The 72,089-nt window shown below is 35.9% G+C and overlaps 1 pseudogene; it reads left to right on the forward strand.

Moving 5' to 3' along the window:
* The first annotated feature begins 2,309 nt into the window (after window positions 1-2,309).
* LOC109702656 (N-lysine methyltransferase KMT5A pseudogene) lies at window positions 2,310-59,285 on the forward strand (annotated as a pseudogene).
* Window positions 59,286-72,089: the final 12,804 nt, after the last annotated feature.

A 72,089-nucleotide genomic window follows, 5' to 3' on the forward strand; every position in this document is an offset into this window, starting at 1 on the left:
GTGATTAATGTCCTCTTGGTTAAGATTTGGATGGTCATAGGTATCTAGAAATCTGTCCATTTCTTCAACATTTTCATATTTATTAGAATACAGGTTCTCAAAATAGTCTATGATGATTTCTTGCATTTCTGTGGTGCTGTTATCTCCCCTTTTGCTGATTTGGATTTTTTTCTCTCCTCATTTTAGTCAGGATTTAGTCAGGTTTGCCAGGGGTCTGTCAATCTTACTTATTTTTTCAAAGAACCTGCTGTTTCTTTCATTCATTCTTTGTATGGTTTTCTTTGTTTCTATTACATTGATTTCAGCTCTTATTTTTATAATCTCTCTCCTTCTATTTGTTTTGGGATTTGCCTGTTCTTGTTTTTCTAGGAGTTTGAAATGCAGCATTAGGTCATTGATTTATGATCTGTCTGACCTTTTAATGTATGCAGTCATGGCTATAAACTTTCCAATTAGGACTATCTTTGCTGTGTCCCATAGGTTCCAGTAGGTCGTGTTTTCATTTTCATTAACTTCCAGGAACCTTTTAATTTCCTCTTTTATTTCATCAATGACCCGTTCATCACTGAGCAATGTGTTGTTCAGCTTCTAATTGATTGCATTATTTTTACTGTTGTTTTTGTTGTTGATTTCTAGTTTTAATGCATTATGATCAGATAGGATGCATGGGATTATTTCTGTTTTCTTATATTTACTGAGGCCTGCTTTGTGTTCTAACATATAATCAATTTTGGAGAAGGTTCCATGAGCTGCTGAGAACACTATATATTGTGCAGAAGTTGGATGAAATATTCTATAGACATCAGCTAGGTCTATTTGATCTATGGTGTGACTTAGTTCTAGAATTTCTTTATTGATTTTTTTGTTTGGATGATCTATCTATTGGTGATAGAGGGGTATTAAGGTCTCCCATTACCACTGTGTTGGAGTTCATATATGCTTTTAGGTCCTTCAGAGTATGTTTGATGAAAATGGATGCATTGACGTTGGGTGCATATAAGTTGATAATTGCTATTTTCTTTTGGTGTATTTCATCTTTTATTAGTATAGAGTGTCTTTCTTTATCTGGTTTGATCAATGTAAGTTTGAATTCTACTTTATTCAAGATAAATATTGCTACCCCTGCCTGTTTACAGGGACCATTGGCTTGGTAAATCTTCTTCCAGCCTTTCATTCTCAGCCAGTTCTTGGTTCTGTCAATGAGGTGGGTTTCCTGTAGGCAGCAGATTGTTGGATCTTCCTTTTTAATCCAGTTTGTCAATCAGTGTCTGTTGATAGGGGAATAAAGTCTTTTCATGGGGGAATGAAGTTCATTAATATTCAGTGTTAGTATTGATAAATATGTGGTGATCCCTGTCATGTAGTTGTCTTTGTTGATTAAGGGTTTGATTGTGTGTAGCTGAATCAGTGTTGCTCTCTACTTTCTTGCCTTTTCTTCTCCTGTCGTTTGTTATTGCCTGCCCTTTTATGGTTTTCTTTGCTTTCAGTTTCTGTATACAGAATCCCTTGGAGAATCTTTTGTAATGGTGGCTTGGTGGTCATATATTGTTTTAGTTTCTGCTTATCATGCAAGACTTTTATTGCTCCATCTATTTTGAATGACAGTTTTTCTGGGTAGAGTATCCTAGGGTTGAAGTTATTTTCATTCAGTGCCTGGAAGACCTCACTCCATGCTCTTCTTGCTTTTAAGGTTTCCGTTGAGAAAAACGCTATGATTTTGATGTGTTTACCCTCGTATTTTATTTGTTTTTTTCTCTCTGACAGCCTTCAATATTCTTTCTCAAGTCTCTGTGCTTGTTTTCATGATAATATGTTGTGGGGTAGGTCTATTTTGGTCAAGTCTGTTTGATGTTCTGGAGGCTTCCTGTACATGAATGAGCATAGTTTTCTCTAGATTTGGGAAATTTTCTGTTATTATTTGTTTAATACATTATTAATTCCTTTTGCTTGCACCTCTTCTCCTTCTTCAATGCCCATAATTCTCAGGTTTGATCTTTTGATGGGTCAGTGAGTTCTTGCATATTCCTTTCATTGACTTGAGTTGACTGACCAATAGTTCTTCAGTTTTAATTGCCATTTCATTTAAAGTTCTGAGATTCTGTCTTCTGCTTGTTCCAGTCTGCTGTATTGACCTTCCATTTTGTTTTGTATTTCTGTTTCATTCTTTTTTCTAAGGTTTTCCATATCATGGGTCAATTCCTCTTTAATATTGCCAATTTTCATCCTTAATTCATTTATCTCTCTATTTATGGCAAGCTGGTGGTTGTGCAGTGGTCCGGTTGTGTGGCAGGCAGCCGCCCAGTGGGACAATGGCCTGCCGGGCCTGTGGAGCAGGGGCCCTGTGCCCAGCAGGCCAGCAGGGTGAAGGCCCAGCAGCATGGCAGCCTGCCAGGCTGATGAGAGGCTTTCTGGTGGGCTTGCAAGGTGGAGGCCTGGTGGGCCAGTGGGTGGTGGCCTGGTGGGACTGCTGGTCCAAGGCCCTGCAGACAGGGCAGCGGGTAGATGGCAGCCCACCTGCTCTTCAGTGTATTGTGATGTGGAGAAGCCTTTCACGGGCTGAGGGTTCAGGGTGCCAAAATTTCAGCTCTCCCTGGTGCTTTTCCTCAGCCAAGTGTGTCTCCAGTGTCTCAGCAAGGATCTTGATTCCCGGAGCTCAGTCAGTTTGCATCTCTGTCCCAGTTGCCATTTTGAATTGAGCAGAAATAGTCTTTTAGAAGATGATTTTGATACAAATTTTATAGTTTTTGGAATACTCAGTGCTATATTTGCCTTTGTATAATCCCATAAATCTACTCTAAAATACCTTACTCTGAGACAACTTTAATTATCCTGCCACTTAGTCATGATTTCCATGAAGAAGAGATACAAGGGTGCATTAGTGGCAAGCACCAAGCTATGGACTATAAAACCTACAATTTATGTAAATCAAAAGCCCTTAGGCAAATTCATCTCTCTGAGCAGTGGAAGTTTCACTAATAAAATGGTAGTATTAGGAATATAGAAATTGGGTATCAAAACTGTTTCTCATACATATATAGAGTATTAAACTAAACATAGATGCCAAGATTCATCACCCCATTACAGAAGAAGCAATCATAATAATGATAATGAGAACAGAACAAGTGGTCACAGGTTCATATACAACATTTATAATATATTTATCCATATACAGTGTTTTGAGATACTTTATACCAATATTTAATATACCTTATAATTGCTCATTAAGGGATAGTAAAATTTTACAAGCATGTTAGTACATCAATATGCATTTTAAAGACATAGCTTTTCATGAAATGACATGCTGATCCTACCTGGAACTGGATCATGGGAAGACAAGTTTTGGCCACTACTCTATGATGTGAATATAGAGAAAATAAGGTGCAATCACTGAAAATAATGCTAGTGAATGGTCAAGGAATTGTTTAGGGAAATAATGTAAATAGCTAAGCCTATATATCTTTAAAGAAGTTTGGTCAGATAAGTTGGTGAGCCGTGGTTTTGAATTTATCATAATCCTACCAAATTTGAAAGCTACAAAGTTCAATTAAACATTTTGGGAAATGTTGTCACCTTTTCACTGTATAAAAAGCAGAATGAAATATTAATCTCAGAAACTTTGTCTCATTGAAGAAATCAACTTTGAAATTCTGCCTTTAGTAACTTGTTTTAAGAAAATATTCATTTAGCTTCCTATTATTGCTTATACTCTCTCTACAACAAAATTAGAGATAAGGGCAAAATAGTTTCTGCTGGGTATTGAGGGGGGGAGCGGGAGGGGGTGGAGTGGGTGGTAAGGGAGGGGGTGGGGGCAGGGGGGAGAAATGAACCAAGCCTTGTATGCACATATGAATAATAAAAGAAAAATGAAAAAAAAAAAAAAAAAAAACTTAAAAAAAAAAAAAAAAAAAAAAGAAAATATTCATTTAGTGTGGGAGGTATGAGCCAAGTGGTAGAGCTCCTGCCTAACAAGCATGAAGCCATGACTTCAAACTCTAGTACTGCCAAAAATAAAAGAAAAAAATGTAGTCATTTATATAACAATTTTACCAGTAGGATTTTGACAGGCTGTATTATTTATATCAAGGAATCTATAATCATATTAATATCTAATCATTAGCAAATTTTAAAAAAATACTGATCTGAAGACTGCATTACTTGGGTTTTTATTGATTCTCTTATTTGCCTGCCAAAGTGTTTTTGTCACTATATGTAATATTTCTGTGCTTTGATTCTCAATTGTAAAATGGGAAATAAAGGTTCTTTCCATCATAGAATCATTGTATTTGGGAACTGCCTATACTACAAGAAGTATTTAATAAGGATGGACTCTCATTATTATTCCTCACTACATATGAATCATGAGATGGAATACAATGAAGGCATTAATACTACTCCTCTGTGTAAAATATAAATGTAAGTTAGGATCCTGGATTGGAACTAAAGCATAAGAAGAACATTGTGATAAACACTGGCAGAATCTAATAAACTTTTGGTTTAGGATGCTGAACTTTGTCAAATGCTTTTTCTGCATCTATTGATATAATAATGTGATTTTTGTCTTTGATTTTATTTATGTGCTGTATAATGTATATTGATGGCCAATTTGGGCCATACTTTCATTCCTAAAATGAAAACATGACTATTGTGTATAATCTTTGTAGTATGTAGATAAATCTGGTTTGCAAGCATTTTATTAAACATGTTTTGTCAATGCTCATCTAGGAAATTTGTTTATATTTCTACTGTTTGTTGTGCTGTCATCCAGTTTTGGTGTGAGTATAATATTACCCTCCTGCAATGAATTTGGAAGCATTCCTTCCCTTTCTATCTCATGAAATATTTTAAGGAGCATTGGTATTAGTTCTGTAAAGATCTGGTAGAATTAAACAGGGCACCAAATCCATCTGATCCATAGGTTCTTTTACCTTTCGAGAACTCTTATTACTGCCTCAATCTTACGTCTCACTATAGATCAGTTGTTACTTTTTACAGCCTTTTGCGTAAATTTTGTTAGGTACAAAAATGTATCGATTTCTTCTAGATTTTCCAATGTATTGGAATAGAGGTTTTCAAATTTTTCCCTAGGGATTCCCTGAATTTCAATGCTATTTCTTATAATACCTCTTTTAAATTAATTGTATTAATTTGGGTCTGCTGTATCTTTCTTTGATTCATTTGGCTAAGGATTTGTTATTCTTGTTCATCTTTCAGAAGAGCTAATTCTTTGTTTCATTGATCCTTTATAATTTTTCTTTCCATTCATTAATTTCCCCTGTAGTTTTCTCTTTTCTTTTTTCTTTCATTCTTTCTTTCTTCTTTTTGTTTGTTTTTTTGTTTTTTGGCAGTACTGGGGCTTTGAATTCAGGACTTTGCACTTACAGAGCTATGATCCTTCCAGTCTCAACCTCACACACAGCTATTGGTTGAGAAGGGGTCTTGTGACTTTTTGCCTAGGCTGTGTTCAAATGACAATTATTTACTTCTAGGCCTCTCTGAAGGCTAGTATTACAGATATGAGCCATCTATACCCAGCACTGATTTTCTATATCTCATTTCTTTTAAGAATTTTTGGATTTGGCTTATTTTTCTAACACCTCAGGTTGCATCATTATTTTATTATTTGAGATTACTTATTTTTAAGGTAGGTATTCATAGTTCCTCTTTTTCCTGTTTCCCATATTTTTCTGGTAAATGGTATTTTCATTTCATTTAAGAATCTGAAGTTTCTCTCCTCATATCTTTTGTAATCATTCAAAAGCATAACTTTCAATCTCCATGAGTTTTAACTTCTCTGTAGTTTCACTTGTTGGTTTATGGGTTTTTTCTATTATGATCTGAAAATCTATAAGAAATTATTTCAAGTTTTTTATTTATGTTCTGATAGAATTTATGACCTAAAATGTAATTTTCTTTGGAGACAGTTATGGGAGCTGCTGAGAATGTATTCTTCAGCTGTGAGATTGAATATTCTGTGGGTGTCTGTTAAATCCATTTGATCTATGGTGCTGTTTAACTCTGAAGTTTCTTTTTTGACTTTTGTCTGGATGGCCTATATATTGATAAGAAGTGAGATACTGAAATCACTCACTATTATTTTAACTTAATCTATCTGTTCCTCTAGCTTAATGTCCTTGCTCGATGGAAACTGGTTACTCCGATGTACTGTGACTATATATTTATAATCATTACACATTTAGGATGGATTGTTCTCTTTATTGGTGTGTAGCATATTCTTTATCTCTTCTGTATAATTTTGACTTAAAATATGCTTTATCAGATACAAGTTTAGATACTCCAGCTTGCTTTCAGATTCTATTTCATTGAACTACTAGATTCCATTCTTTTGCATTCTGTCTGTGTGTTTCTTTGTCAGTGAGTTATGTTTCTTGAAGATAACAAATAGTTGGATCTTATTTTTTAATTGTAATCAGCCAGCATGCAACTTTTAATAGAAGAATTAAGACCACTTACATTTAGGGATTTATAAAGAGATTGTACTAATTCCTTTAATTAATTTTACTTGGTGATTCAGGGATTCTTTTTACTTTTCTTTCTCCCTATTCATCTTAGAGGTTTACTGGTTTTCTCAGTTGATAATGTTTGATTTCTTTCCTGGTTGTCTTTCATTTATCTATTCTTCTGTGAGATTTATTCTTTCCCCAGCAGTCATGCTTCTGAATTTCTTTCTTCCTCTTCCATGCATAGGATTCATTTACGTATCTTCTGCAGTGCTGGTTTTGTGGTCAGGAATTGTCTCAATTTGTGCTTAACTTGGTAGAACTTTGTTTCTCCATCAATTTTAAAGAATTGCTTTTCTTGATATAGTAGTCTATGCTTGTGGTTGTTTGCCCTCAGGAGTAAATATATCATTCCACAATCTCCTAGCTTTTAATGTGTCTTCACAGTAGCCTGCTGCTATTCTGGTAGGTTTACCTTTGTAAGTAATTTGGTGCTCCTCTCCTGCAGCTTTCAAAATGCTTTCTCTGTTCTCTATACTTGGCATCTTATAATATGAATAGATGTTCTTTTATGATCACAAAATAACAATTGGGCTTTCATAATACTTCTGTACTTGTATGTTCCTATCTTTCTGTAGTATTGGGAAGTGTCCTGCTTAATAGTTTTTCTATGCCTTTAGTTTGTATCTCACCTCCCTCTTCTATACCAATGATTCATAGATTTCTTCTCTTGATTATATCTCAAAAGCACTGAAATTTGTGTTCATGGTTTGTTTGTTTTAATTGCTATCTTGATGTAATAATTTCTCAGTCTTGCCTTTGATCTCTGAAACTATTTTCTCCACTGTGTCTAGTTTATTGGTGAGGCTTTCCTTTAAGTATTTGTTTATTTTTTTATTCCCAATATTTCTAGAGTTTTGTTTGTTTTTAGAATCTCATTATCTTTAGTGCTTTTCTCTTGAATTGATTTCTTCTTTCATCTGTTTATTTGTATCTATTTTGATGTCATTACCAATGTTTTCAAGTTAGATTTTTGCATTCTTTGTCCAGGATTACCATCCTTTCAGTATCTTTGGATTCAGTCACTAAAGAGTTAAAACCTTTTGGAGGAGTCGTGTTGTTTGATTCTTTCATATTTCTTATGCTTCTGTATTTTAATTTGTGTATATGTTGGGATGGATATCTCTTCCAATTTTATATGGAGCTCATGTTAATGTTCAGCCTTTTCTTGAGGTCCCCATCCCTACAACTATTACAGAGAAGGGAGATAGCAAGCAACAACAATACAAAATAACAACACAAAAATAATCCAGATACCTAAATATAGTGAAAAAATTTGAAAAAGCAATTATACCTCCAATAAAGATGGAAAAGAAAGGAGCTAAATAGTATAAGATGAATAGGAATTTAAAATTATAAAGGTAGAAACATTAATTATAAAGTAATGCAATAGTTGGTAAAGTAAAAGGAAAAGAGAAGAAGCAAGATTAGAGGGAGAGGGAAAATATATGGAATGAAGTAATGAAAAGTAGTAGAGAAATAAAACAAATACAAAATAAAACAATAAAAATACATTCAATAGATCCTGCTTGCTGTGGAGATGGAGTAAAGAGATTTTGTGCTTTTTCGCTCGCTGACTTTTCATTTTGAAGTTCACTAGATGTCAGGGGAGGGTTAGAGAGGTGTAACAATTGGAAAAGAGAAATGTAACCAGAAAGAGCCATATGAAATTTGAGCCACAATGTGACTTGAATAGCAGTGTATGTGAGCTATGACAATGACCACTGCTGAGCTCAATTAATGCCAGTCATCTCCATATGATTGCAATGCAATCAGGGTAAGAGATGACCTCAAACCACTCTCACTGGTTGAGCACATGGACTATTTGGTTGGATGTTGCCTTGTACCAGAATTACTCTGCCAATGTTTGCATGGGTGTGGGAGATGACTGAGCAGTGGATTTGAGTATATCATATGTCTCTGGGGCTCTGAAAGTGATGAGGGAGATCCAACCAAAGCAATCTGTGCTAAGTTGGTGAAACACAACACTGAGTGATTCTGCTTGACATGGACGGATGTTCTCTGTCCCAGTCCCAATTGTACACATACACAGCTGCTTGTTCCTCTTCCCAGATGTCAGGCTGCCATTCCCAGATGAAAGTACCCTTCACTTGCCTCAGCAGCACAACCTGCACTTCCACAATATAGACTTGTGCCCACTGATCTGTATCCTAGCCACAACCAGTTCTGGGTCCACAATGATCATTGAAGTGGTTGTTCATTTAGCCAATGAAGTGGCAAGGTTACTGGGACTTGAAGATACAATAATGCAAGGAACTTTGAGCCACTACCCATAAGAATCAATGGCAAAACCCATAGTACCAGTGAGCAAACTGGGATGTATAGGTAATCCATACTCAAGCATCTTCTTGCTGAGCTGATTGCAGATATTCCACCTTATGTTATATTTTTATAGTGCCAGATTTTACACCAATTATGCTCACTGTAGTTTTCTTCCTCTCTTTTATTTAAGGTACCACTGAAGGAGATCTCCCTTTTCCCTACCATGTTGATAAGCATCCTATATAAGAATTTTTTTTTGGTTTTATAAATCTAAAGTCCCATATTTTTGGATTTCACTTAGACTCTATCTTCTGTTTACTTTGCTCTCTCATTCATTTCCATGTTATCTCACCTCTCCCTGTACCCTCATACCTGCTCTTTTGTTTCAATCTTGAGGAGATGCAAGAATGTGGTATTTGTCTCTAATCAGCCATCTTACATTCTTATCATTTCATTTCAATTTATGTCATTTCATGTTCCATGTGTTTCTAAAGTGGTATCATTATATTTTTAAGCTACTGTGTTCATTATGATCTAAGAAATGAAACAGATCAAGGTTCAAGTAATCATTATTAGAAAATATTGAAAATAAATTTGTCAAGTCAATTTTGTCCTAAGGTTGAAAGTCTAAATATGACCCTTAAATAGAATAATGTGTTTTAAGACACTTATAAACATCATTTTATACTACATATTCTCCTGGAAATGAGCTCTCAAAAATGTATAAAATATGGTCCCTATGAACTAAAAATTCAAGTAAAATATGCTTATATGAAAACCAAAAATTGCAAAAGTAGCAAGAGACAACAGAAATTGACTTATTCTTTCAGGGCTGTAGGAAATCAGGAAGAATTTCATAAAAAAGAAGGCCAGTTAATTGATTTCTGAAGTGTAGATAAGAATTCTTACGAAGGATAAGTCATTCTAAGCACAGACAATAATACCCACAAATTCACAAGCAAATCAGTACATGAATCATTTAGAAGTTCTTTTGTCTACAAGCAACAGAAAGCCTGATTTATGGGAATTTAAATCTTAAGGTCAACTCTTTGCCTGTGAGAAATATAAGAAGTTGTACTCTTGGTGCTGTATCAGCATAGTTATTATCATTTTGTTATTCCCATTATGAAACAAGATAACTACTATAGCTCCAGACACCATCTACTTCTTCTGGTGAGCCTTACATCTTGAATTAGGAAGTAAACATATTTTTACTAATTTTCCAGTTAGCTATCATTCAACAGATCAGGATGATTTTGCTCTTTTTAGCTTCCAATGAGCCTAGAAATGGAAATATCTAATTTTTTCAGCTTCATTAATAAGTGATAGTCAAGAGTAAAGTTCAGATCATTTAAGAGGGTTTGCTAACAGTGCCTTAAGGAAAATTGCATCAGTATTGCTGGACATTAAATTACAAAAAAAGAGAATTTCAGAAGGTGATACTGAGGGATCTGTAAGTTTCAGAGGATAAAAAAGAACCTGCATTTTGCCAGAGTGGTCAAAAATAGTCAAGAAAATTTAAAATACCTTCGAACATATTCATAGTTTCAGAGTTACTCTATGCTGTTAATGTGAAGGAAGAAAAATAAGTCACAGAAGTCAAAGAAAATATAAATAAGCAGAGGTGCCCTATGTTTATGATTAGGAAGATATTTTTTAAGAGGTAAGTTCTTCCCAACATGGTCTGTTGATTCAATAAAATACCAACAAAAATCTTACCAAGTTAGGTGTAGGTATTTAGTAGAGGATATAAAGGTTTTGGAAGAGCAAAAGAACCAAAATAACAAACACAATATTTAAAAATAATGTCAAATAACTGATACTGAAATGAAGATCTTTTAGCTAGTCTCCAGACTATCAGGGTGGTATTAGTGAAAGAATAGACAAGTATCCCAGTAGAACAGAATTGAGAGCCCTGAAATTTACACACACAAAGTCGACCAATTTTTGATAGGCAAAGGCAATCACATTCCAAGGTGAATGAATCTATTTAATAAATGGTGCCAGAATAGGTGGATTCACATGCAAACAATAAATACAGACACTGACCATACATTTTTTACAATAATATGTAAAGTAAATCATAGACCTAAATTAGAAAATGCAAAACTAAACATTTCTGAAACATTAAATAAGTTTGTCAATCTTCACCTTGGAAATAAATTCTGGAACACATATAATAGTAACATCATGATCCATAATAGAAGTACTTGATAAATGAAACTTCATTAAAATTAAAAACTTCTAAAGTGTGAAAGGCACTGCTATGAACATTAAAGTACAAAACATGAACTATGAGATATTATTTGTAAAAACATATATGATAAAAGGTTTTGTAACCAAAATATACAAAAAATGATCATGAAACTAGTGACCATGACATGTCATAGAGACTTGCAGATGAAAACATTAAAGAGCTACCACTATATACTTACTAGAACGGTGAGTATCCAAGACACTAGGGACACCAAATGGCAAGGATGTGGAACAACAGGAACTGTCATTCATTTCTGGTTGAAAAGCATCATGGAACAGCTAGTTGGGAAAACATGCAGTTTCTTCAAAAACCAAATATGCATGTACCAAGCAATACACAATCATGCATCTAGGTATTTTTCCAACTGACTTGAAAATTTATGTTCAAACAAAATGTGCATGCAAACATTTATAGCAACTTTATTTATAGCTGCCAAAGTTTGGACCAACCATAAAAAGAACTGTGGCACATACATGCATTTTGATATTATTTATCAAATAATAGACATAAATGAATTATCAAGTCAAGAAAAACATGGACAAAATCTTAAATGTACATGTTTAATTGAAAGAAGCCAATTTAAAGAGCCTACAAACTATTCGAATCCAACTATGTGACATTCTGGAAAAGAGAAAAAAAACCTATGATAATTATATAAATATAGGTGTTTGCCAGGAGTTTGTGGATATGGGGAGAGGGAATGATGAATAGCTGAAGCTCAGTGGATTCTTAGGGCCATGAAAATATTCTCTTATGACATTGTAATGGTGGATATGTGACATTCTGCTTTCATCAAAACTTCTTAAACATTTTAACACAGAGTGAATCCAGTGTAAACACTGAACATTGCTTAATAACATCTCAATATTGGTTCACTAACCCATGTCAAATACATCATATTAATGCAAGATGTTACTGGCAGGGGATCTGTTGGGTAAGGGGAGTATTGGTAACAATCTGTACTTTTTACTCAAATGTTCTCTAATCATAAGTCTCCCTAAAATAAAGTTTAGTAATTGAAAAAAATCAATGTGGGTAAAATTGAATCCAATGAATGCAGTTGGGAGTAGTACTGTAAATAACAAAAACTAAAATTCAAACTAGGAAAAAGGTAATGGAACTGGAGAAAAGGGGATGACTTGGAAGATATGCAAGATGCATAATCAATGTCATGGAGTTAGAGAATCATTAGGGACAGAGTAAAATCTAGAAAATCTCATAATTCTATTATCACTCTAATGGTAGAGTAATGACATTAATATGACAGGAAGGAACAGATTGTGATGAAGAATAAATAACAGTTTCATCTATGATGTTGCTGAGTTATTTGTGACAGAAGAAAAAATAATGATGGTGATTTCCTGAACATATAACGTGACTGAAAACTAAAGAATAGATGCTCTCTCTTGCAAAGGCTTGAGGGATTCGGAATCTTCAAAATAGTCTTTCTCTGTTAATCTTTTGGGCTCTGCAAGCCAGGTTGGAGATGGAATTATATCTATGCAACAAGACAAAATATTTGTGAACTATACATTTAAAAAAGGTAACATCCAGAATATATAAGAAATTCCAAATTCAAGAGCAAAAGCATAAACAACCCAGTTTCAAAATGGACAATAGCTCTAATTAGACATTTCTTAAAAGAACATATACAGGTGACCAATATGTATATGAAAATATATTAACATTATTAATCATTGGAGAAACATAAATTAAACAAAAAATAATATATCACCTCATCTTAATAAGAATGACTCTTATCAAATAGCCAAATAAAGCTGGTGTTTGCTGAGGATGTAAAGACAAGGAAACCATTGCAGATTATTGGTAGGAATGTAAATTAGTATAGCCATTATGGAAAACAGTATGCAGTTTCCTCAAAATTTAAAAATAGTACAAACATATGACTATTAATTCCAGTTTGAGGCATTTATCCAAAGGAAATGAAATGTCAAACAAACATCAACACTCCCATGTTTATTGCAGCACTGTTCACAATAGCCAAGAGATGGGGAAAAACCCTAAGTATCTGTCAACTGGTAAATGGATAAAGGAAATATGCTTCCTATACACAATGAAAAGCTGTGGGATCAGGAAAAACAAGAAAATCCTACCATTTGCAACAACATGGATAGAAGTGGAGTTACTATGTTAAGTGAAAAAATCTAAGCATAGAAAGACAAGTACTGCATCTTCTCACTCATTATGTGGAATCTGAAAAAGTTCATCACCCAAAAGTTATGAGTAGAATTATTGCTGCCCTATCAGAGGCTGGGGACAGTAGTAGGAAGACAGGGCTGAGGAGAGGTTGATTAATCTAAGTTTCAGTTAAATAGGAGTAAGAAGTTGTGCTGTGCTATTGCATGTGAAGGTGACAATAGATAAAAACTATGTCCTATATATTAACTTGATTTAAACATTATACAAAGTATACATGTATCAAGATCCCATAAACTACCCCATGAATATGTATAATTGCTAACTTATCTAAAATGTTCAACTTATGTTTAGCTTGCTTCTATTAATTATTTTACTTACTAGGTGTGAGGGAGTCTGTTTACTTATACTTAAATTCCAGTAGCAATAAGTAAAATATAACCAAATAAAATTTGGAAAAAAGTGTAGAGTTAGAAGATTTTTAAGTTTGCTTAGAACATGCTAATAAAAGCAAAGGTAATGTGGATTCTTCTTAATGAATAATAAGGAATCAGTCATTGTCAAAGATCAAATACTAAGCATTATTTCCAGGTGACTGCACAGTGTGATTTTGCATAACCCATACAGTGGAAAACTGACTTAGATATGAAAGCCCTAGAAATGCCTTATCAGAGATTCTTCAGTTGTTTGTCTGAAAATATTTTTATTTCTTTTTATTAGTGCAACTGCATATCATTGCCTCTAACTACATACAACATGATTGTTTGAAAATTAAGCTGCAATTTTAGATAGCATATCTCAAGTAGAGCAAAGCAGAATAGTAAATAGATATGCAAATTGACCCATGAATATGTATAGTAACTGAAGTTACTGATAGTGTCATTATATCACTGAAATTCTGTAGAATAAAATAAAATGGCTAATTATCCTAATTGCAAGGTTCCTAGAGTCTAGTTTTGTGAAAGACAGATAACTCTTCTACTCAAGAATTATTGTTAATGAGAAAATGAAGTGTATGTTATGTACTGATAGAGGTATAAGAGCTAAAGAAGGATGTTTTACATTATGTGATCCTGTTAAACTTTTCCAAAAGTAATTCATGGTTGTCATTTTTGTTTTGTTTTTGTCTCCCTCTAGGAAATCTCAACATGAGTAAGAGGACCAACCATCTGCAATCTCCTTTTTATGGGAGAGTACAGCTGTCCTTAGACAATTAGAAGTGCTCTGAAAAGTGGGTTGTAATTACACAGCTGTGTGAAGACCGTGTAATAGGGGATGCTGTTAGAGTTTCCAGGAAATGCTGTAGGAGAACTGGGTGGCAGTTCTAGATCAGCATTCTGGACCAAGTTTACACAAAGCAGGGTTATACACAGAAGCACACAAAATTTTAGCTATTATGAAAATTTTTGTTGACACCAATCTATAACCTCCCCAGACCTTCACAAAAACTGAATTTACAATCGATAAAGAAATAAAATATTATGCCATTACCTAACTCAGTTGAGATTCTTTCATCCTTAATTATACATATTTCAAATTAAATGTATATGAATGGTTATTCTAATGTCATCTACTTGTAAACCCTGCGTTAATCCCATGTGCTCCAATTATAGAACCCCTATGGTTCTGTCATTTGGCCTTTTCTCATCTCATCTTACATTCTTTTTCTATTCCCTTTATTGGAAATTACACTGATTGAATGAACATTGTAACTGTCTTACCTAAAATTGAGGCTCAAAAATTACGGCCCACAGGGTGTATCCACATCACCCCAGGTACAAAAGTAGGACTGTAGAACTTTCTTTTGTGTCCCTCTTCCCATCATTTCCACTACTTCATCCAATTAATTCCTCACAACACTGCCAGGGTAGTACATTTCATAATGGAAATGTATTGAGACCCATCTACACTAAAAACCATTTTAATTTTCCCACAGCCTACAGAGACTAAAACTAAGTTTTTACCAAGCAGTTAAGGCTTTTCATCACATAGCCATCTCTCCTCGGTTTCCAGCTACCACACCAGAACTTTGGTCATCTAACACCACTATTCTGAATTCCCAGCTGTCCCAAGAGCAAATCAGCCTTTTTAAATCGACATATACAATTATATGCATCCAACATGTAAAACATAATGTACATTGTAGTCTGGTTAGTCTAGTTAGTTAACAAATGCTTTACCTTGCATAGCTACTTTTTTGCTATTAGATAGCCTCTTGGTTTTTTGTTTCCTGGTCTTTCATTTTGCCTCTAACTGTAGTGCCCTTTTGTCTCTTGTTCACCAAGGAACTTTGTACTGCATGATGAGGTTCACTGCACTGTCAGTCTCTGTGGAAAGTCTTTTGTTTATCCTTCTTGTGTTGTAACTGTTCTTTGTATACTATCACCTTTTAGATGGTATTGCTTTTGTGCCTAAACATGCCTGGTTTTATCGAGACAGTGTCACTAAAAAGAGTAACTAAAACAAAGCAACACTCCTGGTGTCCAGAGGATCTTGATACAATCATTTTTAATGAGAAGATATTTTTAAGTCAAACAAAAAATAATTATTTACACTCCAGCTTTTCATACTGGCAAGATATATACAAAATGGCAGCCTCATGCCATTGCTTTAACCCACCTCATCCCAGTGTCTACATGAGAGACATTTCATGCCGGATGCATGAAAATGGCACAAATAAACACCTCAGGTCAAAATGGTTAGATAAGAAAATATCAGATTCTACATAACTATATTTATGTAAGTATAATGATAACCACCATTTACTAAATATATGTCTCATAGTTATGATATATTTCCTTGTCTAAAATAATCCTTACATGGTTTCTGATTAGCTTCAATATTTTCTATAGAAAAATGAGAAAACTTGAACCCTAGTATGAATTGCAATGCAATAACAGGGACCAATAAAATTGATCAAAGGAGGATCAATTGAAACCACTAATCCTATGGTCTATATGCCATAGACCAGCCATTCTTTTTTTTTTTTTCATTTTTCTTTTATTATTCATATGTGCATACAAGGCTTGGTTCATTTCTCCCCCCCTGCCCCCACCCCCTCCCTTACCACCCACTCCACCCCCTCCCGCTTTTCCCCTCAATACCCCGCAGAAACTATTTTGCCCTTATCTCTAATTTTGTTGTAGAGAGAGTATAAGCAATAATAGGAAGGAACAAGGGGTTTTGCTGGTTGAGATAAGGATAGCTATACAGGGCATTGACTCACATTGATTTCCTGTGCGTGGGTGTTACCTTCTAGGTTAATTCTTTTTGATCTAACCTTTTCTCTAGTTCCTGGTCCCCTTTTCCTATTGGCCTCAGTTGCTTTAAGGTATCTGCTTTAGTTTCTCTGCATTAAGGGCAACAAATGCTAGCTAGTTTTTTAGGTGTCTTACCTATCCTCACCCCTCCCTTGTGTGCTCTCGCTTTTATCCTGTGCTCATAGTCCAATCCCCTTGTTGTGTTTGCCCTTGATCTAATGTCCACATATGAGGGAGAACATATGATTTTGGGTCTTTTGAGCCAGGCTAACCTCACTCAGAATGATGTTCTCCAATTCCATCCATTTACCAGCGAATGATAACATTTCGTTCTTCTTCATGGCTGCATAAAATTCCATTGTGTATAGATACCACATTTTCTTAATCCATTCGTCAGTGCTGGGGCATCTTGGCTGTTTCCATAACTTGGCTATTGTGAATAGTGCCGCAATAAACATGGATGTGCAGCCATTCTTGATCTTATATTTTTGTTATCATCCTGCTAAGAGGGCTTCTTAAATCCTGTAGCTTGATCCCTCCCAAGAAATTATGATACCACAAACTGCTTATTTATGTTTTTATTATGATATCTCTGCTTTACAGTAGCTGTAAGAATCAGATATTTTTCATGTTTCTCAAGGGGACAATTTCACCTCCATTGAATATGTATACTTTGGAAAAGGTCACAGAAAATATTGAGTTTACAATTTTGCCTAACCACCAACACAATGCAAACTATTCCCTTCATTTCCCCCTATCATAATCAGACAAACTAAAATTCAACAAAATGTGACTAACACTGGTATACCACAGGGCAACCATCAATCTCCAGGGTCTTCTTATATTCACTGGTAATTCTAACAGGTTTCCCTGGATAGTTCTTCTGTACTGCTTTTCTGTGCAAACTGGTCAAGCTGACAACCAGGTTCTCTGCTACACTTCAAAGGACGGCCACATCAAGTGTTGTTTTCTCAGTTTGTGCATTCTAGAGGCATTAGAATATTAGAAGGGCTTCTTCAAACTGGTGAAATTTTTCTGTCTTCTAGTAGGAAGGAGGCAACACAGGATATAAAATCACACTGAGAAAGAAAAAGAGAAGACATCCATGCCAAAGTTTTAAATTTTTTATGCAGACACAGGAAGACTGGTTCTTTTCTTAACCAAAAAACTCTTGCAGGTTTTCCTAGAGTTAGAGTAGTCTCAATCTATTTTCCTTACAGCCAGTCAAAATAAACAGAATCATACAAACATATCCCACATCAGTTATGTAATATAAGTAGTGTGTGATTCACTCAATAATAGATGTTTATTAAGTAACATTTTGCGGATCAAAAACCTACTATTCCAAACAACAAATGATGTTTAAAATGTCTAAAATAATAACAAAAAATAATTTAAAATCCAGGGCACATTCAAAGCAGTCTTCCATTTAGAAGAAGTCATTTCAGTGACAAGTGAAACCCAGATTGAATTCTAAATGCTTTGATTTGGGCTCCCTCAGAGGCATATGTTAAGAGATGACCACAAAATCTTTTGTCCAAGTGAGGAGTAACTGCATTTTCTGCTTCACAGAAAACATTCTGACTTCAAAGTGAGTCATCAGAGAATTTAGATTTTGCTCAATACAACCCCCCCAAAAAAGGAAACAAGAAAAAGGGGGAAATAATAAGACATAATAGTGTTACGTGCCGGTGTTGAAGTGTTGCAGGCCAGTGTCGAGGGTCCTTGCCTTCACAGGCCAGAGAACTGGCTCTTAAGGCAGCTGATTGATGAGTCAAAGTCTGTATATAGAGTAGGATTTGTTAGAGAGAAAGGAAAGGCTACAGCTACAGCATACAGAGGAGCCCGGAAGTTGGTAACTCCCTGCTCAGGTGAAAGCTGGGGCTTTTTACAGATGCTTTAACTCTGTGTTAGGGTACCAGTTAGGTGGCTTTTTTCCTATTGGCCATGTATTTGCATGGAGGCCCTCTTAGATGAGCTGGTCTGTTTGCCCCTTATTGGTGGGGTAGGGGGAACAACCTTGAGAGCATTTTATGTATCAGTCCTGTGGCAGATTTGTGAGACCCTGTATCTCTTCCTGGCAGATTTGTGGGACCCTGTATCTCTTCCTCAGAGTACAGGAATGCAGATTTATAACTCCCTCTCAGGATGCAGGAATGTAGACTTATAGCTCCTTTTCAAGGTGCAAGAATGTAGATTTATGACTTCTTCTCAGGGTGCAGGGCTCATGGTGCTCTCCATGGGGGATGGGCTACTTACTCATCTGCCTTAGGTATCCAGACTCAACAATAGGATATATGATAAAATAGGTCACAATAATCAAGTTTACAAAGTACAGATTCCTAAAGATGCCACATTTTGTATGTAATTGCAATCTCTATCATTAGTCAAATTGAAAATCCTACACAGAAAATAGCATTTTAAAATTCAAATAGAAGCTACAAGTAAAATGAACCATGAACAACATGAAACACAATAAGTATAAGAAATAAAAACATAATCCTAGTGCTGCCTCCCAAAGATAATCACTATTAATCTCCTTGAGTTTCCTTCTTAATAATTTTTATCATGGATTTTTTTTACTTTTTCCACAATTGTAATCACACTGGATATACATGTTTTGATACAGATTACAAGATGCAGAAAGCAATTCTTATTTTTCCCTGGTGATTAAAATATCCAATTTGAGGTCTTATGTAGTTCTATTTTCATGAAAATTGCAGGAGAAAAGCCAGGAAGGAAAGAAGAAATAGAACAACTTCGGTCTGGTAACTTTCCCAACATAGTGATTTAGATACATCAGTTCTTTAGCTATTACTATATTGTAATCACTGGGTGAGACAAGTACTGGTTACTTTCATGAAAGCTTATACACATATCAATTGTAGCTTGAAACGGATATAAAGGAGTGGCATGAAGAAAGCATATATTTTGAGGATCTCAAAAGAGAAGAGTTTCAAAGAAACTGATCTTGCCAAATCACCTGAAAACACCTAAATAACCAGATTCTTATTTGAGTTACAAAATAAAGGAAGCCATGCTGGTCCTAGTAAACCAAAACTTTCAGATTTGATTTCTTCTTTCTTTAATGAGAATTTGTCCTCACATCATTTTGTAATAGCTGAGAACATCCTTATGTTCCATTCATATATATTATTTGTAAGACTTTTTGGTATATTTCTCCTTGGTTCTACATCTCCTTTAATCTATCATTAATTTCTCTACCCTTTATAGTAAAACTTTTTGAAATAATCATATATACTTACCATCTCTTCCTTAGTTTCCATGCTCTGCATAACAATTCCAGTTAGGATTTGGTCTCAACCAATCTAAAAAAATTCTTCCTCCTTAGCACAGTCAATATTGTCCTACAACATTGCCTGAGCCAGCAGGCAGTTCTCTGAACTAAGACTTCTCCTTTAGAGGACTCCAGGTCTTTGCATGCTCTGTTACTCTCTGAGATTCATTTTCTAGGTGACTACATCTACACCAAAGGTTAGAATTTGCATGTCTGTGTGGATGACAATAAATGATCTCCAAGTCTGTACCTTTACAGGTCTTTCATATCTCCAAGTGAAAACAAAGGTGAGAAAAGGAAATTTATTGATCTCTCCCCATATCCTTATTTGTTCTTTCTAAAAACTTCTTTTAGATAATAGTTGCATAGCTCAGCTGACATATTTAGGCCAAATGTCTTGGAATCTTTTTTTATTTCTTCATTTCCTAAAGTTTGCATCCAATACATCAACAAGTACCATAAAATCTGCTTGAAATATATATTCCTTGAATGACAAACTTCTACCAGCAATTGTAAAACAATTTTCATAAAAGTACTACTAATACAAATAACTTCTTAGTGGCCCAGTGCTTCTCTTTCTGTTTCTTGTTACTCTCAATGTATTCTTAGATGGTTCTTCCTCCATCTAAGAGGACTCCCATAAGAAAGTCCTCTTTGCAGTTCTTCACATGGCAACTTCTTCCCCATAATTTAATGTCCAACTCTGATGTCTTTGTGAGACACATTCACTGACTCATTCAATCTACCTTTAAGCTATTGTGTTTCTTCCATCCCCAAAGCCACATTAGCTTTCATATATATCCATATGCATACTTACATCCATATATATACATATACCTATAAATAAATGCTTACACATGTGGATGCACACATCACTTGTTTTCATTTATTGATTGAATGAACTCATTGAACCTAAAGTTTCTTGGTCACACAATATATTTTCCTAACACACATCTGAGGGGTGCCCCATTATCTAATGATAACTGTCAAATAAATCCTTCCAGGCCACACAGTCTTTAAATCTTCAAAGGTATTTTTTACTTTTTTATATATTTATACCTATTATTTTCTCCCTCCAATATGGGATGCTATATAGATGATAGATAAGAGATAAATAATGTCATCATGTTATGATAAAATTATATAAACTTTTATATAAATAGTCTTTAAATTAAAATTGAAATTATGTTACATATATAGTTATCTATGCAGATTTACTCAATGAACACCATATGTTTAATATCAATGCTGTTTGTTCCCTTATCCTATTGTATCTATTTCCTACAAAGTATTATATAGTACACTCAATTTAATTTTTACCTGACCACTAGTCATCCAACCCTTCACCACTAAAGTGAATGGCACTAAAAATACCTTCCTTGTTCTCATATCTTCCCGGTAAGGAATATACACCCATGTATATAAATGCACTATAGCAGAATATCTGTGTGCTTAACTTAACCAAGTAATGCATGATTGCTATCCAGAATAATGCCACCAGTCTCCACTATAGCCAGCAGTGAATGAAAAGACTTATAGCTCCACATCCTCCCATACTTGGTTTTAAATTTGTGGCTTTGAAGAATTCTCTGAGTTGTCTATTTATATCATTCTCTTGTTTGTTGGTAATTTGAAGTTATTTTTCAGATTTTAGATATTAATTTCATGTCAAACATTGCAATTTTTTCCTAATTTTTACCTGTCAGCTAATGGTATCCATAATATCCTTTTTTCTAATACTGAGGATTAAATACAGGCTTTGCTTTTGCTGGGCAAGCACTCAACCACTTGAGCCATGTCCCCAGACCCACAGTATCCTTTATTACATAGAAAGTCTTACTTTTTTTTTTTGATGCTACTCGGGCTTGAACTCAAGGTTTCACTTACTATGCAGACTTGCTATCATCATAGCCACTTTACCAGTCCAGAAATTCTTATATGTTAAATAACAAGATATATAAGTTTTTTCTTAGGGATTGCATTTTTGAAATTTCTTTATGGAGTCTTATTTCTGTATACACATGTATGTAAATGCAAAAATGATACCTGTTGAAACTGTTGCAGGAATCAGGGGAGGGGAGGTGAAGGAGATCAGTGAGGGGATGAATTCAAGTATGATATATTTGATATATTTTAAGAACCTTTGTAAATGCAACAATGTACCCACACTCAACACAACACTAAAAAATAAGAAAAAAATGAAGTTCAATATTCCTTCTAAGTAAAAATAAAATAAACTATGTTTCCTTATTTTGTCATTAGAATTATACTTTTACATTTTATATTTAGTCATATTCCATGTTTGTCTTATTCCATTTTGTATGCCTTCACATAATGTACTAGGTGTCTAATACTTTTTATTAGAATAAGTTAACTGTGCAAGGTCATCGTGATGGTTTCATATGCATACACATATGTACTTTGATCAAATTCACTCCCTCTATTACTCTTTCCTCTTCTCTTCCCCTTTAAACAGTTTTTAGTAGGTTTCATTATGTTATTTTTGAGTGTATGCATGTATTTATATATAATGTGCTCCTTTCCCTGTCCTCCCTCCACTGATACCCCCACAAACTGCCCCCTTTTACAACTAACTCATTATTATTGTTATTGTTATCATTTTTCATTTTTATTTTTATTGGTCTAGATTTCATATATGAGAGAAAACGTGATGTTTTGCTAATTAGTTGATAATGTCTTTGTTGATTTGTGACACTGCTGTTATTTATATTGTCATTCTATAATACTTTTATTACAGCATCAAAAGAAGTCAGGTTAAGCATCATAATTTATGAAGCTATATACCATTGGTAATTTAACTTTATTATACATAGTCATTATCTGACAATTTGATTATTTCTGGACATTACTTGAGTGTTTAAAGTAGTACAAATATTATAAATGAAGAAAAGCCTCTGTTTTTTCAGTGTTTAATTTGGTTTCACATGCATTGATATCACATTTTTTAAAAAATCTTTTTAATGTTTATCTTTGCAGTTTACCATTAATCTATTACAAACTTGACCCATGTATGTGTATCTTTCTCCTATTAATTTACTTTGTAAATTATATTTTCAAATTTTAAAAAATATAAATGATCCAGACAAGATTAACTAGAGGTCAGGCCCTGAGTTTAAGGGCCAGTACCCCTCCCCCCAAAAAAGACAGGATCCTAAATAGACTTAAGGAATTATTACTCAAGGCAAAGCAGACCTTGCTGCTTCATATTCACATGGCTTTCACTTCCTCCTAAGTCTTAATGGGGTTAAGATGGCCCAATGTGGGTGAGTGGATGCTACTTGAGTGTTTAAGCCGTACAATTATTACTTTTTAAAATTTCCTCAAAGAACAAGAGAGTATAATTCAATTATGTTTATGCTAATTTTGTTTTTAATTCTTCCTATTCCTTTTTCTGAAAATATTTGTCTTCCAGAGCATTTACATTTCCCTCGTTTATCATCTTTGTCATTATCTATTTACCAATGAAGATTTTCTCAAATCTGACTTTTATTCATCGTAACATGTTTTAGAGTTCCTTATTTGATGTTAAATACTTACTTCACTTTTCTTAAAGTCCTTCACTTTTTTAACCAGCTCTTTATATGTAAATATCATTAACTTTCTTAGTGTACCAGTATATTTCTCCTCCTTCGGGTTGATCCAAATCACCATATTAAGTAGCCCTTGAAGGTTTCGGAGGTTCGTGTGGAAGATCAGTTCTAGAATTATGATGCTTCCTCTCAGTCCTCAGCATGACACACCTTTCCTCATTCTCAAACACTTCTATTGCTTTTTTGTCATGCTTTACAAATGAGAGATCCACCTATGAATTTTTGCCAGTATTTCGTGCACACACTGCCTCATCCATACACTGCTTCAGTACAATGGAGTGTTGAAACACCAAGCCCTGATTAAGGCCTGTGAATTAATAAGAACTGTATTAGAAACAAGGGTCATACCCAGACAGCCTCTTTGAAAAGAAGCTGTGGAACACAAGATTGCACATGGACACACACACACACACACACACATACACACACACAGTGAGTAAATAAATATAGGAAATATATACATGCATAATACATGCTAATAATACATACATACATGATAGATACATACATAAATATAGTAAATACATACATACATACATAAAGGTAACAAAATACAAAAGAAAATAATAAAACAGAGGAATGAACATTTGTTTCCCAGAGGATAATAATTCCCAATTTTTCTTGAAACGTGTATTTTCCCAAAAATTTAACTCCAGGATTTTTTGTTGTTAACTTCATCAAGTTATCATTCTATTGACTTTGCCAACTTCTTAGCACTCTCAGGAGTTTGTGAGGCTGCAAGTCATTAGGTGTCATAAAATCTTAAAACCCCTTCATTCATCTATTTTAAAGCAATCTTTTTTGTGATTAGAAGAATTGTTTATGTTTTAGTTGTTTCTTTCACTCCTTTAATACTTATAGAGTACCCTTCAGTGTATAAAATAAAGGCACCTATAGCTATATTTTGGAAATATGTTTTATTACTTAATGTATCTTCATAAATCTGGAACAGAGGCTATCAATGTTTGCTGGGCATTGGGATCAGATATGAACTTTTTTTTCTTTTCCTTTTGATATTGATGTCTGTATTAATAAAAGAAAAATGAACAATACTGGAATCTTAATGTGTAGATATTGAAAAATCCTTACAAGTAGTTCTTATCTGAACTCAAGTTCAAGAGCCAATAATTTCCAAGTAAATTTTTTAATAAATCAATGAAAACTTATAGTCCTGAAATTATTTTTACTTTGTTTGTACTCTTTCCTTAGTTTTCAGCAAGTTGCCTGCACGGTCTCAATAGGATATACTGACCAATGCCACTTGTAAGACTTACATTTACTTTTTAGTTCATAGAAATTTGATTTTTGTCTTCAAGAATTTGTGAAAATGGAAACAACATATAAAAAGAACATCTTCCTGGAACAATTGAATATCTGTATTCTATCTCCAAATTTTATAATTGATTTTTCTGTGAAATGTTTTTTTAAAATATTAAGAATTTTTTTAAAACTTTTCCATAATAATTGTAACTAATCATAAATAATGATTTTTCATATTCAACTTCATCTCTGCATTTATAATTTATTTTACAAAATAACAATAATAGCTAAATTCTACTTTATGAAATCATGTAATACTAACAACACCTCAGAGAGATGGGTGTTATTTCCATTTAATCTCACAGGTTAAGAGTCAGAATCTAAGTGATGAAATAATCTACAAAATGAAACACGATGATTGAGAAGTGGAACTAGACTGTGAATTTGGCATCTGATTCTGAATGCTCTCTGCCATCCATCGCTATTTTGCCTCTGCATGTACAACATTTATGACCTGTTTTCTGTTGTTTGGAAATTTGTTGTGACTATATTTTCCTGTTATTACATAAACAACCACAATAAAATGTTTACTAATTGTATACAAGTATCATTTATCTACTGCTCCCTCTTGTAGGGCTAAACCTGAAATTTTATTAGAAATTAGGCTATCTTATAAAAAGCAATGCATTTATTAAGCTCTTGATATGTTATGCCCCAAAGAAAGTATGTAGGCACCTCACCACCTCCTCTCATGACTACATTCCCACATCTTTTCAATCAATGTTGCTATATTAATTTTGAGCAATATCATATTTCTATAGTTCTTCTTGATGATATTTTGTCATTGTCCCACTTTATATCAACTCTTTAAAGAATTAAACATGTATTGTATACTTATAGTGTACAGAATGATGTTTTCCAATGTGTGTGTGTGTGTGTGGCTACACCAAGCTCATTAAAATATGTATTTCCTCAAATACATATCTGTGCTGAGAACACAAATATTTTTAACAATTTCCAAGTACATGTTATATTGTTGCTAGTTACAGTCTCCATGTGTTATAAGAGATCTTTGGATTTTCTACTCTTTAGTAAGTCTTAGCTTTGAAAATCTTCATGTGATTAGGGAATGAATAAGGAATGTAAAGCAATAATCTGAATGCACACACATACTACTCCACAGAGATGAGGCACATCGTCAGGCACATACAAGTTCTTGCTTCTTGAAAAATGGCTGATTTAGTTAACTCTTATAACTTAGAGAAGTGCATAATTTTATTTTCTAGATTTATTGGAATAGAAGAAAAGGTGAAGGCATTCTTAAATTAAGCCATGTAAAATGCTCCAAGTTTTGTCCTTTGCTCTGCAAACCAGATCTGCATGACATTCTTCAGTGCTGAGGCTGCACTGTTATGTGTATACCAACCACTGTAAATTATTCACTCAGTCCTTTGCACAAATCCTGGACTCTAGAGTCACGTTTCCAACTACATCATATACATTTCCACTTCCATGTATCATAAATATCCATAAACCCACCCCATTTCCTTGCTTCTACTTAGAAACAAAATGGCAATATGATAGACACGAATCAATATTTGGTAAACTCAACTGAACCAAAAGTACCAAAATTTACTTTGCTAAACTTCTGACTTTTAAAGTAGTGTGTGTTCCTGAAGTCTACTAACTTCATACATGAGTTTACTTAGGGTTTCATAGCTACATAACTATTGGTAATAAGTTAACTAAGGCAGAAGCAGGGTTTGTTTTACTAAGGCATTGCATTCCAGTGGTGCTAATGGCTCTAATTTCTCTACCCCACTTGTGCTCTTCTTGCATGGATTATACCTCCTTTCTTGATCATGCTAGTCTGATGTCAATACCTCTCTATAGTGGCCTCATTAACTATATTAGAGTGACAAGCTTTTTTGACTAATGCATTTTTATGATATATTTAAAAGTTTTCTATAAGTGTCCTTAAAAAGCAGCTCAAGTGGGTATTTAGCCACTTAGGCAGTCATTTCATAATATTGTCACAAATATTGTAAAATCACCCAACTATTACGTTTCTTTCCAGGGATAATGCTCCTCTTGATAAATACACTTACTAGCAAATCTGTACAAATTTCTAATATTGCTAAGTATACATATAAAGGGAATTTTTCCTTTATTAGAGAAAAATACATCTATTCACTAGCTATAATAAAACTTTAAAGACTATGTGTCTCTTTCATTTTTTAAAAGAAAATTTGTTTTTAAGAAAAGCCTGGGCTCCATAAATGAAATAATTATAGGTTCAATGAGTAAATATTTCTTTTAGTTTTAAAAAATATTACCATAAAATTCACAATAATTTTAAGACATTAAACCAACTTCTCTCTTTAAGAGCAACTGAGGACTTAAACAAACCACGATATTAATTTTTATTTGCTGAATTTTTGTGATAAAATGAGAAAGTAACATATAAATTGCTAATGGAATGGAAGCATTAGAATGAGAAGTCAAAACAGGAAAGTTCAGAATTGACAGCATTTCAATGTCATAAAGAAGTTATCAATCCAGAGTTGCAGTTCTTTGGATGTATAGTCAAATGTTCCAACAGTTATTAAACTCATGCACAGTCGTATCTGTGTAAATGTAAGGAGTTCAAGTCCAGTGCAATTCAAAGCCATTTGCTACTACAAAAAAGTGTTTTACAAGTAGTACAAAAAAACTGCTAAAATCTCAATGATGAATGTTTTAGGTGATGATACAGGAAGCATGAAATACCAATTATTCATTAGAATTTGTTCCTTCTACCTTCTCCACTATCACTGCAATGATTTTATATTAGAGAGTTTATTTTTTAGGCAAGTGTGACTTAATCTGAAATGGCAGGATTAGAAGAAAAGCAAATAGGAGAATAGTTTTTCTATTTTGTAACACCATAAGATATTTTATTCTGTGATAAAGAGTAAAAAGAAGGGAAAAGAATACAGAGAACAAAGCATCATATAGTGTCTGTTGTTTACAACAAGAATAATAAACATGAATTTTGGAAGATAGTCATTCTGTACTCTGTAGCAGTAAAGACAAATTTTGGAAAACATGTAATATTGTATTTTCTTGATAGCAATATAGTGACAAGAAGAAAATTGTTGCATTCATATATTCTACTTGCTTCTTTTATGTCACAACCAAACAGATTTCTTTCCCTATTTTCAATAGCTGAAGTGGTAGGATTTACTTCAAATAGTTGTTTTCTAAATTGTTTTCAATTACCTCACTAAGCTTGTTCCTTCAGACAATTGATTCTAACTATATCATTTTGTTTTCAGTTGTCTGATAGAATAATTTTATGACAGGTTTCTTCTCGTTTACTAATTCTATGAACTTTATTTCATATATGAAAGATATAAAAGATATTCAAATCCATAATTTAATTTTCCTAATGATCAATAAAATGAATTAATTCTCTCTCACCTTTGAATGTGATCAATTAACACTTACATGCACATAGATTTAAACATGTATCTTTATACCATTACAATTCTTACTGATATTGAGGAAGAAACTAGAATTTCATTAGGCAATGAGAACCCTTGAAGTTGGTTTCTGGGTCCTTTTCATGTAATCCTATTTGACCATAATAGCTTGATATTATGATATGACAAGATGTTTCAGAATTTCCTTAAGCACTTTCTGCCCCACATTTGAATTAGAATATTTTTCCAAATGAAGTGAAAGAAACAAATATTTTTTAATTTTTCAGATGATTGGTCCACCAAATATATGACATCCTTGGAAAGAGATGCAGGGTTATATGATTAGTTAAATACACAAAAAAAATAAATTAGCTACCTAATGAATCAGGAGATTTATGACAGATATATTTGTGAACCTAATTTAAAATAAATGTAGACATAGATTGTATAGTGAGATATAAGAAAAAATCCCTGTAGTACAAACCTCAGACTTCTAAAACTATAAATACTGCTTCATATTTTACAGGTTTTCTGTGCTATCTCTGAAGCAAGCAATTTAAATTATATTTTGAATGCGGGGGAAGTCATTAATAACTAACAAGATCATCCTTTTATTTTCATGGCAGATACATAACAGTTACTGCCATCCACCTTAAAAGTTCTAAATGTTTCATATGGATGAAATGCCACATGACAAATGATCATTGAAAGCTAGTATTTTGTCATGTTTTTTATTCTGTAGAGTGTCCCACAGAGGCAGCAGGGGTATTGGAGTGGCTTGGTGGGTTTCCCCTGGTGATCCACCTTCCCTTCCCTCCTGAGCTTTGTCTGATGCTTCCTTTTCCCCACCACAACCCACCTCATGTGTAAATAAAATTATAAATGTGAGCCACCACACTGAACACAGTTCCTGCTTTCTTGACTCTTCTTACCCAAAAACTTATTGGAAAAATATTTCATGTAAGGAAGTCCAACCTTCTTATTACTACCGTGCTGTCTTGCTTCTCAAGCACCATTGTTGGATAGCCTGTGAACTTTGTGATTTTAGGGAAGAAAAGAAATCCATGTCATGCATACTCATGCATTGCAACACACATTAAATTTCAGAAATATTAACATGTAAAAACTCCAGGACATATATGAAATTACATACCAATGTAAATTATTTCCTTGGTCATTGCAGCATCTAACACTTTATTTTTCATTTTTTAATTTTATTTGCATATGATAGTTTTAAAGTAGGGATATATATTGATATTTATACAAGTGTTTAGGGTGGGTTCCAGTGGGGGTAAAGAAGGGCTGGCATAGAAAATGGTGAAAGAGGATAAATATGGTGGATGTATTCTGTGAGAGTTTTTTTCATATTTGACAAATTTTTTAATTAGGATGTATTCAATTTCAAATAGTCTTATATTTTACATTGGTTAGGTCACCCCCGCTGTCTTCCCATTGACCCCTCTTTGCCCCACTTAAAGCAATTGTAAGAGGTTTCTTTGTTGTTCTCTTTCCCATAAGTATATGAAGGCCGTTCACCATATATGCTCACCTTCATCTCCTTCATAGGAAAGGGTGGAGGAGGGAAATATGGGAGATGTATTTTGTATTCATGTATGAAAATAGAATAATGAAACCTGTTGAAATTGTTCTAAGAAAGGGAAAAGAGAGATGAGAGAAAACGACAGAGATGATGACTCTACGATACACTGTAAGCATCTGATACTTTTACCACCTGCTATTATTTCTTTAGGAGCATCCCTGATTTGGAGCTGTTCTGATTCTCTTTCACACACACAAACAATTGCACATTTACTTCTTCACTGCTATGTTCCAATTTTTGACCTTGTGTTTTTTCTCCCTTTACAAGTTTGCCCTATCAATCTTATATTTTGATGTTAACTGTGGCTGCTTTATAGATGACCCTCAGATCTGTATTTGACTTTTTCCTTCATCTAGTTAAACAATGTGTCATGAAATTGTTCTCTCACACTTAGTCCACAAAACAGTTTCTCCTGACTTAGAAATTTTAGTGTTTTTCATTTTATGTTTATTTCTGCCCTTTTCAGTTTATTATTTTTCAAGACTATCAGGTTTTCTTTTCAGTAGTTTTGTTATTTATTGCTGTGCAACAAATTGCCTCATTGCTGAAGCAGCTTATGCTAAATGTCTTATTTTCTCCTACTGCTATTGAGGGTCAGGAATCTGGGTGGGGCTCAACTGTGTGCTTTAAGGTCAGTTTTCCAAAAGACAGAAATCAAATAAAAGATCAGTGAAGGTTCTACTCTCAAGCATACTCATGTGGTTGTTGGGAAGTCTCAGTTCCTTGTGATTTCAGTAGAGCAGTTCAGAATGTAGTAACTAGATTTCCCGTGAGCAAGAGAGAGGGAGCATCCAAGACAGAGAAGACCCCTGTGACTTTTATAACCTCATCTCAGAAGTGGCATGTCTTATCTTCTGTCCTATTCATCACATGGACTAACCTGGTATGCTATGGGAGAAGAGCATAAAGAGTGTGGCAAAGGTGAGGGTTATAAGGGCTGTGGTGGAGGTTGGTTAATGTAATAGTTTTTCCCCAAGAATATTTTTTTTCATTTCTGTCGTACCATGTTGGGCTCAAAGCACTTCATATTTAGGGTATATATATGGTACCAGCTAACATGTTCACATTCCATCCTCAGGGATGACTTTCCCTTAGGTGCCACTTTTGTGACATTGCTATTCCTCTGCCTAAATGTGATTTTAACATTTAGTAATTGTGTAAGTTATTTCAGACTTATACTGTGCTCTGTGCTTTATATAAATTCATTTTATTCTTTAAATAACCCTGTATCGTTGTGTGGATGAGAAATCTCAGGTTTATCAGAGAGGTTAAATAATTTACCATGGCCATGCAACACTTGGAAGAAGAATCTTGGATTTGTACCTTTGTGTTCTGGTCTGCATTTCACTTTTTTCAGGCTTTTATAGCCTATTCAGGGGCTACACAGTGTGTCCATGCCTTATTCCTTACCTTCATAGCTTTCATCTTTCTTACCTACAAGTACATTAAACACATTTGTGGGTAGGCACATCTAAGAATGTGCCTTGGTTGGCTCCCATTTGCAGGTGCCTGTGCATACATATGTGTGTCAATGCTCATATACGTAACAGTGTGTACACGTTTGTTTCTGTCTGTGTGAATATGTATATGTTAATTTGTGTGATTGCAATGAGTTTGTGATTGTGATAGTATGTGTGCAAATGTGTCTGTGTGTGACAGTTTTTGACTGCACACATGTGGCTGTGCACGTGTGTGACTATATGTTTATATATGAGTGTATGTGTGCATATTAGTGTTTGTTTGTGTTTTCACACCTATATCTGCTGAAAGTATGTGTGAAATGTTCCACTCTTGTGTGGTTGATCATGTACAAGTCAATTTGTGTGAACATAAACTTGTGTGGTAGACTATGAATATGTGTCCATTTGTGATTGTTTTGAGTTTTATAAGTGTGTGTGACTGCAGGTGATTGTGTGTATGCATGCCTGTGTGCATGATTGTGTACTTGTGTATGTGTCATACATTTGCATATTTGTAAGCATGTGAGTGTGATTGGGCATGTGTTTTATATGCATATGCATTTCTTTACTGGTATATACTGATTTGTGCATGTGAATTTCTGTGGGACTGTATTTTTGCCACCTATGTAGGCCCAGGGTTTTATGTGCACATTGCTTTTGTGAGTTTGTACAATTCCTTTTGGGTGACTGCAAGCATGTGTATGCTAATATAAGAGAGTATATGTCTAGGCATGTATGTACCTTTGTGTGTGTATGTGTTGGGTTATGAAAATATTTCTGTGCATTTGCCAGATGTGTGCAAGTTTGGGTGTGTTTTCCCATGTCATTGCATGAATATTCATTTGTATGTCTGAATTTATATGAGGATGTCCTTATGTGACTATGCTTTCATGTGTGCATGTGTGGGCACATGCGTGTGCATGTTTGTGCCTGTGTGGCCTACTTTGCTGGACAGTGTTTTTTGGTTGTGTGTGTCAGTGTGCATGTCACTCTTTGAGACTTTGCAAGTGTGAGTTTTTGAATGTGTATATATGTCTGTATGATTGTTTACACATGTATATGAGTGTGTGTTGGAGCCAGTGTTATTACTGTTGTGTGCCTGTGTGCACCTATTTGTATGTGAAAGTGTGCCCATTTGTCTTCATTTATGCTCATGTATACACATGTGTTTGTATTCTACCTTTGTGAGATTGTGTGTGGGTGTTTGTAGATGTTTGCACATGTGTGCTCATGAAAGTGTGTGTTGTCCATGTGTGATTGAGTATATGTATATGAGTGTGGGCCAACATGATGGTGAGTGAATGCATCATTTTGTATGTGTGGGCATGTGTAATAAGCTTGTGTACAAAAACAGTAATGTGTGTGTCCGACAGAGAGAGACAGAGTGAGAGAAAGAGCAAAGAATAGAGGGGAGAAATGCAGAGGGGAAAGGTGAGTGAAGGAGTAAGGGGGAAAGGGAAGGACCTGCCTTCAGTCAGCTTGGGGCTCATTCGATCATTGGACATCCTCTCCTATTCAGTCAAGTCCTTGATATCAGGCCATCCCTGAACTCCATGCGTAGTCCAGGTCTCATTGAACTACATATTTCCTATAGACCCTGGAATTCTACCCCTAGAAATTTGAAAGTGCAGAGGGGATGCTTCATAGACAGAGGAGATGAATCAATGCACAGCAAAGTTAGTGCAGCTGGTATGGCACAACCAGTCATGTACTGTGGGGAAGATGTCTGAATGGCTTGTAGTGGACCAGGGAGAATTTGGCACACATGTACAAGACAGGGAGAAAGAGAGAAGGGAAAGAGAGGCGGGGGAGAGACACAGAATGAGAGAGAGAGAGTGAAAAAGATAATGAGAGAGAAACAGACAGTGAGTGGAGGTGAGGGAACAGAATTACATATGAGTGACAGAATCCATTGATTCCTCATGGTGGTTAACCTTCAAGGTAACATGACACAACATCCTATTTTGCCCAAAGATGTACTCCTTAAATATGAACTAACTTGGATGCATTTGAAATACCACTAATGGGTGAGAAACTGTAAATACTTACAGTGTTTTTTTTTTTATGTGGAAGCTTATCTGTCCAATCCTGCCATCCTCAGCTCCACTCCGCTTTGCTTCCCTTAATTTAATTATCAGAAAACCATGCTATAAAGCCATTCTGTTTCTAGCTGAAATGATTTACCTTTCTGAGACCAGATTTCTGTGCACATTCTGAAAACAGATCTTCTTTATTTTTAAAGAATCTACATATGCTTGACTCCAAATAAAAACACTACAAATTTGGCCCTAAGAGAGAAGTTGTAAGATCCTGGCAGAGTGATTGATGCCTGTTACAGGGCAAATCCAAATCCAAATCTCAAATTAGAGGGAGTCTCTGATTTAGTAGTTGCAGAAGGTTTCCACAATGGCTCATTTTGGTTCCTATTTGAAAGATTCCAGGAAGTAGGGGCTTGTATTTGAGACCTGGATGAGTTGAGGCTAAGGCAAAGGAGGTGTTAGCTTACAAGTACCTGGGACTTGGACCTTACCACAGCATATGAGTATTTGCCATTAGTCATACCTGAGTTGTCAGGTGCTACATGTGTTAATCTGACAGAAGTCAGCTGTTCAAATGGAAAGAGGGGGCCCTAGCTTTACCTTTAACTTCAAACCCTGGAGATCCATTTATGGGACAGGAGACAGGATACACAATATCTCTGAGTCTCATTTTGTAAGTATCTAAATAAAATTGAGTCAAGATTGGAATTTGGGACTAGGTGATCTCTAAAGTTGGTCCCTTTGTTAAGGACTGTTAAATGATGCCCAACCAAACTTTTAGAGAGGGAAATGCTGCAAAGCCTCTCTGTTGGAGCTTTCCTTTTCTTTCTTTCTTTCTTTCTTTCTTTCTTTCTTTCTTTCTTTCTTTCTTTCTTTCTTTCTTTCTCTTTCTTTCTTTCTTTCTTTCTCTTTCTTTCTTTCTTTCTTTCTTTCCTTTCTGTCTTTCTTTCTTTCTCTCTTTTTTTAGAAATTTTTTATTGCTTATTCATTTGTTCATGTGTGTATATATTGTTTGGGCCATATCTACCCTCTGCCCCTTACCCCTACCCCTATCCCTACCCCCATCACTTCCAGGCCCTATGGTGGTTTTGAACTATCTGTCAGGTGTCCTTTCTTGTATAATCTGTTTCTAGGCAATGGCTGTTCCATTTCCAGAAATCATTTGGAATAACATCTCATAATGTGGTGTCACAAATCTCTCATGGTACATTAGAAGAAAATGAAGATACACTGTCCAGAAGATGGTGCCCAGTGTCTGCATCTGCCCTCCTGGTTGCTGCCAGTGATGGGTGGGGGCAGGGCTCCATAGAATTACCTGGAGAGAGAATCCAATCAGATGATACCCCCTCATGACATCATAGTCAGTCCAACTGCCCTGGAACTTTGAAAGTTTTGAGGATTTGCTGCCTGCCAGAGTCCATGGCAGAACAGGGATCAAAGAAGAGAAGCCTGTAGGAAATTGCCCTTACTTTGTGGGGAAGACATCTCAGGTAGGTTGGTGCCTTGGGATGCTAGGAGGCAAGAGGATGGTGAGATGTGGACTCCCAGCAGTGCAGTTTCACTCCCCACCTACTTCCTCATCGGTAGTGAAACTGGGAGTAGGCTGTTTGTCGATGGCCCGAGTGCAGGTTCCTTCTTGTTCATATGCCTTCAGATATTAAAGATTACCTGAGCCTTGATCATTCAACGACCCCTACGCAACTGATCTGCAGAATCCTAGGGTAGCCTTCAAGGGTTGTATGTCAGGAGGATACAAGGGTTTTTTAGAAGTCAGAGTTTTGTATTTGATATCTGGGGATGGTACTAAGGGACTTCTGCCTACCAGTTGCTGACAAACGGTTTCCTAGTGTAGGGTGTCCTTGCCTTGAGCTCACCTTGAGGCCCAATTTGGCCCCTGCACCTATGCAAGCCAGCCTAGACTTGAACTGGTTGAAATGAATTAATGAGGTTTGGTGGACAGTTTCTACACTTTTTCTCTCCCCAAGATAGTGTGAGGTGAAGAACTTGATGCAATGAGCGAGAAAGTCACAGTCAAGCATTAGATGTCCAACTTGGAGACCTCCACTAACAGCTTATCATTTTAGGATCACCGAATCAATCCTTAGTCTTCATGAGTAGGGTGATGAACTGAAAATGAGATGAACACAGTGGTTATCAAATGAGGGAAAGCACCAGTATGCACAATGTCACCCCCATTCTGGGAAAAGATACACACATGAATGGCAGCTAAATGATTTCTAAAAGTCAGTGTGAACTTTTTGAGAGATGGAGGTTATTTCTGAATTTTGGAATTATGTATGATGTTCTTCATTTGTTTAGGTGACATGTCTTCAACTTAGGACCAGCACCACAATTCTCCTAGCCTCTGTAGATCCCAGATTAGATTAAGTTTAGGTGTTTGGAAGTTTTCTGGGGAAGGTATGGGTGGTGATCAGGACTAATATGAAATAGAGCACTTACAGTTATACATATTTGTGTCTCTGTCCATGTCTATGCATTGTAAGTGTATGAGTGTGTTTGTACACTCATATAACTCTAAATACAAACATAACTCTAAGGATAACTATATTTCTCTAACTCTGAACTTAATCATAGGTATAACCTTAAGTCTTATTTTAAAATTAGCCAAAATTCTACCTAAATTGATTCCTAACCCTAACACTGTATCTAACCCAGTCCTTCAGCTAACACTAGCCTAAGACCTATCCTGCCAACTAGACTTAACCATACCCAAACCATTCACTTAACTCTCAAATAAAAAATCTTTAAATCTCACACTAACACTAGTTCCAGACCTAGTCCTAGGCCTAACACTTGTCCAGCACTACTTCTATACTAAAATCTAAACCTAACCCTATGAGAAACACTAATACTTCTCTAACCCTAGCTTAGCTATAAACTTGCTCTAACCCTAGCAACAATCCTAGCTAGAAAAGTAATCCTAACCTTACAATAAGGCAAAAACCTAAGCCTAACACTAATCTTAACTCTAGCCCCAGGACTAACCTTATTTATATCCCTAACCCTTACCTCAACCTTGATACTACCTTAACCTGAACTTTAAATTATCCCAATTCCTAACCCTCACCCTAACCTTAACCCTAGTCTATGCTTAATGCTAACATTAGCTTGAGTATTAACCATATCACTAGACCAAACCCAAATCTAATACTAGGACTACCCCAAATGTAATACTAAGACTAACCTAACCTTAACTGATCCTAATCCTATACTAACACAAGTCTTAACACTAGATCTAGACTTCAACATACCCTACCCCTAGTCCTAGACTTCTCCCTAACCCTAACCACAACTCTAAGACTTGAGCTACCTCTAGTCCTAAACCATAGGTATGTCCATAACTTCAACCTTTTCACTAGCCATAATCCTAAACCTAATGCTAATCCTAGTATTAACCTTAAATCTAGCCCTAAGAAGAAACCTAACTTTGCTCCTAAACCCAACAAAATCCTTTCCCTACCTTAATCTGAGTCCTCCCTAATCATAACCAAGGCCCTAGACCTAGCCATAAATGTATACCTAATCATAATCCTAATGGTAAATGTTTTTTAGCCTTAGACCAGACCTAAACCTAACCATAGTGCAGGCCTAATGCTAATACTATCTCTAGCCTTAACCCTGTCACTAGCCCTATCCCTAATCTAAGACTAGGTCTAGCACTTACATCAACCTAGCCTAACCCTATACTAACCCTAGCCATATCCCTAGTCTAAGACTTAAATCTATTCTAAATGTAGTCCTAGATTTCATCTGAAACCTAGGATTAGGATGATCCAACCTAGATGTAGGATTACACTAAGCCTAGTGTTACCTTTACCCCAACCATATCCATAACCTTAACCTATACTGTAGTCATAAACCTAAACTTAATCCTAACCTTATCATCTCACTTGCCATAGCCCTAACTCTAATTCAAACCTACCCTAACACTAAACATAATTCTAACCTAATGCTAAACATAGGACTAGAGCAAGCCGTGGCCCTAATCCTAGCCACAGCTATAGACATAAACTTAGACCTATTCCTAGACTTAATTATACCCCTGACTATAATCATAATATTAACCCTAGCCATTGATTTATCTGTAGCCTAACACAACTATAGCCCTAGTCCTGTTTTGAACCTGACCAAACTCTAAACCTATCCCTAAACCTAGCCTTAGCCCTGGACTCAGTCTTAGAGCTAACCATAACCCTAGCACTAACCCTAATACTAGGCTATATCTCAATCCTAATCCTAAACCTAATGTTAGCACAAGCCCTAAACTAATCCAGCACCCTAACCTTTAAAAATTTTCTCCATTTATCAAGAAAATGTGGTTTATATACACAATAGAGTTTTACTTAGCTATAAGGAATGATATGCGTTTTGAAGATAAGTGGATGCAATTGAAGTAAGCCAGGGTCAGAAAAACCAAGAAAGCATGTTTTCTTGCATATGTGGAAAATAGAGCCAAAAGATAAACGTGTACACAAAAACAAGCATGGACTTAAACAAACTCATATATAGAACAAGTTCATAATGGAACTACTCTATGGAGCTTGGAGAAAGAGGGAAAGGAAAAAAGAATAATAGGACATCAGTAATATAAAACATAACATCTGTGAAGGTATAGGACATAAAGATGTGTATTGAAAACTGTTGAATGGGGGGGTGGGAGGTAAAAGGGTAAGGGAGAGCAATGGAAGAGGGTAAACAGATAAAAGTATACCCACAGCTGGGATATATTGAGAAACCCCTGCTGAACATCAACTTAAATATTAACAGCAAAAGACAAGATTGTAAAAAAGGTATAGTGTGTGTGTGTTTGAGATGGAGTACTAGTGGGAGGTGGGAGAGTGAATGAAGGAGATTAAGGTGAGGGTACATGGTAGATGGACTTCATTCACCTATATGAAATAGAACAAAGGAACCTGTTGAAATTAAGTGGAGTGGAGAAGGGGTTAAGGGGAAGAGACAATGGGGGTTACATAACTAATGTACAATGTAAGGCTAATTGAAATTGTCACTATGAATCCCTGCTGTACAATAAATATATCCCAACTAAAAACATTAAAATAAAACAAGAAGAACATAAAAAGGAACGTCCTTGTAAATATAAACAAAGTGAAAGTAACATGTACCTAATTTATTAGGAAAAAAGGAAATTTTATCCATTTAAAAGAGTTCTTATTTTGGACCAACATTCAATATTGCTTATGATGCATTTATATTCTGTAGGAAAAAGAAGACTGTAACTCCTTTACAATGCAAACTTTATCTCTAAATGTACACCCAAAACTAAGCTGAACCCTAACCCTACATTAAACCTAAACTGAACCCTAAACCTAGTCCTTGCCTAGGAGCAAGCCTCATTCCAATCTTAACCATAATGTGAAGGACTTTTTCTTATAGAATAGTTATTTTCTCCAATTTTTATCATATTATTGTTGTACTGGAGGTACATTGTGACATTTACAAAAGATTTTCCAATATATCATAGTTGAATTCATCCCTTCCATCATTTTCCTTTATATTCACAACCCTCAGTTTTGGAAGTTTCAACATGTGTCATTTTTCCAGGTGCATACAAGGGTACAAAATTTTCCACCAAATTCACCCTCTTACATCCGTAGAACAGTTCTTATTTGGGAGCAAAATTCATTTTCTTCATAAGGCAATTATATGGCACATGGGAAAGAAACATGCAGTTGCTCTTCTAAAAGCAACTTAAGGTTTAGAATACTGCAGAACATTATGATCCGGGAAATCACTCTGTGCCTCATAGGTCTTCTATCAATTTAAAATGAATATTATTTTGGAGCAACTTTAATTGTTTCTCATAATGCCCTAACTTAATGTAGTCCTAAATTGGGTCCTAACCCTGGCACTGTCCCTAAACATACACATAAATATAAACATATCTAACTCTAACCAGTGACATAACACTAACCTTAGCCTTAGCCTTAACCGTAAGCCAGTCACAGTCCTAACAATAGCCCTAGGCTTAATCCTAAACTAAACCCTAACTCTAGCCATAGCTTTAATCCTAACTAATACCCTAACCCAAAACCTAAACACAGCCCTAACACTAGCCCAATCCCTAAACATAACACTACCTCTAACACTAACCCAGCCCTACCAGTAATCCCAGAGCTAAGGTAACATTAACCTGCATCCTTAACCTAACTTTATTCATAATCCTAATCCTAATCCTAGCCCTACCAAAGAAATAACCCTAAACCAATCCCTACTTTTATCTACCTTTGCCCTGTCCTACAAGTAACCCTGATAATAGCCATAAATATAAACTTTACACTAACCCCAGGCCTAAAACAAACCAAAACCCAATACTAACCTTAGCCATATCTGAAACCTAACCTAATCCTAACACTAATCCTAACCTGAGCTCCAACAGTAATCCTAAATATAAATTTAAACATAACTCTAACCCTAAGCATAAGCCTCACCCTAACCCTAACCTTAACCACAGGTCTAACCATAATCCTCATTTTAATACTCTCCCTAATTCTACCTTAAATCTATTCCTAAACCCAACAATAAATCTAACCCAGACTTGATGTAACCCCAGCCTATGCTGTAACCCAAGGACTAGCCCTAACCTAAACCCAAGCAAAATCATTTACCTAATTCTCAAATAAAAAATATCCTTATACCTCACACTAACACTAGTCTTAGACCTAGCACTAGGCCTAAAACTAGTCTCAGCACTACTTCTAAACCAAACTCTAAACTTAACCCTGTCATAAATGTTACTACTTCTCTAACCCTATCATATCTCTAAACTTGCCTTAGTCACAGCCACAGTCCTAGCCTTAGTAATAAGCCTAACCTTAACATAAGGCAAACCCCAAGGGTAACATTAATGCTTACACTAGCTCTAGGGTTAATCTGATTGCTAGAACTAACCCAAATCTATATCTAGGACTAGCTCTAACCTTAACCCTACCCTAACTCTTGTCCTAACCCTAGTTCTAGACTTAAACCTATACAAACCTTAGTCCTAGTCTTGACCTTAACCTTAAGCATAAATTAAGCATTGTGATACTTCTAGCCCTAAAACATAGCATGATGACATACTTAACATTTGCTCTAGCCATAACCCTACACTTAATCCTAAACCATGCCATGACCATAACCTCATCCATTTTCCTATCCCTAATACTAGTCATAACACTACCTCTAACTCTGGTCCTAAGACTAGTTCTTATTCTATTCCTAACCCTAACTCCAACATTGTCCCTAGAATAATCTAAGTCTCAATCCCAGGCCTATCTCTGACCTTAACTCTGGTTCTAGACCTTGTCATAAACCTAAACATAATCATAACTCCTCTTCACCTTAGACTCAGCCCTAAAACTAGCCCTAACCCTATTGTAAGCTTAATGCTAACACTATCTATAGCCTTAAATCGGTCACTAAACTTATCCCTAATCAATGACTAGGTCTAGCTCCAAACTTAACCTAGCCTAGCCCTATCCTAACCCTAGTCCTAGAATGAAACCTATTCTAACCTTAATCCTAGATTTCACCCTAACCCTCACCCTATATCTAAGCTTTGTGCTACCTTTTACACATAAACTATAGCCATAACCATTACTTTAAACTTTGCCCTAGCCATAACCATAAACCTAATCCTAACCCTAACATTCACATTTGCATAGACCTAACCCTAGCCCAAATATACCCTAACACTAATGATTATTCTAATCCAATGCTAAACATAGGACTAGCGTGAGCCTTAATCCTAATCCTAAACACAGCTGTAAATAAAGTCCTAGACTTAGACCTATCCCTAAACTTAACTATACTCCTGTCTGTAATCATAATATTAACCCTAGCCATTGATGTATCCCTAGCTTAACACAACTACATCCTTAGTCCTGTTTTGAACTCTGACCAAACCCTAAAACTAGCCCCAAATCTAGCCATAGCCCCTGAACTTAGTCAATGGGCTAACCCTAACCCTAACACTAACCCTAAGGCAAAGTACAGTCTAAATCCTAAACCTAAATCTAATACTAGCACAAGCCTTCAACCAATCCTTTTCTGTAACCCTAAGAAAGTTTCTCCATTTAGAAGAGTTCTTATATGTCCCAATGTTCATTATTGTTTATAATTCATTTATATTCTACAGTAATAAAACATAAGTAACTACCATTTAAATGTGCACCCTTTCTCTAACTCTTCCTAAAATAAAACTCAACACTAGCCCTCCCCTGAACCTAGACCTAACCCTAGCCCAAGACCAAGTCTGTTCCTAGTCTTAACCCAAATGTAAAGGATTTTTCTCTATGTGGAATAGTTCTTATATGGCAAAAAATCACTTTTCTTCATAAGTCAATTGTGACAGAAGCATGTAATTGCTGTTCTTAATACAACTTAGTTTGAGTTTAGAATGCTACACTATATTATATTCCATGAAATAATTCAATGCTTCATAGTACTTCTATCAGTTTTAAATAGACAAATCATCACCCTAACCTTAAAACTAACACTAGCTGGATCTCTAGCCCAAGGATTAATCATAGCTCTATCCCTAATGCTAACGCTGACCTTGACCCCAGCCCTAAGTGTAAACTTTACCATAGTCCTGACAATAACTTTAAACAAAACCTTAACCTGACCCTAACATTAAACCTAAACCTAACACTAACTTAAGCCCTAACACTAAATCTAACCGTTACCCTAACCTTAGTTATATCCTTAGCACAAACTCTATCCTTAACACTAGTTCTAATCTAATCCTAATTCTAATCCAAACCCTAACACTAAGAAACCTGTAGTCCTAGACCTAACATATCCTTGATCTAATACTAAGATTAGCCCTAGACTTAACCTTAGTCATAACCCTAGCCTCAAACATAGCACTGCCCCAAAGTATTACACTAACCTAACCATAACCTTAAACCTAAACCTAACTCTAAACCTAGTCTTAATCTAGACCTAAAAGTAGCCTTAACCATAGGTTGGAGTACATCCCTAAAACTAGCTCTTGATTTTTTGTCCTAGTTAACTCTAATCATAGCTCTACACCTTGTTCTAAGCCTAAAACAAAACTGCATAATTGCTCTAGACCTCACCCTTACCATAACCCTAACCCAACCCTAACCCAAGCCCTATTCCTAAACCTAAAACTAGCTGCAAACATAATGCTAGCTCTACCACTAGCCCTAGCACTATTAGTAAAGCAAACACTACCCAAAACAAACCCTAACCCTAACCTTAAACCTAGATCTAACCCTAAGAGTAGCACTAGCTTTAATCCTACCCTCAATTTAGAAATTGCCCTAACACTAATCCTAGTCCTAGACCTAACCCTAAATGTAACCCTAACCCTAAACCTACCAATAGCCCAATCTATGCACTCACCTTACATGCAAACCTAATATAATCCTAATTCCAGCCCTAACCCTAATCATATCCATAGCCCTACCCTAACAGTAACCTTAGAACTAACCATTTACCTAACCTTGACCATAGCCCTAACCCTAACAGTAGCATTAGCTTAACCCTAACAATAGACTTAGACCTAACAATAACCCTAAATCTAAACCTATCCCTAAACTTAACACTAACCTTAATCATATCTCTATCCTAGCCCTAACATTAAACCTTACCTACTCTATCCTAACCCAGATCTGAAAGTAACCCAATACCTAAACCTAACCATAAACCCTAACCATAACACTAATTCTAATACTTAAACAAACCCTCTCACTCATCCATAGCATAACCATAGACTTAACACTAGAGCTAACAGTACCATTAACACTTAACCATATCCCTAAACTGAAATGTAACCCTGACCTTACTCTAACAATAAAATTAACCCTATCCCTAAATCTAAAGCTAACCTCATTGTATCCCTAACTCTGGCTCTAGTTTTCATGCAAGCAGTGGCCCTAGCACTTGCCAGAGTCCTAACCCTACACGTCTCTCTGATTCTAACCATAGCCCTAGCCATAACACAAATCCTAATCACTACATTAGCACTAAACTCCATCCTAACCCTAATCCTAACCCTTACCTAATACTAGCCACAGCTCTAGCACTCACATTAAGCTTAACACTAGCCCTAATCATAACCATAACTAGAATTCCAAATTTAAACCTTATCTTAGCCCTAAGTCAAACACAAACCTCATAACCAAACATATCAATCTAGCTCAACACCTTACAGAACAGAAGAACTACCCATAGCAGTGAACAAGCTATAAACAAAACAGTAGCCATATCCTTAACTGTAAGTATAACCCAGGCCTTACCTATACCCTAAACCTAAACTTTACCCTAATCCTACCTCTAGCCAAACACAAATCATACACTGAACAACAACTATAACCCAAACCCTAAAAATAACATTTAAGGAAATCAAAGCCTAAACCTCTCTTAACACTAACTGTAAACCAAATCCTAACCCTAACTAAAACCCTAGACTAGACTTAGATATAACCCCAAAACTAGACCTTACCAAACAGTAGCCCTGGAATCCTACACCTAACCCTAGGATAAATCTAAACCTAAACCATAACCTATTCCCAGCACCAAACCTATCCCAAACCCTAAATCCTAACCCTAGCCCTAACTGTCAACCTTACATTACCCTAACACTAAACCAAACCTAAATCTAACAAAAAAAAATCTTAACCCTAATCCTAAAACCATAACACTCACACAAACCCTACCAGTTAAACAAGCTGTCACTCTAACTCTAGGTTAACCCAAACCCTAACCCTAACCTTAGTCCTAACTCTATCCCTACACCTACATGTGAAAGCATCCAGGGGTAGCTGATGGCTATTCTAAAAAAACTTTATTTATAAATGTAGTTGACAGACAGATCTGGCTCATGTGCCAGATTTGGCTCACTGCAAATCACCAGATTCAGACTATAGCTTTCTGATTCTTGCTCAGAATGGCTCAGAGATGTTCTGAGGTATGAGGGATTGTCACCCTCTATTTTTAAGTGGTTCCATTACTAGAGAAACTCTGCTGTCACCATCTGGGTGTTGGAAGTCACTTCTACCAACAGGAAGCCCTTTCCTGACTTCCTAACTTCTTGAGAGTTGTCTCCTAGAAAAAGCTAAAGAGCAAATGAAATATCCCAGAACTTTCTGGATCAAAAGAAGGGGTCCATTACCAACTGTGCCACACCCTGTCTGTATGGTCTTGGACAAGTTGCTCACTGGTTCCAAAGGTGTATTTCCTTGTCATTCAAGCGGTTACTCAGACTCCTCTGCTTACTGTTCAGAAGGTCTGTGATGATGAAGAAAGACTATTTTAAAAGGATTGGTAATTCATGGAGCACCCTAGAAGTCCAAGCTGCTATGACTCATTTTGGTTTCTCTATACTGAGTGCCCACTGTGTCCCAGGGTGCTCACACATTATGTCCCTCATTCCATTTAATCCCCACAGAAATCCTCATTGATAGAAGTCTTACAGATTGTTTTTAAGTTGGCTATCAGGAAACCCATGAAGAATCACACATCTCATGCATGACCTGGTTATTGACTTGGAAGTGTGTGTTGGATGGATGTTAGGGCATGAGTGGACAGGACAGCTGTTACATGCTTCATTGACATAGAGCACTATATCACCAAAGTGAATGTGACCATAAATTGAAAACAGTGATATGCAGAGAGGAATTGTATGAAACACAGACTCAACTCCCAGAATGGAACATTGTGCAAGTTGGTGAACCTTCTAAGTTTGTTTTAGAATGGAATTTACAAGGCTTTGCCTAGATCACAATAGAGCACTATGAGAAAAAAATGAATGGACTCAAATTGAAAATGTTGATACAGGACAGAAGTCCTGTGAAACACAGATTCAATTCCCATAATGAAATATTCTGCAGGTCCCTGATACTTCTAACTCTGTTGCTTGTAGAATGGCACTTACATACTTCTTTGCCATAGAACGTAATAGAGCAATATGAGCCACTAAATGTGGCTGCAACTGAAAACAGCAATATGAGGGACAAAGGTCTTTGGAACCCAGACTCAATTCAATGTGGAACCTTGTGCAGGAGAGTGAACCTTCTAAGTTTGTTGCTTCTTTGCCTTAGAGCACAGTACAGCATTATGTGAACAATGAATGTGGACTCAATTCATAGATATCCTCTGGAAAAAAAACTCAGTTATCAAAGTGGAACATTGTGCTGAATGGTGAACATAATACCTATGTTGGTTTTAGTATGGTAGTTACATCTTCTTTGCCATATGGCATAATAGAGCATTAGGAGAAAAAATCGATGTGGCTTCCAATAGAAAATGGTAAACAGGACAGCAATCCTCTGAAACACAGACTCAGTTACCATAGTTTAGTATTTTGCAGGACTATGATCCTTCTAACTATGTTGGTTTTTATAATGGCATTTACTTGTTTCTTTGCCATAGAACATTATAGAGCAATATCAGATAAATGAATGTGGCTTCATTTGAAAGCAGTGATAGATGGTTGGAAAGGGAATGAAACCTAAACACAATTACCACAGTGGAATGTTGTGCCAATGGTTATCCTTCTAAGTATGTTTTAGAAATGCAGTTGCAAGGTTCTTTGCCATACAGAATAATAGAGTACAATAGAGCATAATGAGACAAAATGAATGCTGTTCCAAACTTAAAACAGTGATTGACATGATTCCAATGAAACTCTGACTCAATTACCAGAGTGGAACATTGTGCAAATCTTGATAATTTTAAGTAAGTTGGTTTTAGCGTGAGAGTTACATGCTTTTCTGCCATAGCATAAAATCGAGCATTACAAGCCTAATGTGGCTTCAAATTGAAGCAGTGATATTTTGAGAGAAATCGTATTAAATGCAGACTCAACTCACAGAGTGCAAATTGTGCAGGATGGTGAACATTTTGTCTAAGTTTCAGAATGGTAGTTATGTTTCATAGACATAGAGCTCAATAGAGCATTAACTCCAAAATGAATGTAGCTATAAGTTGAAGGTGGTGATATGTGGAGAGAAATCATATCAAACACAGACTCAATTCCCAGATAGGAACATTGTGAAGGTTGGTGAAACTTGTAACTAAATTTGTTTTAGAATGGAATTTTCATGCTTCTTTGCCTTTGAGTACAATAGAGAATTATCAGAAAAAAACGAATGTGGACTCCAATAAAAAATATGGTACAGGCATAGAAATCCTATGAAATACAAACTCAAATACCAAATGGGAACATTATGCTTTACAGAGAACCTAAAGCTATGTTGCTTTTAGTATGGCAATTATATGCTTCTTTGCCATAGAGCATAATAGAAGATTAGAGCCAAAATAAATGTTGGCTTCCAGTGGAAAACAGTGATTCAGGACAGAAATCCTAGGAAACACAAACTCAATTGCCACAGTGAAATGTTGTTCAGGATCATGATCTTTCTATCCACATTGGTTTTAGGATGACATTACATGCTTCTTTGCCACAGGACACAGTAGAGCAATATGAGAAAAAATGAATATGGCCTCAGTTGAAAATGGTGTGAGAGGTTCAGAAAGCATATGAAACAAAGGCTCAGTTTCCACAGTGAAACATTGTTCAGGATGGTGAACATTCTAGCTAAGCTGTTTTTCGAAGTGTAGTTAAAAGTTCTATTCAATACAGCAAGATAGAGTATAGTTGAGCATTAACAGCCAAAATGAATGTGTTGCCAATTTGAAAACAGTGAGAGAGGGACAGTAATCCTATGAAACATGGCCTCAATTACCAGAGTGGAACATTGTGCAAAATTGTGATACTTCTAAATAACATGTTTTTAAAAGGATAATAACATGCTTCTGTGATATAGAGTGTAACAGAGTATTATGAGCCAAAATAAATGTGAGTTCAAATTTAAAATGGTTATAAATGGAGAAACCTCATATGAAACACAGGCTCAACCCCTAGATTGAAAAATTGTATATCACCCTATACCAAGATTAACTCAAAATGGATCAAGGATCTTAATGTCAGTCCCCAAACTCTTAAGTTGATACAAGAAAGAGTAGGAACTACTCTGGAGTTAGTAGGTATAGGTAAGAACTTTCTCAATGAAACCCCAGCAGCACAGCAACTAAGAGATAGCATAGATAAATGGGACCTCATAAAACTAAAAAGCTTCTGTTCATCAAAAGAAATGGTCTCTAAACTGAGGAGAACACCCACAGAGTGGGAGACAATATTTGCCAACTATACATCAGACAAAGGACTGATAACCAGAATATACAGGGAACTTAGAAAACTAAATTCTCCCAAAACTAATGAACCAATAAAGAAATGGGCACGTGAACTAAACAGAACTTTCTCAAAAGAAGAAATTCAAATGGCCAGAAAACACATGAAAAAATGCTCACCATCTCTAGCAATAAAGGAAATGCAAATTAAAACCACGCTAAGATTCCACCTCACCCCTGTTAGAATAGCCATCATCAGCAACACCACCAACAACAGGTGTTGGCAAGGATGCGGGGAAAAAGGAACCCTCTTACATTGTTGGTGGGAATGTAGACTAGTACAACCACTCTGGAAAAAAATTTGGAGGCTACTTAAAATGCTGGACATCGATCTACCATTTGATCCAGCAATACCACTCTTGGGGATATACCCAAAAGACTGTTACTCCAGAGGCACCTGCACATCCATGTTTATTGCGGCACTATTCACAATAGCCAAGTTATGGAAACAGCCAAGATGCCCCAAAACTGATGAATGGATTAAGAAAATGTGGTATCTATACACAATGGAATTTTATGCAGCCATGAAGAAGAACGAAATGTTATCATTCACTGGTAAATGGATGGAATTGGAGAACATCATTCTGAGTGAGGTTAGCCTGGCCCAAAAGACCAAAAATCGTATGTTCTCCCTCATATGTGGACATTAGATCAAGGGCAAACACAACAAGGGGATTGGACTATGAGCACATGATAAAAGCGAGAGCACACAAGGAAGGGGTGAGGATAGGTAAGACACCTAAAAAACTAGCTAGCATTTGTTTCCCTTAACGCAGAGAAACTAAAGCGGATACCTTAAAGCAACTGAGGCCAATAGGAAAAGGGGAACAGGTACTACAGAAAAGGTTAGATCAAAAAGAATTAACCTAGAAGGTAACACCCACGCACAGGAAATCAATGTGAGTCAACTCCCTGTATAGCTATCCTTATCTCAACCAGCAAAAACCCTTGTTCCTTCCTATTATTGCTTATACTCTCTCTACAACAAAATTAGAAATAAGGGCAAAATTTTCTGCTGGGTATTGAGGGGGTGGGGGGGAAGGGAGGGGGCGGAGTGGGTGGTAAGGGAAGGGGTGGGGGCAGGGGGGAGAAATGACCCAAGCCTTGTATGCACATATGAATAATAAAAGAAAAAAGAAAAAAAAGAAAAATTGTGCAAAATGGTGAATATTTTAAGTTAATTTTAGAATGGCAGTTCCATGCTTCATTGCCATAAAGCTTAATAGAGAATCATGACCCAAAATGAATGTGAGTATTAATCATAAACCATGATGTAGAGAGAAATCTTACAAAACACACACTCAACTCCCAGAAAGGAATATTGTGCATGTTAGTGATCCTAGGTTTTAGAATGCTCATTCCAGGTTTCTTTGCTATAGTACATAATAAAGTATTATGAGCCAAAATCAATCTGGTATCAAATTGAGAAACATATTAAATGGAGAGAAATCCTATGAAACACAGACTCAATTTCCAGAGGGGAACACTGTAGGATGGTGAACATTCTAACTAATGTTACAGAACACCAAACAACCCCAGATTTATCATAATCAAAACTAGGTACTCAGGAGGCAGAGATAAGGAGGATCAAAGTTCAAAGCCAGGTCAGGCAAATAGTTCCTGAGACCCTATCTCAAAAAACACTATCACAAAAGTGTCTTGGTGGAATGGCTCAAGGTGTAGGCCCTGAGTTCAAACTCCAGTACTCCAAAGAAAATCTCAATATACAAAACAAAGAAAAATTCTTTTTGGCTCTTGGTGCTGTATAATGCTCTATGAATAAAGCATGTAACTTTCATTCTAAAGTCAACTTAATTAAAAGGTTCAGCTCCATGCACAATGTTACACTCTGTGAATCAAGTCTGTGTTTTAATTTTCAATTAATTTTTCATATCCCGCATGGTCTTCTTAATGTCATTTGTCTGTTTGTTTGAATTCTCTTTGTGCTATTTTAGTTGTTTATTCATGTCTTCTTTTAGTTCAAACACTAGCTTATGTATTTTTGGAATTCAATATTTGATATTTCCTCCTCTTTGCTGTTTTTAGGCCCTTAGTGGTGGAGCTATGGCCTTTCTGCTTTGAGATTTACATATCTGGGTTGTTTTTGGTTCATGTTTCTAGTCCCTATGTCCCTGTAATTGGGGTTTTATGGGAGATTGTACAGAACTGGGTGGTGTTTGAGCTCTGGTATGTTTTCCTGTCTTGAGATGGTGGGGGATAATGGCTCAAAATTAATCCCTTCAGCTTCTTATTTCAGGATGTTGTATTCTACCCCAGAAACCACACATGACAATGAGGCTTAGCTACTAAAACACTGTTATTGAACTGCAGCCTTGAAGTTACAGGTTTTCTGTTGGAGTAAAGATGAATCTTCATGGTCCTAGAAGGTTAATGGTCATAAGATTTGTGATGGGAGAGAGGCAGAAGGAAATGTCTAGGGAGTGATATGTGGTAAAAAGTTTATGTAGTAAGAGGGGATGATGGCTGAGCTAATATAAGACATTAATTGAAAGGCAGAGTAGGTTGCATAGAAGAGATCAGGTAGATAATAAAATAGGGAAGAATAATGGATAAAACTGAATGGACAGACAAACAAACATAACCTCCACAAAACAGAAAATAGAAAATCTGCATACCTTTACTTTATCTATTGGAATTATTGGTAGTGATGGAGGATTGTGAGAAGTCAGACAAAGAGGAAAGAGATTGATAGGTAAGGAGTTGTTCTGGTGGTTGACAAACAGAAAGTATAAGTTGGGGAGGGCAGTAGAAAGGGGAGAAGAAGAGATGGTTTAGGGTTGCAAACTGAAACCTGATTTACAGGGATCTCAAAAATGGCTGCCATGAGAGAGGTGGGAGGGATGAAGTTCAAAAGAAGGAATTGGGGAGCAGCTAAGAGAAAAGAATGAGAACTGGGACTATATGAAATTAATAATCTTCTTCACAGCAAAAGAAATGGTTTCTAAATTGAAGCGGCCACCCATAGAATGGGAGAAAATCTTTGCTAGACCAGGGACTGATAACCAGAATATACAAGGAGCTCAAAAACCAAACTTCCCAAAACTCAATGACCCAATAAAGAAATGGGAAACTGAACTGAACAGAACTTTTTCAAAAGAAGAAGTCCAAATGGCTAAGAAACACATGAGAAAATATTTACCATCCCTGGCCATAAAAGAAATGTAAATCAAAACCACACTATGATCCCACCTTACTCCTGTTAGAATAGCTACCATCAAGAACATCAACATCAACAAATGTTGGTGAGGATGAAAGGAAAAAGGAAACATCATAGAATTGACAGATGAGCTGTATGCCAGGCACTGGGTTTGGCCCTGAGTAGCAAAGTAGTACATTAGTACATAATAAAAAGAATTTCCTGCTCTTACATGAAGACTATATTGCAATGAAGAAGAAAGACAATAAATAACTGCGTATGTTAAAGAAAAAAAAAGAAAAAGGAAACCTCATACACTGCTGGTGGAAATATAAGCTAGTACAACCACTATGGAAAACAGTATGGAGGTTCCTTAAAAAACTAAAAATAGATATGCCCAACAATCCAGGAATGCCATTCCTAGGGATGTACCTGAATGAATGTGAGTCAGGTCACAAAAAAGGCACATGCACACCCACGTTTATTGCAGCACTATTCACAATAACTAAGCTATGGAAACAGCCAAGTTGCCCCTTACTGACGAATGGATTAAATGTGTTATTTATACAGAATGGAATTTTACTCAGCCACAAACAATAATGAACTTTTGTCATTCACAGAAAAAATGGATGGAACTGGAGAACATCATCTTAAATGAAGTTAGTCAGGCTCAGAATGCCAAAAGACATATGTTCTCCCTCATTATAAACCTAATACAAGTGCAGCAATATTATGGTACGTGGGTCACATTAACGCGAGTCCACACACTAGAGGGATCGGACAAGGAAAAGAAACCAAAAATTTAAAGGTGTTGATGTGCTCATGGTACAGGAATGAATACAGAAGTCTTAAACTTGCTAAAGCCACCATGGGAAGTGAACTAGGAAGGAGTGAAGGGGACTGGAAGAGATGAACCACTTGGAATTCTAATACATATATACATGGAAACAACACAAGGAAACTCCCTGTGTACCTATCGTCAATTTAAACTAGCAAAAACATCATGTTTCTCTTTTTATCTTTTATGCTTTTTCATCTACAAAATAGGAGAACGAGAAGGTGAACCAGGTTTTGCAGGGGTTGGGAGGTGGGAGAGTTTTCACCAGTGAGAAGGGGAAGGTGGCAGGGGAAGGGGTAGGAGGATGAATATGGTGCACATACTGTATACACAAATATGTAAATGCAAAACTGATACCTGTTTAAACTCTTCCAAGAATTGAAGGAGAATGGTGGACAGGTTGAATTCAATTATGATATATTAGATACATTGTAAGAACTTTTGTAAATGGTACAATGTACCTCCAACCCAGCACAACTATAAAAAGGAAAAAAGAAAAAAACACCCTGTTAAGTCAGCTTAATAAGAATTTCTCCACCTTGATGTCTCCTCTCAGTAACTTGCTACCAACATTCTCCTACATCTCTGCTCCTTGACTATAAATCCCCAGTTGTCCTTGCTATATTCACAGTTGAGTAAAATCTGTCTCTCCATATTGCCATAATCTTTACACCTATTGCAATAATCCTAAAGTTTTCCTTACCATTTAAAAAATTATATCATAAAACATAACATCTGTGAAAGTGAGAATATACGGATATGTATTGAAAAGCTGCTGAAAATGTACAGTGGAAATTAAGAGATAAAGTAATATAATGGAAGGGTTTGAACAGGCTAAAGAATACTCATGGATGTGATACATTGAGACACCCCCTTTGAACATCAACTTAGATATTAATGATGAAAGTCAGGACTGTAAAATAGGCAGTTTGTGGAGGTGAGTGCTTGTGGGAGGAGGGAGGGTGAACAAAGATTAAGGTGAGGGAATATAATTAATGGACTTCACACACTTACATGAAATTCAACAAAGTCCAGGGGGAGAGATGGTGCAAATGATATAAGACTATTTAGAATTGTCACAATGCTTCCCCCATGTACAAAAAATATATCCTAATAAAAATATAATGAAAAAAGAGCCAAGGGAATGCATCCAATTGAAATTGATTATAGATGCAGAGAAATCCATTGAAACACAGACTCAATTCTCAGAGTGGAACTTTGTGCAGTATGATGAAATTTCTAAGTAAATTGGTTTTAGAATGTCAGTTACATGCTTCTTTGCCAAATAGCAATCATAGTAGAGCATTATGAAGTGAAATGAATGTGGCTTCAAATTGATAATATTGAGAGAGGAACAGAAATCTTATGAAGCAGACACTCAATTCCCTGAGGGGAACATTGTGTAATAAGGTAAATTTTTTAACTAAATTGATATTGAAAGGGCATTAAAATGTTTCATTGCCAAAGAACTTAATAGGAAGTAATAGTGTTACAACCCAAAGAGAATGTGGCTTCAATTTGAAAATGGTGATAGAAGAACTGACAGTCCATGATACACAGAATCAATTCACAGAAAGGAACATTGTGTAGGACATAAGCCATCTCACTAAGTTGGTTTTAGAATGGCAGTTATATTCTTCTTTACCATAGACAATAATATAGCATGTGCAAAAATTATTGTGCTTTCAATTTGAAAATGGTGATAGAGAGAAATCCAATGAAGAAACAGACTCAATTACCAAGTGGAAGATTGTACTGGATCATTACCCTTCTAACTAAGTTGGTTTTACATGGTCAATTAAATGCTTCTTGTCCTTAAAGCATTATGAACCAAAATGAATGTAGTTTCAAATTGAAAACCTTGATAGATGGAGAGAAATCCTGTGAAACAAAGACTGATTTCCCATACTCAAATTGGACAAGACAGTGAAATTTGTGACATTGAATCAATTTCCACACAGGAACACTGTGCAGGATGATGAAACTTCAAGCTACATTGAATTTAGACTATTAGTTATATGTTGCTTTGCCACAGAACCTAATAGAGCACAAATGAGCATATGAGCCAAAACTAACATGGCTCAACCCTCTTTGATATTGAGCATAACCATTATGCACCAAAATAAATCTGGTTTCAAACTGAAAAACATTAGATGGCTAGAAATCCAAAGAAATACAGATACAATTCCCAAAGAGGAACATTTTGCAAGACTGTTAACTTTATAACTAAGTTGGTTTTAGAATGGTAGTTATATGCGTCTTTGACCTGCACCATAATGTAACATTATTGGCCAAAATGAATGTGGATTCAAATTGAAATGGTGATAGAGTGATAGAAATCCTAAGAAAAAGAGAATCAATTCCCAGAGTGGAATTGGTTGCAGAATGGTAAACATTTTAGTTAAGGTAGTGTTAAATAGTAATTATATCCTTATTGCTATAGAACATAATAAAGCAAGATAAACCAAAATGAATGTGACTTCAAGTTAAAACCAGTAACTGAGGGATAGAAATCCTAAGAAAAACTGACTCAATACCCAGAGTGGAAATTCTGCAGGACAGTGAACATTCTACCTAAATTTGTTTTTGAAAGGCAATTACATGCTTCTTTCCCATAGGGCAAATAATACATTATGAAACAATATCAGTGTGATTTCATAGTTAAAACAGTGATGGGTGGGGAGAAATCCTATGAAACACCGATTTAATTCCCAGAGGGGTACATTTTGCAGGATGGTAAATATTCTAAATTGGATTTAGAATGGGAGTAACATGGTTCTCTTAAATAGAACATAATAGAGAACTATGAATAAAAATGAATGTGACTTCAAACTGAAAGCTGTGATAGAAGGGCAGAAATCCCATGAGTCACAGACTCAATTCCTAGAGTGGAACACTGTGCAAAAAGATGAACATTTTAACTAAGATGATTTTAGAATGACAGCTCCTGGCTTTATTCATGTATCATAATGCAGCATTAAGAGACAAAAGAATGTGGTATAAATTTGCTAATGGTGATCGATGGAGAGACATCCTATGATATACAGACTTAATTTCAAAAGTGGAAACATGTCCAGGATGCTGAAACTTTTAAGTAAGTTAGATTTACACTGGCAGTTGCATAATTCTTTGCCATTCAGAATAATAGAACATTATGAGCCAAAATGAAAGTGGCTTCAAATTAAAAATCGTAAAGAGGGACAGAAATCCCATGATACACGGACTAAATTCTGAGAGGGGAAAAATCTGCAGGATGATGGGTATTCTAAGTTGGCTTTAGAATGTCAGTTACAAGATTCTTTTCCATGTTACATCATAAGCCAAATGAAACTGCCTTCAAATTGAAAATGGTGAGAACAAGACAGAAATACTCTGTAACAAAGGGTAAATTCCCAGAGTTCAATGCTCTGCAGAACACTGAAACTTGTAACTATATTGGTTTTAAAAAGGCAGTTGCATATTTCTTTGTCATTAAGCAAAATAGAGCAGCATCAGCCAAAATAATTTTATTTTTAATTTTTCCCATCCATTTTATTTTATTATAGGATATTAAACAGTCAAAGTATCCCTATTTGCAGACAACATAATTCTATACCTCAAAGACCAAAAAACTCCAAGCCACCATAAACAGCTTCAGCAATGTAGCAGGATACAAAATCAACACCAACAATAAACAAATTGAGAAAGAATATATTAAAACAATTCCATTTACAGTAGCCTCAAAAAAATCAAATACCTAGGAAAAAATAAAGAATATGAATGACCTCTACAAGGATAACTACAAACTTCTAAAGAGAGAAATTGAGGAAGACTACAGAAGGTGGAGAGATCTCCCATGATCATGGATTATTAGAAAAGTAAAAATGGCTATACTACCAAAAGCAATCTACATGTTCAATGCAATTCCCATGAAAATCCCAATAACAATCATCACAGAAATTGAAAAACCTACCCTAAAGTTCATTTGGAAACACAAGAGATGGTGAATAGCCAAGGCAATACTCAGGAAAAAGCACAATGCTGCAGGTATCCAATACCTGACTTCAAACTACTTTACAGAGCCAAAGCATGGTACTGGCACAAAAATAAATGTGAAAGACCAGTGGAACAGAATAGAGGACCCGGAAATGAATCCACACAGCTATGCCCACCTTATTTTTGACAAAGGCACCAAAAACATGATAGAGAAGAGACAGCTCTTAAAAAAATGTTTCTGGGAAAAGTGGTTATCTGCCTGCAGAAAACTGAAATTTGATCCATGTTTGTCACCCTATACTACTATTAACTCAAAATAGATCAAGAACCTTAATATCAGAACAAAACCGAAGCTAGTATAGAGAAGAGCAGGGAACACTCTGGAAGCAATAGGTATAGGCAAAGAATTCCTCAGTAGAACTCCAGAAGCACAGCAACTAACAGGAAGGATACACAAATGGGACTACATAAAATTAAAAAGCTTCTGACAGCAAAAGAAATGGTCTCTAAACTGAAAAGACCACCCACAGAGTCGGAGAAAAAATTTGCTAGCTATATATCAGACAAAGGACTGATAAACAGGGAGCTCAAAAAACTAAACTCTGCCCAAATGAATGAACCTTTTAAGAAGTGGGCAACTGAACTGAACAGAACTTCTTGTGAGGAAGAAATTCAAATGGCAAAAAAACATATGAAAAATGCTCACCATTCCTACCAGCAGTGGATGATGGTTCCATTTTCCCTGCATCCTTGCCAACATGTGTGCTGATATTATTCTTGATGATAGCCATTCAAACATTGTGAGGTGGAACATTAGTGTGGTTTTGATTTGCATTTCCTTTATGGCCAGGGATGGTGAGCATTTTTCATGTGTTTTTTTTGCTATTTGGATTTTTCCTCACAAAAATTTCTGTTCAGTTGCCCACTTCTTGAAAGTTTCATTCTTTGAAGGGAGTTTAGTTTTTTGAGCTCCCTGTTTAGTCTGGTAATCAGTCCTTTGTCTGACGTATAGCTAGCAAATTTTTTTCTCCTGCTCTGTGGGTGGTCTCTTCAATTAAGAGACCATATCTTTTGTTGTGCAGAAGCTTTTTAATTTGATGTTGTCCCATCTGTGCATCCTTTCTCTTAGTTGCTAGGCTGCTGGAGTTCTGAGAAAGTCCTTCACTGTTTCCAGGGTATTCCCTGCTCTTTTTTGTAATAACTGCAAGATTTTGGGTCTGATATTAAGGTCTTTAATTCACTTTGAGTTGATACTAGTACTGGGTGACTGGCATGGACCTTGTTTCAGTTTTCTGTAGGCAGATAGCCACTTTTCCCAGTACCATTTTTTGAGCAGACTGTCTTTTCTCTATTGTATGTTTTTGGCCCCTTTGTAAAAATAAAGTAGTCGTAGCTGTGTGGATTCTTATCTGGGTCTTCTATTCTGTTCCAATGGTCTTCATATCTGTTTTTGTGCCAGTACCATGCTGTTTTTATTTCTATGGCTTTATAGTATAGCTTGAAGTCATGTACTTGATACCTCAAGCGTTGCTTTTTTTGCACAGTACCTTGGCTATTTGAGGTATTTTGTTTATCCAAATGTACTTTATATTAGATTTTTCAATCTCTGTGATGAATGTCATTGACATTTTGATGGGTATTGTTTTAAACATGTAGGTTACTTTTGGTAATATAACTAATTTACTATGTTGATTCTACCAATCCACAAGCATGGGAGATATTTCTATTTTCTGTAGTCTTCCTCAATTTCTTTCTTCAGTGGTTTGTAGTTCTCCTTAAAGAGGTCATTTACATCCTTTATTAAGTTTATTCCTGGGTGTTTAAATTTTAAGGCTATTGTGAATGGAATTGTTTTCCTGTATTCTTTCTCAATTTATTCCTTGTTGGTGTATACAAAGACTTCTGATTTTTGTAAGTTGATGTTTCCTGCTACTGTGCTGAAGCTGTTTTTGGTGTCTAGAAGTTTTTGGGTGGAGTTTTTTTGGGTCTTTATGTACAGGATCATGTCATCTACAAATACAGATACTTTGACTGTTTCTTTACCTATTTGTGTTCCTTTTATTTCTTCTTCTCACTTTATTGCTCTGGCTAGGAATTCTAAGACTAGGTATAATAGGAGTAGGGAAAGTTGGCACACTTGTCTTGTTCCTAAGTTTAGGAGGAATTGCTTCAGGTTTTCCCCATTAAGTATGATGTTGGGTATAGGTTTGTATATATAGTCATTATAATGTTAAGGCACATTCCTTCTATTCCCAGTTTTCTTGAGCTTTTGTCATGAAGTGGCACTGAATTTTATCAGAGGCTTTTTCTGCATCTATTGAGATGATCATGTGGTTTTTGTCTTTGCTTTTATTAATTACCTTTATTGATTTATTTTGAGCCATTCCTGCATTTATTGATTTATGTTGAACCATTCCTGCATCTCTAGGCTGAAGCATATTTGGTTGTGGTGAATGAGCTTTCGGAGATGTTGTTGGATTCAGTTTTCTATTATTTTATTGAGTATTTTTACATCATTTTTCATTAAAAAGATTGGCCTGTAGTTTTCCTTTTTGGATTTGTCCTTGTCTGGTTTTGGGAGGAGTGTATTATTGGCTTCATGCAATGAGTTGGGCATTGTTCCTTTTCTATTTCATGGAAAAGTTTAAGGAGTGTTGGCTTTAGTTCTTCTTTGAAGGTCTAGTAGATTTCAGCTGGGAATCCATCAGGTCCTGGACTTTTGTGTTAACACATATTTCATTATGTGTTATAGACCTGTTTAGGTGATTAATATCTTCATGATTCAGTTTTGGATAGTCATAAATATCTAGAAATTTGTCCATTTCTTCAAGATTTTCCAATTTATTGGAATATAGGTTCTCAAAGTAGTCTCTGATTAGTCCTTGGATTTCTGTGGTGTTTTTTGTTATCTCTCTTTTTGCTTCTGAATTTGTTAATTTGGGTCTTTCCTCTTCTCATTCTAGTCAGATTTGCCTGGGGCTTGTAAAATCTTGTTTATTTTTTCAAAGAACCAGCTTTTTGTTTTGTTGATTTTTTTCTATGTCTTTTTTTGGTCTCTATTTCATTAATTTTGTCCCTTACTTTTATTATTTCTCTTCTTCTGCTTGTTTTGAGTTTTGCTTGCTCTTGGTTTTCTAGGATTTTGAGATGCAGCTTTGAGTCATTTATTTTAGATCTTTCTGTCCTTGTAATTAAGTTAAGTGCCAGGGGAAAACATTATCTAGGATCTACAGGAAATGAGAAGAGAAAAGGAATGCCAGGAATGCGATACAAAGCACCCTGAAGTCTGAGGAACAGAAGATCAAAGATGCCAGGAGAGGGCCCCTGGCACATTTTCCAAACCAAAAATCTGAACAGCAGAACCTCCAAAAACTCTACCTTCATCATGTGATTGTATCAATGCAGTAATTGCCAAGCAAGCCTTGAAAAAAACCCTCAATAGCAAACAGGCCCCTAGGGGAAAAAAAACTCAAGGAAAAACGTAACAGAATCACAAACTCATAGATTTCTACCCAGTCTGAAGGAGCTCCAGGAAGAGCAAAGTTGAGCTGCAGTCTGAAGAACAGAATATGTAGGTGAGTTGATTAAAAACAGGAAGGAAGAAGGCATGAAGATTGACCTCACTGGTGGAAAAGGCAGGTGTGTGATTGCCACTAAGCAGTTCTCCTGTGGTGACATTGTGGTGGACTACCACAAGGACTTCTTCAAGATCACTGATGCCAAGAAGCAAGAGGCTCTGTACACACAGGACCCCTCCTTGGGCTGCTACATATATTATTTTCAGTGTCTTAGCAAAACCTAGTGCATGGATGCCACTCACAAGACAAACCACCTGTGGAGGCTGATCAATCACTGCAAGTGTAGGAACTGCCAAATCAAACTGCAACACATCGTTGGAGTGCCTCATCTAATCCTCATCACCTCCAGTGGCATTGCTGCTGGGGATGAGCTTCTGTACAACTATGATGACTGAAGCAAGGGCTCATTGGAAGGCTCCCTGTGGCTGAAACATTAACAGTGGCTAGCAGCCTCCCACCACCTCCTTGAAAAGATAAAGTGCCCTCAAAGGGAATGATTTGTTTGCACACTCCCTCATAGCAAATTACTGAAAATGTTTTTATGACCATTATTAAGATGCATTTTCACTGTAGTATTTAAGTATCTATTGCAGGTTTCCAAAGTAGACTTGAACAAATAGCTTTATACTACCAAAACTTTTATATTCTAGTTGTTTTTGTACCTTCTTTGCATACAAGTTAAAGGTTCAAGCATCCAATGCATGCAGTCCAAGACTCAGGACAGGTTTTAGAAGAAGGGCCAACCATGAAGTAAGAGATGAGATGAGTCTGTGCCAAGACTGTCCACACCAATGTCCAAGGTTAGACATCTGTAAGGGCATTGGCTCCACACACAGCTTGGCTAAAAGTCTCCAAGATCTTGTTCTCTGTCTCAACAGGTTCATGTTAAAATTCATGAATGTTTTTTAAAGGTTTCACAGTAAGCTAGTCTTCCCCTTTGCTTTTTGAAAGCTTACTGACTCTGCACCTAGCCGGCCAAACACAGACCTCTTCTGCAGGCAACTGCTTCAAGGTTGGTAGGTTAAAGAGTACTGCATCCTACCCTGTGGGAATAGAGCTTCCTGAAGCTGAGTTAAATCTTTACAGAAATGTGAAGAGTAAATTTATATTAAAAAACAAACAAAAAAGAAAAAACACAGAAAATAATTTACATGCATATAGGTCTTGAAGTGAGTAAGGTGGCTGCAGTGTTTTGCTTTATTTTGGGGTTTTAGTGTTTGTAGAGGAGATTTAAGATGTTACTCTATTCTAATCAAAAAGTTTTATAGTGGAACTAGAAATTACTTATCCATTTCCCCCACTGACCCACCCTGATTTCAAGGCCTTCAGTTTGTCAGGCCACCTGGTGTCCTTCCTTGAAGATGCATCCATGATCTGAAGTCTGATCCTGGGAGCCCAGGACCCCTACCGTAGTTGCCATGGCCAGTCTCAGGAAGTCACCAGGTGCCCATGGATGCCAGCAGTGCCTGGAAGCCAGAAAATAAGGATAAACCTCAACTTTTCACCTGTAGTGAGATAAACAGGCATAGGTGGCTTTCTACTCCCTCCCTGGGATGTTCAGAGTTCAGGAGATGAAACCTTGGGACTCCTGCATACTCTGGTCTGGGTAAATGTAAACAGAGACAGGTATAAGAAAGGGCACTTATCCTTGGTCCTCCCTCACTGTACTCTGGGCCTCACAAAGGTGCTACCCTGCCCTGCTGGCCTGGTCAGTGGTCAGCAAATTGGAGGAGGATCAAACATGAGTGTGTAGCTTTGTATTTAAGCAAATAAACAAAAAAGAGAAAGTAATTTGAATAGTATTTGTCATCATTTAAAAAAAGAAAATGGTGGTAGATGGAGAGAACACCTACAAAACATAGACTCGTTTCTCAGAATGGAATACTGCAGGACAGTGAGCCTTCTAACTCAATTGGTTTTATAATGGTAGCAATTTGTTTCTTTGCCATAGTGTTTAATAGAGCATTATGAGCCAAAGTGAATGTGGCTTCAAACTGAAAACAAAAAAAGAGGAACAAACATCTTATGAAACACAGATTCAGTTCCCATAGGGGAACATTGTGTAGGATCATGAACCTTCTAACTAAGTTGGTTTTAGAATGGCATTTAAATGCTTCTTTTGCATAGAGCATAAGAGACCATTATAAGCCAAAATGAATGAGGCTATAAATATAAAACAGTGAGAGATGGACAGAAATTCTAGAAAACACAGACTCAATCCCTGGTGCAAAACACTGCTCAGCATGGTAAATCTTCTAGCTAAATTGGTTTTATATCAGTTACATCCTTCTTTGACATACAGCATAATAGACCAAAATAGATTATTATAAGGCAAAGTTAATATGGCTCAAATTCAAACTGATTATACATGGACAGAAACCCTATAAAGTACAAACTTGATTCCCAGAGTGGACTGGTGTGCAGGTCAGTGAATATTTTAAGTTAGTTTATTTTAGAATGACATTAACATGTGTCTTTGCCATAGAGCATAATGTAATATTATGAACTTAAAGAATGTGGCTTCATAATGATAATGGGGATATGGAGAGAAATCCTATGAAACACAGACTCAAATCCCATAGTGGAAATTTGTGTAGGATGGATAACCTTGTAATTAACGTTTTGTTAGACTGCCACTGACATGCTTCTTTGCCATAGAGAATGATTGAGCATTATAAGCCTAAATGAATGTAGCTTCAAATTGAAACAGTGATAGCACAATAGAAATCCTAGCTACACAGAAAAAATTCTCAGAGTGGAACATTTTCATGATAGTGAACCTTGTTACTAGCATGGTATTAGAATGGCAGTTACATATTTCTTTGCCATTGACCATAATAGATCATTGAGTTAAAAGGAATCTGGCTTCATATTGAAAAAGGTGAGAGAGGACAGAAATCTTATGATATACAGACTCAATTACCAGATTGAAATGTTGTGCAGGATGGTAAACCTTCTAACTACATTGGTTTTATAAAGTTGGTTACATATTTCTTTGCCATAGAGCATAATAGACTATTATGAGCCAAAACAAATGTGTCTTTCAATCAAAAACCAGGAAAGACAGAGATCCAAGATGGAGACTATGGTACAGAAGCAGATAGCCTGAGTTCTGGCTCCAAAACCTCGCTGAGATGCTGGAGCCACACTTGGCAGAAGTAAAGCACCAATCAGAATCAAACCTTCAACACCCTGAGTCCCTAGCCTGTGGAAGGCTTCCCCACAACATGTTATGCTGAGAAAACTTGAGTGCTGCCACCACCACTGCAACTGCCACACTGACTCCAAATCTGCCTGTGAGACATTTTACAGACCAAACAGTGCTAAAATCCATTCTCCCCTTCCCAACAACTCGTTCTGCCCCTTTTCACACACATTGTTCCCCCAGCCCCCATCTTCCCCTCCCATTCTGCCCCAAACTCTCACCAGACTACCCCTCCCTCCTACACACTCATCACCCACTAACCAACCTACTACACCAACTTTTCACAACCACAAACACTTGCAATCCCTAACACAACACCCTCTACTACAACAGAAATATACCCAAACACACAAAAGGACCACAAAAACAGCAGCTCCTGCACTGCTTCCCCCACTCACCACTTCCCAACATCCCCTTCCCATCTCCCCCTTTAGTGCCATCCCATCCAACTCCCCAAATTTTATATGTAGCCTTACAAATGTCAACCCCCCAACTATCACTGCTTCTAGACATTACCAACACCAAAAGTCTCCTATATAATATTTAAACTACTGCTCAGTTATTAAACCCTGAATTAGTTATTACTAAATTACACCAGACCAAGGACAGAAATAGCACACCACCTTAGCTAAAAACTCAAGACAGCCACAAAACAAAAATTAATCAAGGGAAAGAAAACAAGTAACTGAAACAACTAGCCTATCAAGAAAATAATTGCACAGTAACAAGTGGAGTGATGAGAAGAAGTAAAAGGGATGGAAACCATTCTCAACCCAAAAATAATTTAATACAGTATTCAGAAGGAAATCAAGAAATAGATACCCAGTTCTGAACTCCCAAAAAGCAAACATAACTGAAACCAAAGAACCCAATGATGTACACAAAAACATCCTCAAAGAAGAAACCCTGCACATAATCACTGAGAATTTCATGGGGATGATATTAAACATGGTTAACCAAAATGTACAAGAGGCACTCAAGATATTTCAAGATATCAAAAATAAAGACTACACGAAGACACAGAAACAAATAATTGAACTCACTGGAGCCCTAAATAAACACCAGGTGAAACAGAGAACACCATAAACACAGAGATAAATGAATTAAAGATGAAAACAGACATAGTTAAAGAGGAAGTAAATAATGACATGGAAAACCTCAAAAAAAAAGAATGAAACAGAAACACGAAACACAAAATACAGTGGAAAGTAACTCCAGCACACTAGAACAAGCAGAAGACAGAATCTTAGAACTTGAAGAAAAAATAGAAATTAAAGTAAAAACAAAAGAACTATTAGTCAAATAACTCAAGACCTACGAAAGGAAAATGCAAGAACTCACTGACTCCATCAAAAGACCAAACCTGAATAATGGGCACTGAAGAAGGAGAAAAGGTCCAAGCAAAAGGATTAGTGACATAGTCAATAAAATAATGACAGAAAATTTCCCAAATCTAGAGAAAGTTATGCCCACTCAGGTACAGGAAGACTACAGGATAGCAAACAGGCTTCACCAAAATAGAACTTCCCCAAGACATATCATTAAAACAACAAGCACAGAGAACTCAGAAAGAATATTGAAGGTGGTAAGAGAGAAAAAACAACATATAAAGGTAAACCCATTAAAATCACAGCAGATTTCTCAATGGAAATCTTAAAAGCAAGAAGGGAACCTGAGGATACCCATCATTCAAAATAAATGGAACAATAAAAGTCTTCCACGATAAGCAGAAACTAAAACAATATATGACCACCCAGACACACTACAAAAGATTCTCCAAGGAATTCTGCACACAGAAAATGAAAGCAAACAAAACCACGAGAGGACAGACAATATCAAACCACAGGTGAAGAAAAAGACAAGGCATCGGACAGTAATATCAATACAGCTGCACACAATCCAACCCTTAAACAAAAGAATCTAAATGACAGGAAACAGGACATACCTAACAATATTAACACTGAATGTCAATGGACTCAACTCCCCCATCAAAAGACACCATTTGACAAAATGGATTAAAAAGGAAGATCCAACTATCTGTTGTTTACATGAGACCCACCTCAGTGACCGAAAAAAAGTGGCTTAGTATAAAAGGTTGGAAGAAGATTTACCAAACCAATAGCCCCCAAAAGCATGCAGGAGTAGTAATATTTATCTCAGACAAAGTAGACTTTGAAGTTACATTGCTTAAATGAGATATAAAAGGATACTACATACTAATAAAAGGAGAAATACACCAAAAGGAAATAACAATTATCAATCTATATGCACCCAACATCAGTGCACCCAATTTCATCCAACATACTGTAAACCATAAAAGCACATATAGACTCCAATAAGTGGTAGTTGGAAATTTTAATACTCCCCATAGAACCAACAGATAGGTAATCCAAACAAAAAAATGATAAATTCTAGTACTAAATCACACCATAAGTCAAATATACTTAACTGATGTCTACTGAATATTCTATCCAACATCCGCACAATACACATTCTCCTCAGCAGTCCATGGAGCTTTCTCCAAACTTGATCATATCTTAGGGCACGAAGCAACCCTCACCAAATAGAAAACACAAATGATCCCATGCATTCTAACTGATCACATGCATTAAAACTAGAACTCAACAAAAACAACAGCAGAAAATATGCAAACAATTGGAAGCTGAACAATGCATTGATCAATGATCAGTGGGTCATTGATGAAATAAAAAAGGAAATTGAAAGGTTCCTGGAAGTTAATGAAAATGAAAACACAACCTATGGGAACCTATGGGACACAGCAAAGGCAGTACTAAGAAGAAAGTTTATAGCTATAATGGCATATATTAAAAGGATGGAAAGATCTCAAATAAATGACCTAATGCTACATCTCAAACTCCTAAAAAAACAAGAATAAGCAAAACCCAATACAAGTAGAAGGAGAAAAAAACACAAATAAGGACCAAAATTAATGAAAGAGACCAAAAAAACTGCACAAAATCAGTGAAAATAAAAAGCTGGTTCTTTGAAAAAATAAACAAGATTGGCAGACCACTGGCAAATCTGACTAAAATGAAGAGAAAAAAACCCCAATCAGTAAACCAGAAATGCAAAAGGGGAGGTAACAATAAACAAAACAGAAATCCAGGGAATCATCAGAGACTACTTTGAGAACCAATATTCCAAAAAATTTGAAAATCTTCAAGAAATGGAAAAATTTCTAGATACTTATGACCATCCAAAATCGAACCAAGAGGATATTAATCACCTGAAGAGATCTATAACACAAAATGAAGTTGAAGCAGCAATAAAGAGTCTCCCAAAAAAGAAAGGTCCAGGACCTGATGGATCCTCTGCTGAATTCTATCAGACCTTTAAAGAAGGACTAATACCAACTCTCCTTTAACTTTTCCATGAAATAGAAAGGGAAGGAACACTGCCTAATTCACCTTATGAAGCCAGTATTACACTCATCCCAAAAACAAACAAAAGACAAACTATAGGCCAATCTCCTTAATGAACATTGATGCAAAAATCCTCAATGGCAAACCAAATCCAACAACATATCAGAAAGATCATTCATCACGACCAAGTAGGCTTCATCCCAGGAATGCAAGGGTGGTTCAACATACACAAATCTATAAATGTAATACAGCACATTAATAGAAGCAAAGACAAAAGCCACTTTATCATCTCAATGGATACAGAAAAATCCTTTGATAAGATCCAACACCACTTCATTATAAAAGCCCTAAGAAAACAGGGAATAGAAGAAAACTAACTCAACATTGTACAGGCTATGTATGACAACCCTGTAGCCAACATCATACTTAATGGAGAAAAACTGAAACAATTTCCCCTAAAATCAGGAATGAGACAAGGATGCCCACTATCCCCATTCCTATTTAACATAGCCCTGGAATTCCTAGCCAGAGCAGTAAGGCAAGAAGAAGAAATAAAAGGAATACAAACAGGTAAAGAAACTTTCAAAATATTCCTATTTGCAGATGACACGATCCTATACCACAAAGACCCAGAAAACTCCACTCAAAAATTCCTAGACACCATAAACAGCTTCACCAAGGTGGCAGCATACAAAATCAACTAACAAATATCTAGCTTTTCTATATACCAACAACAAATTGAGAAAGAATATATGAAAACAATTCCATTTACAATAGCCTCAAAAAAAATCAATTACCTAGGAGCAAACTTAACAAAGAATGTGAATGACTTCTAAAAGGAGATCTACAAAACTCTGAAGTTAGTACAGGAAAGACTAGGGAATACTCTGGAAGCAACAGGTATAGTCAAGGACTTCCTCAATAGAACCCCACCAGCACTGCAGCTAATAGAGAAGATGGCCAAATGGGACTTCATAAAATTAAAAAGCTTCTGCACAACAAAAGAAATCATCTCTAAACTGAAGAGACCACCCACAGAATGGGAGAAAATACTTGCCAGTATACATCAGACAAAGGACTGATAACCAGAACACACAGGAACTCCAAAAACTAAACTCCCCCTAAATCAATGAACCAATAAATGGGCAACTGAACCAAACAGAACTTTCTCAAAAGAAGAAACTCAAATGGCCAAAATACACATGAAAAATGCTCACTACCTCTGACCATAAAGGAATTGCAAATAAAAACACTAAGATTCCACCTCACCCCTGTTAGAATAGCTATTATCAAAAACACCACCAACAACAGGTATTGGTGAGGATGTGGGGGAAAAGGAACCCTTGTACAATGTTGGTGGGAATGAAAGCTAATGCAACCACTGTGGAAAACAATATGGAGACTTCTTAAAAAACTAAACATAGATCTCCCATATGATCCAGCAATCCCACACTTGGGGATATACCCTAAGAATGTTACTCAGGTTACTCCAGAGGCACCTGCACACCCATGTTTATTGCAGTGCTATTCACATTAGCCATGTTATGGGAACAGTCAAGATGCCCCACTACTTATGAATGAATTAAGAAAATCTGGTTTTTATACTCAATGGAGTTTTACTCAACCATGAAGAAGAATGAAATCTTATCATTTGCAATAAATGGATGGAACTGAAGAACATCATCTTGGGCGTGGTTAGCCAGGCCCAGAAGACCAAAAATTACATGTTCTCCCTCATACGTGGACTTTAGATCTAGGGCAAGTGCACTAATGTTGTTGGACTTGGGTCACACACTAAGGGGAGATCACATGTGGGAGGAATGGGGATAGGTAGGAAGCCCAAGACTTGAAAGTGTTTGATGTCCCAACTGCAGAGGAGCTAATATATTAACCTTAAAATGACAGAGGTCAATATGGCAAGGTGACCAGGAAGCAGTGAAGTGGTCTTGGAGAGATAAATCAATTCAGGTTGTAATACACTTGCACATGGAAGCAATGCTAGGAGTCTCTCTGTATAGCTATCCTTATCTCAACTAACAAAAATGCTTTGTCTTTCTTATTATTGCTTAAGTCTACTCTTCAACAAAGTTGGAAAAAAGGGCAGAACAGGTTCTGCCTGGAAGTGAGGGGGGTGGGAGGAGATAGAGTGGGCCCGGGGTGGAGGGAGAAATGGCCCCAACAAAGTATGCACATAGGAATAAATGAATTTTTAAAAGACTGAAATGAAAAAAAAGAAAAGTGATAGAAGTGGATACTATTTAAAATGGTGATTGCTTGAACAAGCCTCTGAAACACACTCTTCATTCTAAGAATGGAAACTTGTTTAGGAAGATCAACCTTCTAAAGTTTTTTAGACTAGCAGTTATACACTTCTTTGTCATAGAGCATAGTAGAACATTATGTACCAAAATTAAAATGGTGATTTGTGGACAGAAATCCTATGAAACACAAAATTTTCTGACAGTGGAATATTGTGCAGGATGGTAAAACTTCTAACTAAGTTGGTTTTGGAATGTCAGGTACGTGCTATTTTGATTGAGCATAATATAGCATTATGAGTCAATCTGACCTTGGCTTCAATTCAAAATGTTGATAGAGGGACTGAAAGCCTATGAAACACAGAATCAGTTCCCAGAATAGAACATAAGGCAGGACTGTGAACACTCTCACTATGTTGGTTTTATAATGGTAGTTAAATCTTTCTTTGCCATAAAGCATAATACATAATAATAATATAGCAATATGAGCCAAAATTAATGTGGCATCAAATTGAAACCAGTGATAGAGGGACAGAAATTCTATCAAACAGATTCATTTTCCAGAATGTAATGTTGTGCAGGACCAGAGCCTATACTAAGTTGGTTTTTAAAAGGCAATTAGGTGATTATTTGCCACAGAGCATTATTAGCCAAAATGAATATGCCTTCAAATTGAGAACAGTAATAGAGGGAAAGACATCCTATGAAAAACAGACTCAATTCCCAGAGAAGAACATTGTGCAGGATTGTGGACTTTCTAAGTTGGATAAGAAAGGCAGTTACATGCTTACATGCCATAGAGCATTATAAGCTAAAATGAATGTGACTTCACATTGAAAACATTGATATAGGGACAGGAATCCTATGAATCCCAGACTCAATACCCTAGTGGTACAGTTCATAGGATAGTGAACCTGGTAACTAGGTTGGTTTTATAATGTCATTCCATGCTTCTTTGCTATAAAGATTTATAGAATATTATGAGCCAAAATGAGTGTGGCTTCTAATTGCAAATGGTGATATATGGAGAGAGATTCTATGAAACACAGACTCAATTCCCAGAAGGGAACATTGTACAGGACAGTGAATCTTCTAACAAAGTTTGTTTGAGAATGGAAGTTACCTACTTCTTTGCCATAGGGCACAAACATTATGAGTCAAAATGACATCACTTCAAATTGAAAATGGTATTCGAGGGACAGAAATCCTATGAAAAACAAACTCAAATCCAAGAAGAGAACATTGTGCAGAAATGTGAACCTTGTAACTATATTGGTTATAGAATGGCAGGTACATGCTTTATTGACTTAGATCATAATTGAGCATTATGAGCCCAATGAGTGAGGCTGAAATTGAAACAAGGGATAGATGAAGAGAGATTCTATTAAACATACTCTTAGTATTGAGAAGGGAACTTTATGCATGATGGTCAACTTTCAAATTATGTTGGTGTTAGTCATCATTTATAGGATACTTTGACATTGAGAATAATAAAGCATTATGACCAAAAATGAATGTGGCCACAAATTGAAACCTATGAATGAGGAGAGATATATTTTGAAACATATACTCAATTGTGATGTGTGAAACTTGTGCAGTATGGTCAACCTCCTACCAGACTTTGTTTTATAATGACAGTCCCAGCTTCTTTGCTTAAAGTATAATAGAGCATTATAACCCAAAATTTCTGTGGCTCCAAATTGAAAATGGTGATATAGTGAGAGAAATCCTATGAAACATAGTCTATTCTGGGAATTGAACCTAGTGCATGATGGTCTCCTTTTAAAGAAGTTAGTTTTAGAATGTCTTTTACATGCTACTACTTTGCTATAGAACATAATAGAACATTATGACCAAAAATGAATGGGGCCTCAATTCGTAACTTGATAGATGCAGAGAAATACTATGAAATGCAGTGTTAGAGAGATAAACCTTGTCCAGAATAGTCAACCTTCTAACTTAGTTGGTATTTAGAATGGCAGTTACATGCATCTTTGCCTTAGAGTATCATATTGCATAGTGAGCCAAAATCTATATGATTCCATGTTGAAAACAGGTAATGAAGAAAAATTCTATGAAACAAACAGTTAATTCTGAAAATGAAAACTTGTGAATGATGGCTCATCTCCTAATTTTGTTTTAGAATGTCAATTACATACTACTTTGCCATAGACCATAATAGAGCATTATGATCAAAAAATGAATGATACCATAATTGAAAACTATGATAGATGGAGAGATATGCTAGGAAACACACTCTTAATTTCAAGAGTTGAACTTTGTTCAAGATGGTCAACCTTCTAACTAAATTGGTTGTAGAATGGCAATTAAAAGCTACTTTTCCAAAGACTACAATACAGCATTAAAAGAAAAAATGAATATGAGCAGAAATTGGAAATGCTGATAGATGGAGAGAAGTCCTATGAAAACACACTGTTAAATCTGAGACTTGAACCTTCTGTAGAATCGTCAACCATCTAACTAATTTGGCTCTGGAATGGAAGTTACATGGGTTTTTTTTAATGCAGTTTAGTAGAGCCCTATAAGCCAAAATATATGTGGCTCAAAATTGAAAAGGATAGATGTATAAAATACACATTCTTATTCTAAGAATGAAACATTGTGCATGACAGCCTTCTACTTAAACTGGTTTTACAATATCATGTACATGTTACTTTGCCATAGAATATAATGAGCATTACAAACAAAAATTAATCTGACCACCAATTTAAAACTGTGAATGTTGGAGAAATATGCTTTGAAATGCATTCTAAATTCTGAGAGATGCACCTTGTATAGAATGGCTGACCTTCTGAGTTGGTTTTAGAATGGCAGTAACAGGCATCCTTGACTTATAGTATATTAGGGCATTATTAGCCAAAATCTATGTGGGTCCAAATTGAAAACAGTGATAGATTGGGATAATTCCTATGAAACACACTGTGAAATCTGAGGGTTGACCATTATGCAGGAGGGTTAACCTGCTAAGTAAGTTGATTTTAGAAAGTCACATGCACATTATTTTGCCATCTGGTAAAATAGATCATTATATGCAAAAATGAAAGTGACCAAACGTTGAAAATGTTGATTGAGGACAGAAATTCTATGATACACACTCTTAAGAGTTGAACACTGGGCATGAAGGCAAACATTCCAATTATGATGGTTTCAGAATGTCAGATAAATGCTACTTGGCCAAAGACCATAACAGAGCACCATGAGCAAAATGAATGTGACAGCAAATTGAAAATGTTGATAGATGAAAATAAATGCTATGAAACACACACAATTCTGAGGGATGACCCTTGTATGGAACTATTGCCTACCACATTCTAGGACAATGTAGCATGTAACTGCCTTTCTAAAACCAATATAGTTAGAAGATTAAGCATTTTGTGTAAGATATGACTCTCAGAATTAAATATGTGTTTCATAGGATTTTTCTCAATTATCAAGGTTTTCAAAATATGATCACAATTCATTTCTGCACATGTTTTATTACATGCTATGGCAAAATGACATGCAAATGCTGTTCTAAAAACCAATGTAGTTAAGAGGTTGACCCTCCTGAGCAAGGTTTAACTCTTGCAACTATTTTTGTGTTTCATAGGATATCTCTCTATCTACAATTTGGGTCTACATACATTCTGGCTAATATTGCTCTATTATAATCTATGGCAAAGAAACATGTAACTGCCATTATAAAACGAACATAATTAGAAGGTTGATTGTCCTGAACAAGATTCAACTCACAGAATTAACAGTTTGCTTCATAGGATTTCTATGCACCTATCACCATTTTCGTTGAGGTCTTACTCAGTTTTATTCATAATGCTTTATTATGGTCTATGGCAAAGTTGCATGTAAATGACTTTCTAGAAAAAACTAGTATAAAGGTTGATTATTTGGCATGGGTGTCAACAGTTAAGTGCATTTTCCGTGGCATATCTCTCCATTAATTACAGTTTCAGTTGTGGACATATTCATTTTTAGCCATATTACGGTCTATGGGAAATTAACATGTAGCTGCCATTATAAAACCTACATCTTTAGAAGTTTAACTGATCAGCCCAAGGTTTAACTCTCATAATTAAGAGTGCTTCATACAATTTCTCTCCATCTATCACCTTTTTTTATTTGTGATTCCATTCATTTTTTTATATTACTGGGTTATTGACTCTGGCAAAATAACTTGCAAATGGCATTCTAATAAACAAAAGTAGAAGGTTGACCTTCCTAGCAAG

The sequence above is a fragment of the Castor canadensis genome, chromosome 2 (genome assembly GCF_047511655.1).
Source record: "Castor canadensis chromosome 2, mCasCan1.hap1v2, whole genome shotgun sequence".
Lineage (NCBI taxonomy): Eukaryota > Metazoa > Chordata > Mammalia > Rodentia > Castoridae > Castor > Castor canadensis.